Here is a 60,948-nt window from a genome sequence, read left to right as displayed (position 1 = left end):
GGCTCCCAGGAGCCTGAGATTATGACCTGAGCCAAAGGCAGAGGCTTTAACCCACTGAGCCACACAGGCACCCCATGATTTTTTTTTTTTTTTAACAACTGAAAAATAAATTAAAGGATGTGGCAACCTTGTATGCTTAAGTAGAAAGAAACCTCTAATATACAGAAATAAATTTTAAAAACCAGGATACATATAAAATGCTGATATATTTTTTCTGGAAGGATAGGCAAAATGTTAACATGTTTTTTTGTTGTTGTTTTGTTTTGTTTTTGTTTTTTTTCTAAGAATATACATATAATCTAAAAAAGAAAATAGAGAGTACCTGGGAAGTGGTAGACCATTTCCCCCTATTCGTACTTCTTGATACCCCCCCAAAAATGGGTTTTTGTTTTTGTTTTTTAAAGAATGAGGCTAGGGGCACCTGGGTGGCTCAGTGGGTTAAAGCCTCTGCCTTCGGCTCGGGTCATGATCCCAAGGTCCTGGGATGGAGCCCCTCATCAGGCTCTCTGCTCAGCAGGGAGCCTGCTTCCCCCTGCCACCACCTGCCTCTCTGCCTACTTGTGATCTCTCTCTCTGTGTCAAAAAAGATTTTATTTATTTATTTGACACAGAGAGAGAGATCACAAGTAGGCAGAGAGGCAGGCAGAGAGAGAGGAGGAAGCAGGCTCCCTGCTGAGCAGAGAGCCCGATGCGGGACTTGATCCCAGGACCCTGAGATCATGACCTGAGCCGAAGGCAGCGGCTTAACCCACTGAGCCACCCAGGCGCCCCAATAAATAAAATCTTAAAATAAAAATAAAAATAAAAAGAATGAGGCTACATGTGTATAAAAGTTGAAATGTGTCTGTGAGACATTGTGCTCTCCAAAAATGGCCAGGGCAATATTCCTGGTTCTACATATCCTTCGGGGATCTTGTTACTCCCCATCAGGAGGTGGTTTGTTCACTCCTCTGGAAACTGGGTCGGCTTTGGCTGCTCTGGCAATAAGGATACCATGGAAGCGGCATTGTGCATCTTCTGGGGCGATGCAAAGACTGGCCATACAGCTTCTGAGAGGGTGGTCCTCTCTCTTGGGATGCCTGCCCTTGGAACTCAGTCACCATGCTGTGAGGAATCCCAACCCAGCCCACAATTCAAGGCTTTGGAGTATATTTGCAGTTGTGCAAATATCACCACTATCTAACTCCAGAACATTTCCATCACCCCAAAAGCAAGCCCTGCACTATCCAACCCTCTCCTTCCCCCACATCCTGACAAGTACTATCTTTTTTTTTTTTTCCGCTGTGGATTTGCCTATTCTAGACACTCCTTATAAACAGAATCATACACTATGTGGCCTCTAGTATCTGGCCTCTTTCACTTACTATGTTTTCAAGGTTCATCCGTGGAATATATTTCAGGACTCCATTCCTTTGTGTGGTTGAACAATTTTCTATCACAGAGACACACATTTGTTTATCCATTCATCACTTCATGGACATTTGGGCTGTTTTCCCTTTTTGGTTATTAGGAATGATAGTGTTGTGAACACTGACAGAGAATTTTTTGTGTGGACATGTTCTCAAATCTCTGAAGTTCAAGAACTTTAAAATCACCTATTAATATTTGAACAGCATAAAACATAATAATTAAATGATACATAATTAAAATAATTCTTATTCATTAAACATGTTTTCTAAGAGCGGCCAATCTGTTACCCCATACTATTTCAGATGTCATATGGAACACTGCATAGACGTAAAGTAATAAAATAGCACTCTTTCCAGATTTTCACTAATTTACATAAACCTTTCACCAAATCGGTCTGAGTTAATGACATGCCACTTTACTATCTAAAAAAACTATTATGCGGTCTTCAAAATTCCTCTCTTTATGTTCCAAGATGAAAACCTAGTACTTTAATTGGGCATACACGGAAAGCCTTCAGTCTCTTCAGGAATTTGGGGTCTGATTTAGAATTCTTGCAAACACAGCCCTGTGCTGTGCTGTGACTCACCTGTTTGGGTTTACATGATAAAAATTCAGTAATAGGCCATATTTAAAAATAACTTCTGCACTACATAAAAACTCACTTGAGGGGAAGCTCGGGCTTGCCTTTGGAGTAGATGGCATGCAAATATGAGCTCTACTGCAAGGTTCTTCATCCCTGGGCCCCATTTCCATTGGGGACGGTCCCATTCTCCCCTCACCACCTGCTGCTCCCCGAATTTGGAGTCTGCCAGTATGCTTCACATTCATCTAGTAAGGAAACAATGAGCTGCTTCTTTGGGGAGATCCTATAGAGGCTGCTAACAGAGGAGAAACCACACTAATAAGAAAGTGTGGATACTTTTCCCCGACGGAAAATTACAAGTTTGCTTGGTTTTCAATCGTTGGCACCACATCTTGAGTTCCTCATCACTGAATAGACTTCTTTCCACTTGGCTTTCTCTCGGCCAGTGCCCTGGCACAGTATCAGAGGGGAAAATAATTAGAAAGAAGTGTCTTTCAGGGACGAGAAGCACTGGTGGCTTACCAGATGGAGAAAATCACAGAGCTTCAAACAAACCCCTGACCAGACAGTAGCACCATTTGTCTTCCTTCTTCCATAAACTAGATGCAGTGTTCATGCCTTCTGAAATGTGCACGCTGAGAACCATGGTGTTGGCTCAGTTTCCCTCTTCTTCAGCGAAGTCTTTGGTGGCTCTTCAGTGCCTGAGCAGTGACCCAACTGTAGTTACCCCCAGAGAATTTTCCAAGGGTTCCCCTCATGCTCTCCGAGTTCTCATGCTGCTACGGGATAGAAGGCCCATCTTATTTTTGGTTCGCTCACATCATTCAGGTTGTGTGAGTGTGGAATGGGGAGTGAGAAAGAGCTTTATTACTTTTGTAGAAATGACACTTGCTAATCGTAAAAGTAAAATGGAGATGTGTAGCTTAAAAGCAAAAGTGGGTCACTTTGGTTTTTCTAGTAATCTCTGCTTGATGCGTACAATATTCATCCAGCATTTCCCAAATATACTTGTAAACATGGGGTTATTTGTGACCAGCCAGAAGCTGACCAGGAGACAAGGACTGGAAAGGAAGCGGTTCATGTGGGAGGTGTGGCATATACTAATGGGGAGTGGGGAGGACAGGGAGGGAAAGGCAGCCAGTTAACGGTGGCTATCAAGTCAGCTGCTACGGTGCGTGGAAGGAGATTAATCCCACAGAGAAACTCTGGGAAATGGTGGAGAACACTTGCCTCAGAGATCTCATCTGAAGGGCAAAGGAGCTGGGGTACTTATATCCCGGATCCCACAGGATGAGGCCGCTCCCAGTGGGTTGAATTCTGAGCACTTCCAGCCTGAACAGCCTGCCAAGACATTGGAGAAAGCCCCCCCCCAGGAAAGAAAGGAAGATACCTACAAGCCAGACACGTACCCAGGAGTGGTATGGCTGGAAAGATATGCCAGGCACTGCGCTAGATGCAGTCGACATGGCAGGAAACACAACAGGGAAAGTCCTGCCGTCAAGGAACATTTCTTCTGTTGGGGACATAGATCATAAACCAAGCAAGGAAGAAATATATGGAATGTGTGAAATATATGGTGGCAAGTACTGTGGAGAAAAGTAAGTACTAAAGAGTCCTGGGAAAAAAGGAGAAGGGTTTGGCTCTACTTAGCAAAAGAGGGATCAGGGCAGGCCTTAGAGAGAGGGTGACACTCAAGGAAAGACCCAAAGGAGGGGAGAGGGAAGGCCATCACATGGCTAACTGGGTGAGGAACATTTCAGGCAGGGGAAACAAGCACAAAGGCCCCAAGGCAGAAATGCTGGTGGTGTGCGAGGCATGGCAAGGCCCAGGAAGCTAAGCAGGGTGGGTGCGTGGGGCGTAGTGCACAGAGGAGGCCTGGCAGAGCAGCACCTTGTTGGTACTGAGATGCCCTGCGGTCCTACCAGGAGTGCGACAGACAGTCACAGGGGAGTGGGAGCACAGGACAGCAGAATCTGGCTTCAGTTGAGCAGACCGCTCTGGCTGCTCTGTGGACAATGAACTGAAGAGGGGTCGGGGCAGAAGTTCAGTCAGGAGGCAACCTCAATATCCAGCGGGTAGCAGAGCAGCAGTGAGAGGCGGTTAGAGTCTAGAAATATCTAGAAGGTGGAGCCAAGGTGACTGGTGGACAGGTGGGATGTGGAACGTTTGGTCTGCACAACTGGAAAGATGGGGCTGCCTTCTTCCGAATCAGGAAAAACTTCAGAAGGAGCAAGTCTTGGGTCAGGGGTGACTAGGCGCCTGGCTGCGGGGACGTGTGTGGGGTCTTTCAGACGCTGAAGTGGAGATGTCAGTAGGAAGCCGGAGGCAGGAGTCTGCAGCTCAGAAGAGGTCCTAACTGGATAAAATGTGGTGAGTCTGTCAGCATATGTATCTTCTGAGCCACACGACTGGTGAAGCTCTCCAAGGGAGCCAGCTGCACAGGAATGAGGTCTAAGACTGAACCCCAAGCCCTCAGGGACATGGAAGACCAGAAAAAGGAGATGGAGAAAGAGAGAGAGCACCCAGAGTGTGCGGAAAGCCGAGTACAGAAAGTATTTCTAGGAGGTGGGACTGAACATCTGTGTGTATGCGTATACACGGGACACATTTATGCCAATATACACACAGAAACACACTCTCTACAGATAGACACATACAAGTTGTTTCAGATCAACGGTATACTATAGAAGCAAGTCTGTGACTGCTTTCTTGGGAAGAGTGTTCATATAGCAATAGTATCTGTCTGTTTCATCAGTTAATAGCTGCATAGTATTTTACTGTGTGCATGTATCATAATTCATTTTTCCTCATGAGCAACTATTTTTTCCCAATGAAGAACTCTAGATCACACAGCAATGCGAATCTTGTGTATTCATCCTTTCCCACCTGCGTGATCGTCTCTTTAGGATAAACACTGGAAGTCAGGTTGCTGATTTGAGACTCCTTCCTAGGCTAGATGTATTCAAAAGGAACATCTGCTGCTATCAAGGAAGGCAGCTGGGGTGTTATTCCAGGAGACTCCATGCCACGGGGGAAACTTCCAAATGCATGGAGGACACAGGGCAACCATCTGGGTAAACGGCTGTTAGAAACAGGGCAGATGTTTGGATCAAGTCAGAGAAGTCGGCGACAGGAAGCAATCTGTTGGTACTAGCCCTCCGCCGGACATATGAAACGGCCGCCAACTTCTAAGTATAAAAACCACTCCATTTCCACAGAGAGCAGAACTCGAGGCCTGCAAGCTCTCCGGCAGAGCCACTAAGAGCTTATGACGTCAAGAGCAAATGTAGCAGGCGAAGGCAGATGTGCTTTTTTGAAATGACTGTAATTAACTCCAAATCTTTCCCCACACTTTATTTTTGCTGGCTGGATTTGTCATTTAGCTGTTAGAACAAGTCTACCACAGACCTCGGATTTTTTTTTTTTTTTTTCCCTTTCCCCTGCCGTTGCTAGGAACAGCAGGACTCTATCACCTGTCTGGGCAGATACAGAGTCTTTGTCTGGGTGGTGTCAGAGCGACCTGCACATTCAGCGGGAACCTTGAAAATAATGCCTAGCAGCCAGGCAACTGGCTGAGAGCCTCCAACGACTTCAGGGCATTAAAGGACAACACATTTAGTCACCTAGGTCCTCAAGTATAGGGAAATGTACTGAGAAACCTCTTAATTCCTAAGGAAAACGACCAACACAGGGCCATGCCATGGGGCCATTTATTCCCATCTCTGGGTGGGTCTGTGAACAACATTCATCCCAGGACTTGGGACCCACCTCTGGTACTCGACCCTTGGAAATCATAGATGAGTGGACTCCCCCATGAAGCGGTTCCCAACCTCTGACAGAGGCCTACAAGAGCAGAGGCTCTGAAGTTTGGAAACATTCTGGGTCTGTGTGATCTGGCTAGGTACTCTTCACTTCATTTTACCACATGACGTCCCTTTACCGTGACAGAGCCTGGAGCCACACACACACCAACTCAGCCGCCAACACTGTCTCCTCCCTTCTGCTCTAAGGGGCAACAGCCGGTCCGGGGAGAAGGTCAAGGGGAGGGTTTTCTTCTAGGTTATGACTGAGATGAGTTACTTTATCCCACAGATACAGCAGCGACATGGCAGCCTACAGAATTCACGCCAAATTCCATTCCTTAAGTGACCATATTTCACAGTTTATTACGAGATCCTCGCCACCAGACCTCTAAGCCTCTGCGTGACATTTACAGTCCAAGGCCAGGAGTGACCACCACCCGCTCCCCCTCTTCCTTGGCCCGGCCCCGCCCAGCCCATGGGCCGGCCTCCCCTCAGAACGCTGTGTAGTAGTGCTCCATGGTGCTGATGATGTCGCTCTGGTCCTCCAGGAGCTCCAGCACCTGCTGCAGCACGCCTTCGCTCAGGTCTGGGCTGACACTCAGGCGGGCACAGGCCAAGATGTGCTGAAAGTGGCAGCCCTTCTCTGCATCTGCTGGAGAGAGGCAACGGGCTCAGCCTGGCACGCCTGTCAGACCCTCAGCTCCCTCGGCAGCCTCCCCCTCTCGGGACAAGTCTCCACAGCTCCCGGGTCAGAACCTGCACTTCCCCAAGATCCACGGGCGATTCTGATACACAGCAGAGTCAGAGAGGCACTGGTTTAGGTCACCAGAAGAAATGAAACAAAAGCCCTGTTCTTAGGCCCCTTCTTTCGCCACATGACGTGGACCCACTGCTTGGAAACTCAGGCCTTCAACCTTCAAGGATTGCTCCTGGCTCACGGACTATCCATAACTGAATGGATTTTTAGTGCTTGATAATCTTTTTTCTCTAGGGCAATTACAGATATAAGTGCTATTCAGTGCCGAACCCATAGATTTCCAGGTGGGACCCCTCTTGAGATGGACAGCAGAGCTGGTTATAGCAGACTCCGTATCCTTTCCCATAAGTCCTGGCTCAGGTAACAGCCTGGAGAAGAAGGGACTCCCACCACTTCTCTGCCTAGGCTTCCAAGAATTCCTGTCTCTGATGGCTGTGTTCTAGTAATCTCTTATCCTCCAGCCAAAAACACCTAAGACCATCTGGTACACAATGAGAAAAGTTCAGAGTTAGCAGCCTTTATCCTAGTTCAAATCAATGATTCACAGTAGTGGAATGCACAGTGAAGATGTGACCATTAGAGAGGGTCATGAGATCAACGTAATGGGTTGTGATCAGCAATTGTTTCCTTACCAACAGATTAAGAAAGACGGGAAAAGAAAATTACAAAACGCATTACATTATAGCACAAGTATTACTTTATGAAACTTTATATATGCATAAATATGTATATATGTGTGTGTGTCTATACATATATATACACATATAACAGATCATGATGTAAAATGCATCTGTAACTCTGAGTCAAAGTCAAACCTCATTACAGAAAACAGCCTCCCAGATTCGCTTCAAGCCCTATGCAGGGCCAGGTTTGGCCTCTCTCTGTCTCCCCAGCATCTGGCACCCCTACTGTTCCACACAGTCACCAAATGTTGTTTTCAGAGAACGAAACGCTTGAGGCCCCAGGAAGGTGATTAAAGAGGTATCGTGGTGTTGGGCAAAGCATGGTTTGGGAGGTGGCACTGGTGTGCGGCAGCATCTCTGAAGCCCAGTTTTCTCACCAATGAAGAGGTGGAGGGACTGTGAAGGGGGTGTGGGCACCTCTGGGGTCCTTTCCAGCTCTCAGGGTTAGACACCATCTCAAGCAGTGCTCCAGAGCTAACAAAGACTTGTTAAATTCTGACCTCTAGTGGCCCTGTCCTCTCATTCTCCCTGCCAGTTTACTGTTGAAAAACTTGTCACCTTCACTGGTTTCCAGGCTGTCCCTCCAACAGTCATTCAGTAAAGACTTCCTGAACACCTACTGTGTGTGTAGTGCTGAGCAAGGAGCAAGTGACAGAGGGACAGTGGACTCGTGAGGCCAACAGGCCCACGTTCAAGTACTGGCTCCAACGGGCAGAGTGGTTCGTGTCTCTGGGTCTGTTTCCTCAACTATAAGATGGGGAGAAAATCGCCTCCTTCACCCGTGGCTATAGGGATTAAAGGAGCCTAGTGGCAGGTGTCTCTTACATGGGAATGACTATGATTCTGCCATCCTCTCCATAACCTAAGATGACACCCATAACCTAGTCCGGGCTCTAAAGCAGCTTCAGCTCTTCCTAAGAAGGGTGATGCTGGATGGTATAAAAGGGCTCCAGCCAAACTGGGCCCACACATGGCAGACGGAGCACTAGGGCCCTCACCACCATTCGGCTTTTAAGCTGTCTTTGTAGGGCCTGCGTGCCCAAGCTCAGGGCTCAAGAGGACCTACAGATGTATGTGGGCCCCTAAGCAGCAATGCCCCAAAGGCCTTCAACTATCTCTTCAGAAAGGCCATGCTGCTGTCTGGGAAGGATTCTCACAAAGTGACCTTGCAGTCACATGGGAGAAGGACTGGTTTTAGTTTTTAAATGTTTGGTAGAATTCACCAGTGAAGCCGTCAGGTCCAGAGCTTTTCTCTGTTGGTAGATTTTTACTTACTGATTCAATCTCCTTACTAGGTATACCTCTACTCAGATTTCCTTTTTCTTTTAAAAATTTTTTTAAAGTTTATTTATTTATTTGAGAGAGAGAGATCACAAGTAGGCAGCGGCAGGCAGAGAGAGAGGGCGAAGCAGGCTCCCTTCTGAGCAGAGAGCCCGATGCAGGCCTCGATCCCAGGACTCTGGGATCATGACCTGAACTACAGGCAGAGGCCCCACTAAGCCACCCAGGTGCCCAAATTTCCTTTTTCTATGTGATTTAGTCTTGGTGTATTCTGTGTTTCTAGGAATCCATCCCTACCATCTGGTGATACAGTTTGCTAACACGCAATTGTTCACAGTCCTCTTTCGCAGTCTTTTTTTACTTCTGTAGAACCTGTACTAATGTCCTCTTTTTTCATTTCTGACTTTAGTGATTTGAGTCTCTTCTCCTTCTTCTTAGTCCCTCTAGCTAAAGGTTTGGCAATTTTGTTCATTTTTCTTCAAAGAACCACCTTCTGGTTTCATTTTCTCTATTATTTCCTATTCTCTATCTCATTTATCTTTGTTCTAATCATTATTATTGCCTTCCTTTTGCTAGCCTTTGGGTTTAATTTGTTCTCTTCTGGATCCTTAAATTGTTAGAAGTTAGGTTTTGATCTGAGATCCCTCTTGTTTTGTAATGTGTTTATAGCTGTAACATTCCCTTTAGTGCTACATCTCCTAAGTTTTGGTATGTTGTATTCTCATTTTCATTCATCTCTAGCTATTTTCCAATTTCCTTTGTGATTTCTTCTTTGATCTACTAGTTACAATTGTTGTTTAATTTCCACAAATTTGTTAAGTTTTCCTGCTTTGTTACTGATCTAACTTCATCTGATTATGGTCAAGAAGATACTTTGTACGGTATATTTTTACCATTGACGGAGACTTAATTAGAGGCCCAACATATGGTCTATCCTGGAAAATGCCCTATGTACACTCAACAAGAATGTGTATTCTGTTGTTAGAGAGTGTTCTGTGTAGGTCTATCAGATCTTTCTTGTGGTGTTCAAGTTCTCTATTTCCTTACTTATCTTCTGTCTGCTTGTTCTACCCATTACTGAGAGTAGAGGACTGATGTCCCCAATTCTGATCACAGAACTATTTATTTCTCCTTTCAATTTTGTCCATTTTTGCTCCATCTATTTTGATGGTCTGTCATTAGGTACATAAATGTTTATAATTGCTATATCTTCTTGCTGTACTGAACCTTTTAATAATATATAATGCCTTTCTTTGCTCTTGTAAACTTTTTGGTTTTAAAGTTGGTTTTGTCTGATATTAGTATAGCCACTCCTGCTCTCTGTTGGTTACTTTTGTTTGCACAGAGTTATCTTTTTCCATCCTTTGACTTTGAATCCATTTGTGTCTTTGGATCTAAGATGAACCTTCTATAGACAGCATATAGTTGGATCGTGTTTTTTTAAAATCCATTTTGCCAATCTGTCTTTTGAGTGGAGAGTTAAATCCATTTAGGTTTTAACTAATTACTGTTGGCGGGGGAAGGACTTACTTTTGTCATTTTGTTATTTGTTTTCCATATGCCTTATAACTTTTTGTCCTTCATTTCCTAAATTACTGAATTCTTTTGTGTTCAGCCGATTTTTTTTTTTTTTTTTTTGGTAGTGAAGTGTTTAAATTCCTTATTTCCTTTTGTGCATATTCTATAGCTACTTTCTTTGTGGTTACCATGGGGATTTTACTCACATTCCTAATTTGAATGTATTCCAATTTAACTTCAACAGCAAAAAACCCTGCTCCTTTTCAGCACTATTCCCACATCTTTTGATTGTTGATATCACAAAATTATATCTTTATGCATTCTGTCATCTAAGAACATAAACTAGGTATTCTTTTAAATTCATTAGTCTCTTAAATTATATAGAAAACAAAATGTGGAATAAAAACCAGAGTTACGGGGCACCTGGGTGGCTCAGCGGGTTAAAGCCTCTGCCTTCAGCTCAGGTCATGATCCCAGGTCCTGGGATCAAGCCCCACATTGGGCTCTCAGCTCAGCAGGAAGCCTGCTTCCCCCTCTCTCTGCCTTCCTCTTTGCCTACTTGTGATTTCTGTCAAAGGAATAAATAAAACCTTAATAAATAAATAAATAAAAAACAGAGTTACAATAATGTCAGTAGATTAAGAATTATCTTTAACAATGTATTGGCCTCTTAAATTGTACAGAAATCAAAACGTGAAGTTACAAACCATTGCTATAATATTAGCTTTTATAATTGTCCACATTTTTACCATTACTGAGACATGTATTTCTTCACATGGCTTTGAGTGACTGCCCAGTGTCTTTTCATTTCACTATGTCAGATGCCCTTGAACATTTCTTACAGGTCAGGTCTACTGGTAACAAACTCCCTCAGCTTTATCTTGGAATGTCTTAATTTCTCCCTCACTTTTTGTTTAAAAAGATTTTATTTATTTGACAGAGAGAGATCACAAATAGGCAGAAAGGCAGGCAGAGAGAGAGGAAGAAGCAGGCTCCCAGCTGAGCAGAGAGCCCGATGCAGGACTCGATCCCAGGACACTGAGATTATGACCTGAGCCGAAGGCAGAGGCTTAACCAACTGAGCCACCCAGGCGCCCTCTTCCTCACTTTTGATGAAGAGTTTTGCTAAATATGGGACTCTTCATTGACAGGTTTTTGGCACTTTTTCCTTTTACCACTTGGAATGTATCAGCCATAGCCTTTGGCCTCCAAAGTTTCTGATAAGAAATATGCTAATCTTATTGATGGGCCTTTGTATGTGACAAATTGCTTCTCTCTTGCTGCTTTCAAGATTCTCTGTCTTTGCCTTTCAAATATCTGATTGTGACGTGTTGTGGTATGGGTCTAAGTTTATCTTACTTGACAGCTCACAGGGGATCTTAGATGTTTGTATTCATGTCTTTCATCAAATTGTTTTTCATCAAATTAAAGAAGTTTTTAGCCACCAGCTCTTCAAATATTCTCTCTTCTCCTTCTAGGATTCCCATAATACATATGTTGGCCCAGTGGACGGTGTCCCACAGGTCCCTTAAGCTCTGTTTACTTTTCTTCAATGTAAAGTTTGTTGATTTTTTTTCTTCTGCCTTTGAATCTCTAGAGTGAAATTTTCATTTCAGTTATTAAACTTTTCAGCTCCAGAATTTCTTTCTGGTTTCTTCTGAGGTTCAATTTCAATTTCCTTATTTGTATTTCCATTTTGTTCATCCACTATCTTCTTGACCTTCTCCATATCTCTCCACGTCTCTCTTCAATTCTTTCAGAATTTTTAAGACAGTTGTTTTAAATTCTGTGTCTAGTAGATCTGCCATCAAGGCTTTCTCAGGAATGGTTTCTGTTGATTATTTTTTTCTTTTGAATGGGCCATACTTTCCTACTTTTTTGTGTACCTTGTGATTTTTAGTTGGATACTGGACATTTGAATTTAATAATGTGATAACTTTGGAGAGCAGATTTTTCCCCTTCCCCCAGGATTTTCTGGGTTTTTTTTTTTGTTTTGTTTTGTTTTTTTGTTTTTTTTTTTTTTTGCAATCAGCAAGAGGTTCTTTATTGTTACGCAGGCGCCTGCGGGTGGTCAGCGCGCGCCTGCGGGTGGTCAGCAGCTCCTGCTAGCTGAGCACCAGGATTTTCTGGGTTTTTTTTTGTTTTGTTTTGTTTTTTAAATTATAGGCTGGGTCTGTGCCAAGGATCAGCCTGAGGCATAAACTTAAGGTCTTCTCAAGTTTTTTTCTCGGGCTATGTCTTTTGGGCATGCAATCATTTTTTGATTTTTCCCATATATGCAATTGATTTTTAATACCTTGGTCTTTAATACCTTGGTCTCTCCCAAAAGGAGAATAAAGAAAAGTGAAAGGGGGAGGGAAGGGCATCACTCATTTAAATCCATTGGAAGTCACTTAAGCTTTTGGGGGAGGGGCTGGCAAAAATGGGAGGAGGTGTGACAGTGGCCAGCCACTTCTCTGTCTGCAACTCGGAGAAGTAGCAATGGGCTGTGGCGCCTGGGGGGCTCAGTCAGTGAAGCATCGCCTTTGGCTCAGGCCATGATTCCAGGGTCCTGGGATCAAATACTGCTTGCGGCTCCCTGCTCAGGAGGGAGTCTGCTTCTCTTTCTCCCTCTGCTGTTCCCCCTTCTTGTGTTCTCTCTGTTCTTGCTTTCTCTCTCAAATAAATAAAATACTTTTTTTAAAAAAAGAAGCAATAGACAAACAGAGCACAGATCCTGATATTTGGAGGATGTGTTCCTTTTTGGCTACATAAGTTGCTGCAAACTCTGTGTAAGCTACTCCAAGAACATGTGCACAGGTGCCTGCCATGTTGTCGGCGGGTGGGCGGGGTGGGGGGGTGGTGGTGAGAAAATGAAACCTGCTACTAAGAGCCGAAACTGACTGAAATTATCCAAATTTACTCTCAAGCCTTCCCCTGGAAGTGGCAAGCCCTCAGTAGACTCTAGAGTTCCAATATAGTTATATTAGGCAGATGCAACTGTCTAAGTGGAGAGACAGGTTGCTAGTACTTCCTACTCCACCAACGTATTTAAACCTCATAACAACCTATCATGTGGGTACTATTATTATCCTCATTTTACAAATAAAGACAACGAGGCAAACTTTTGTCAACATAGTACTGGAAGTCCTAGTCACAGCAATCAAAAAGGAAATGAAATAAAAGGCACTGAAATTGGTAAGAAAGGAGTAAAACTGTTAGGGGTGCCTGGGTGGCTCAGTCGGTTAAGCGGCTACCTTCCACTCAGGTCATGATCCCGGGGCCTGGGATCGAGCCCTACATCAGGCTCCTTGCTCAGCAGGGAGCCTGCTTCTCCCTCTCCCTCTGCCTCTCCCCGAGCTTGTGTTCTTTCACTCAGTGTCTGGCTCTCAAATAAATAAATAAAACCTTAAAAGCAAAAAAGAAAAGAAATACTCCTAAATGACTGGAGAGTTTACATTCTACCGATCATCCTGATAAGGAAAAACTCAATCCTGTATTTCGTACAAAGGTCAGAAACACACTAAGAGCCCAGCAGGAATGATGAAGAGACTGAAGATCTGTCTGTACGTACAATGGAATCCTGTGTGGTATTGAGAAGACTCAGGCAGTGTTGGATGTGCTGTTGCTGAATGATTCCTAGAAGCCAGTGTTAGATTTGAGATACCAGGTGTGGAACACTGTGCATCATATACTAACCTTTACTTATGGGGCTTTTGAAAAGAAACGACATAAATACGTTTGTCAGTGTATGTACCACCTCTAGAACAATATGCAGGAAACTAGTAACACCCACTGCCTTTGGACATGGGAACACAGAGCCTGAGGCTTGGGGTTGGGAGGGATTCTGATTTTCTGTGTGCACTTTGCACTGTCTTTTTACTATGTCCATACCTGATCACTCAGAAAAAAAAAGAATATATATATACACATATATTTTTTTGGATTACAGATATTTTCTAGGACAAGGAGTGGTCACAACAGATGCCAAGACAGTTCCTACGAGGTATTATTCCTGGCATTCTCAGTTACTCATGCTTCAGAGTTCAGTTCCTGGGAGTTTCCTTATTCTGGGACCTGGCTTAGAGCTGTCAGAGGCTCCCACATACAGACTGAGGGGCACAGGGGGCCACCTGGACACATACACACACTCTTCAGGACTGGGGTGGGTCTGGGGGCTTGGGGGGGCATGGAAAACCCGTCACTTTTGCAGTCTCTCAGACCACCAGGTAGTCTGACTCTCCTGAGAAATGCAGTGTGAATTCTTCTCATTCGCTTTACCAGGCACTGGGATTATTTCAACCTATCCTGTTCCCAGTGCAGATCAAAGTAAGGGTCTGGTCAGGTGGCTGACAAGGAGGATGAGGGCAGGGAGGCTATTTGGGGAGCAGCCTCTTGTCTCCTCTTGGTCAAAGAACTTGACATTTCACTCCTCTTTAAAGCTCCCTAAATTATGGATAGACAGGTTCTCCCCTAACTCAAGGATACTCGTCCTTGTTCTGAATGATGTGAACAAAAGCCAGAAACTTTGCATTAAAATAATAGAGTGCTTTCAGTTTTTTTTAAGATCTGTTGTCACACCATTCTGGGATCTGACCTCATCGGTTCTTAAAGGCTAAGTAGGGTTGCATACCATAAACACCAGGGCTGGAGACCTGGTCCAGCTCCACCCGCTGAGTCAGCCTGGAGCAGGGCCAGGCCTCAGGGCTGGAGGGATTGAAAGGGCTGGGGGTGCATTTCTCTGGAGAGAAAGCAAGCAGGCAGCCTGAGGAGACCTGCAGTCCTTAACAAGTCCTTCCCCTTCTCTTTTAGCCTCATTTGTTGACAAATGCCAACATTCATTATCAGCATATGTTTGTAAAAGACAGACTTTGAAAAGTCACCTTGAAGTCTGATTAGTTTACACAGGATTTAAAGACAGGACTAGTGCTTTCTTCTCTTTCTAACCTGTATGAAAATAGTAATGTAATTGTCAGGTAATCTACAGTTTGAGTTTCTAACCACTAGGGGTTGACCTAACTCCACTAAAACCAACTGTACTTTAAACCATTTCTTCTGCAAATTATCAGGTTCCAAGATGACTGAATTATACTAATCATCACCTGTAATGTCTAGAACCATTTCTCCTAACACTGAAAGGCTTGATGTCAGAACAGAGGAAATGGTCTTGTCTGTGTTCAAACACAAGGGGCAAGAGTAGAATAAGAAATAAGACAAATCAGAGTACATGAGAACCAGAAGGTCAAGAAGTCTCAGCTGGAGGCTTAGCTCACTGTACTGCAACCACCTGAGACACTCAGCTGGCCAGCTCCTGTCCCCTCCCCTAATCAATCAATGTCCCCAGTGCTGGTACCTTAGCACTGCATGGTAAGAAGCTCCAGGGTCCAGTCGTATGTGACGCTAAGGTCAGAACAACTGTGAGAATCTAATGCTACTGTACAGAAGAAGAGATTGAGCTCAGAGGGGCAGCTGTCTCGACCAGTCATATTTCCAAGTCAGTACTGGGGAAAGCCCCAGGTCTCCTGACTCTCCATCCAGTGCTCTCTGGGAGGAACATTCCCCTCCAGGGCACCTGGGCACCACATACATGTATATCCCACCACTTACGATTTGGTTTCTGGCAGTCTTCTTGAATGATATGGTGGATCTTTCTGTGCAGTTCTTTGTCTTCTCTGGTTACCTAAATGGGAAAAACAGGAGAGAGGGCATTTTTCTGTTTCCAGAATTGCTGTTCTTCTTCTCTTTGATCTACCGATGGATTTTCAGGTGTTTGCAATCTTTAGATAAGCTATCTAGCTGATCTCTGGCTAGCTGAAGCAGTCTCAGCCTGCTACTTCTCCGCCATCTTGACTCCCTCCTGCAAGAGAGGGTATTTTTAAGTAATGAAGCGGTTGCATCATCCAGACTCCCAGACTAGTATTTAGGATGGTTTCTAAAGATTTCACAGTCATCACCATCCCTACACCGACAAGAGGGTTTTTGACACTTGGCCTATTGTCAAAGCAGCTCTGTCACTATGCAGCTCACTGCTTTGTAGCTGGCCCAGAGGCATGCTCCCTAGGAAGGTGGTTTACCAGGGCCATGTCAAGAAAAACTGAAATTCTGTACTTTTAAGGAGCAATTTTTTTTCTCAAATATTTGTGACACATTCATGAAGTTTCTCTTGCTCATCTTTATATTCAAAGGGAGGCACAAGTGGTCAAAGTCTTGATCTCTACCCAGGACTCCTTCCTCTGGGCCCTGAAACCTGTCTCATGTCTCGTGAGTTTTCTTCTTTCTCCCAACCCCAAAGAAAAACAAATAAAACAAAAACTGTCTGGAAAAGCTAGCAAGGGAGTACATCTAGCTCATCCATGGAAACACTTTCTGTCTCAAAGGCAAACATAGCAAAGCTCCTTTCTCAACTGGCCGGTAAGAAGGAAGCCAAGTAACCAGATGGGTTTCACCTTCATGTTCCATAGTAAATCTAAAAACAAAAAGAGAAAGAGAGAGAAAGAGAAGGAAGGAAAAGAGGAAGGAAGGGAAAAACAAAACCAAACCAGCATGCAAACAAACACATGTATCTGTAATTGTGGGACAAAGACCAGAACGAATGAGGATCTTGACTCCCAAGGTTATCTTGACTCCCAAGGTTATTGTGAAGATTATCTAAAGTAAGGGGGGAGGAGGTGGTGAGAGCTGGAAAAGCAGGAAAGTGCTACAAAAACACAAGTATCCACAGCACTGTGATAACTACTTCCCCTGGGCAAGGCCCTCCAGAAAACAGAAACCTACAGCCCGGGGCAGGACGTGGAAGGGGAGGAGAGAAGGGGGGTGGGATGTTTCTGCAGAGGAAAAGAGCTCTTATTGCTCCATCACCCCATTCCAGCTCACACTGATTCACAGGAGGAAGTGCCTAACCCTGCCACACCTCAGCCCTGGCCTGCTGCCCAGGAAGAGCCGCTCTCTACTCCATGGACACAGGGGGCCAACCCTGAGCCTCCCAGGGGGAATGGGAGGGGTAGGAGGGGCACGTGAAGGGGAGCTGCCCAGCATGGGCTTTCTCCAACCTCACCAAGCCTTTCCACATAGGAGGTGGTGGTCTGCACTCACCTGTACACAGATCAGAATACCCTTTTCAAAAGTTACCTGGGGTGCCTGGCTTGCTCGGTGAGTAGAGAATGCACCTTTGATCTCAGGGTAGTGAGTTCAAGCCCCACCCTGGGTGTAGTACTTAAAAAATAAAACAAAAACCCAAACACAAAACTGGAGAGCTCAGCTGGTTCAGCTGGTGAAGCACGTGACTCTTGATCTCAGGGTTGGGAGTTCAAGTTCCATGCTGGGTGTAGGAGTTTCTTTTTAAAAAATATTTTATTGGGGTGCCTGGGTGGCTCAATGGGTTGAAGCCTCTGCCTTTGGCTCAGGTCATGGTCTCAGGGTCCTGGGATTGAGTCCAAAGTCAGGGGGCTCTCTGCTCAGCAGGGAGCCTACTTCCCTTCCTCTCTCTCTGCCTGCTTCTCTGCCTACTTGTGATCTCTGACTGTCAAATAAATAAATAAAATATTAAAAACATATTTTATTTACTTATTCGTCAGAGAGAGAGAGCGCACACAAGCAGAGGGGAGAGGCAGACAGAGGGAGAAGCAGGCTATCGCTGAGCAAGGAGCCTGACGACTTGCTCACGACTTGGTCCCAGGACCCTGGGATCATGACCTGAGCTGAAGGTAGATGCTTAACTGACTAAGCCACCCAGGCATCCCTTGGGTTAAAAACCCCAAACTTAAAAGTTACTCAAATAGTATTTAAAACATATCTTAATTTTAAAAAAAAAGCTCTCTAAAATGGGGAATCACTACAGTAAATCAACATTAAGAAAATGTCCTATTAAAAAAAGCTTCCCCTCAAGAATCATGTCTGTAAATAGTGAGACTTCTCAGTTTCCTCAGAATTTTTATCTGCCTCTAGGAGAATCACTCGTGACTGAAGCCACATCTCCACCACTAACATCAGCGGTCAGGAGGAAGCCCATTTTCACTGAAAGCATGGCTCCTCCGATAATCAAAGGTAGGTAGCAAGAGGTGAACCTTCAACTCCGGAAGTATGAAGCAAGCAAGCACTTGTACGTCTGGTGGGAATGTCCATGAGTATGGCCTTTTGGGAGGTCAGTCAGACTGTGTTGACCAGAGGATTAAAGGTACATGCCCTCTGGCTCTGGCAATTCCTCTTTTAAGAGCCAGTCTTACAGTAACGCTTATGTGAATTCACAAAGATCGCCACAGCAACACTATCTGTGTGAGCAAAACCCAGAATCAGCATTGATGTTCACCAGAAAGAAGTGGTTACAAGTGTGGGGCAAGAACCCATAAGAAAGAGTGCCATGTGACGTCAAATGGACTGAGGAAGATTAGTAAGTACTGACACGAAAGGACGCCAGTGATGTGCTATTCTGGTAACCCACCCCCCAAAACTTCCAGGCCTTACTGAGAGCAGTGGTTCTCAACTGTCTCAGGGGATACTTGGCGATGTCCTGAGACAAATTTTGGTTGTCACAAGCGGGGGGCTGCTACTACTGTTTAGTGAATGAAGGCCAGGGATGCTGTTAGGACATCCTACGATGTAAAGGAAAGCCACTCACAGTCAGGCACCATCTGGCCCAGTGTTAAGGTCGAGAAGTCCCAATTTGCCGGATCATCACATTTTGGGGAGAAAACAAAAAAGCCACATTAGCATCTGTATGTATACATTTTGTAAACGTACAGGTAAGTGTCTAGAAGGACATGCTGTTAAAAATGGTAGCTGGTGGGGGGCAGGGGGAGGCCCCTGGGTGGCTCAGGGGGTTAAGCATCTGACTTTTGGTTTCGGCTCAGGTGGTGATCTCCCGGGCATGGGATCAAGCACCACGTTGGGCTCTGTGCCCAATGCGAAGTCTCCTTCAGATTCTTTCTCCCTCCCCCTCTCTCCCCTTGTGCTCTCTAAAATACATAAATAAAATCTTTAAAAAGAAATGGCACCTTGGGGAAAGAGAAGGGCTGACTTTCACTCCTTATTTTATGAACCTCCTTAATGATTTTTAAAAACAGTAAACAGGTATTCCTAACGAATGAATATAGTTGTGATCAAAGCTATGAAGGAAAATGGGGCGCCTGGGTGGCTCAGTGGGTTAAGCCTCTGCCTTCGGCTTAGGTCATGATCCCAGGGTCCTGGGATCGAGCCCCGCATCAGGCTCTCTGCTCAGCGAGGAGCCTGCTGCCCCCACCCCCCGGCCTGCCTCTCTGCCTAGTTGTGATCTCTCTCTCTCTGTCAAATAAATAAATAAAATCTTTTTTTAAAAAAGTAAAAAAAAAAAAAAAAGCTATGAAGGAAAATAATAAAGTTGTAGGTCTCTTACATAGTATAGCTTATCAAAACCATCATCTTTCTGGAAAACAAATCCTTTCTCCTGCAGCAGCTGTATTGCATTCTTAAATATGCTATGAATTGCCTTGGATGTGCTGTCATTCTTAGCATCCCCCTGTAAGAAGAGGAAAAAGAAAAAGAAGAAAAGAAGTTAAGTCCTGTCTTATAGCATCTAAGAGTAACTCCCTGGACCAACTGGTTTCTGAATTCACCCAACAGGCTTCTGATCTGCTGAGTCAAAACCATCCAGGTGTGTGGCCTGGCAGGATGGTATTTAAGCAGGACTGGGAAGTTTGCTTGGGTCAGATCGTGCTTGATAACTGTTCCATACCGTAGTTGTCCTTGTGTTCGATTTGACCCTATGAAATGGAAAATCAAGAGGATAAAAGGACATAATCTTTGAACTGGAGTATGCACTTTCTATGTCTTGAACATTTAAAATTACTTCTATTTCCATGTTGGTTTTGGCTGAATTGATTCCTAAACAAACAGATAATCTTTTTATTATTCAGAGTCAAAACACTACATATATAGTAGCTTGGTTTTTTCATTAAAATTATGGCTATATATAATCTCTTCCTAAGGACATCAGAGAATTTTACACACATTGAAATAAGTTGGGGGGGCGCCTGGGTGGCTCAGTGGGTTAAGCCTCTGCCTTCGGCTCGGGTCATGATCTCAGGGTCCTGGGATGGAGCCCCGCATCGGGCTCTCTGCTCAGCGGGGAGCCTGCTTCCTCCTCTCTCTCTGACTGCCTCTCTGCCTACTTGTGATCTCTCTGTCAAATAAATAAATACAATCTTAAAAAAAAATTTTAAAAAATGAAATAAGTTGGGGATTCTCGGATGTACGATATTTGAAGTAGTCTCTTTATTTTAAACGGAGGCAGTTCCTAAAGTATAGATCCTTTCCCCCTTTGATTAGGATTATTCCAAGGTATCTTACGGTTTTTGGTGCTCTTATAAATGGAATCGATTCTCTAATTTCTCTTCCTACAGTTTCATTGCTAGTGTATAAAAAAGCAACTGATTTCTGTGCATTGATTTTTATCCTGCCACATTACGGAATCGCCATGGTTTCACTTATTTGTGGAACATAAGGAAGAGCATGGAGAACACAGGAGAAGGAAGGGGGAATGAAGGGGTGGAATCAGATAGGGGAGAAGAACCATGAGAGACTATGGACTCTGGGAAACAAACTGAGGGTTTCAGAAGGGGGGGAGTGGGGGGATGGGTGAGCCCAGTGATGGGTATTAAGGAGGGCATGGATTGCATGGAGCACAGGTGTTGTACGTAAACAATGAATCATGGAACACTACGTCAGAAACTAATGACGTACTGTATGGTGACTAACATAACTCAATAAAAAATAAATAAGTAAATAAATAAACGGAGGCAGCCACTGGGAGACCTGTCTGTCCCAGGCACATTCATGGGGCTGAAGGCAGGGGGTGCCAGGCCGCATGGAAAGAACCTCTGCGGCTCTCAGTTTTCTGTCTCCTCGTTATCAGCATTTCTCTAGGACACAGGTTTACCCAGAGCTACCACTTCACCCTATTTCTTGCTCCCTAGGAAGCCAGGCCTTCAGGTGTGTCCAGCCATGGTTCACAAAACTGTAAGCTCACCGAGCTGGGGGCTTTGTTTCAACTTGGCCACCTCCTCCCTGGCACACAGTGAGTAACTCATAGTCTTATTAGTCTGTGTAATGAATGGTAGCTGAATACCCCCATTATAGAGGCGGTATTCTTTTAACTATTCTATTGGGGGTTTTCAGTCCATTCCTGAAACAAAGTGGTGAACGACTGTTGTTCAAGGTACAGACCCATATTTTTTTTAAAGATTTTATTTATTTATTTGACAGACAGAGATTACAAGTAGACAGAGAGGCAGGCAGAGAGAGGAAGGGAAGCAGGCTCCCCGCTGAGCAGAGAGCCCTACGTGGGGCTCGATCCCAGGACCCTGGGATCATGACCCGAGCCGAAGGCAGAGGCTTTAACCCACTGAGCCACCCAGGCGCCCCTACAGACCCATTTTTAATGTGACAGAAATTCGCTGAGATGCTTAGAAGATGCGAGCACCGAAGGAACAAAGTAAAGCTTCCCAAAAAGCATTTGAAGGCAAGGTCCTACCTCTAATGAAGAAGGCTGATGAAGGGACGCCTGAATGGCTCAGTGGGTTAAGTGTCTACCTTAGGCTCAGGTCATGATCTCAGGGTCCTGGGATCGAGTCCCCCAGCCGGCTCCCTGCTCTGTGGGGAGTATGCTTCTCCCTCTGCCCCTCCTCCTACTTGTTTTCTCTCTCTCTCATAAATAAATAAAATCTTTAAAAAAAAGAATGCTAACGAAAGCTATCTGGGGCAGTTCCCACAGATGCTGAAAGAGAGAACTTGCTTGTCATTTGCCAATGACATTTCCAGCAAGTGACAGGGAAAGGAAAGAAACCCCCAAATGGCTTCAAGCATTGATAACCACATCTCTAAAGAAGCCCTCTTTGAAGAAGACTTTCCAAAGGGGCACTGTTTGTTTGTTTGTTTTAAGATTTTATTTATTTATTTGACAGTGAGAGATAGTGAGAGTAGGAACACAAGCACGGGGAGTGAGAGAGGGAAAGCGGGCTTCCCACTGAGTAGGGAGCCCGATGTGGGACTAGATCCTGGGATCATGACCTGAGCCGAAGGTAGCTGCTTAACCGACTGAACCACCCAGATGCCCCCAAAGAGGCATTGTTTTAATCTAATGGCTCCTAGTGATGTTTCAGAAACAAGCTCCCCTGGCCTGCAGAGGATAGTCTAACATTCTCAATTAATAAATAGTCAACAAGCTGGGGTACCTGGTTACTAGAACATTAAAGGCCTGAAAGTTGACAAACATTCCCAGTTAGGACAACATCTGATCTCTGAAGGCAGAATAAGGCCAAGAACTATGTGATGACTCCCCCGGGGCAGAAAATCTCTGTGAGTTTGTTTAGAATAAACAACTCACCCAGCAATTCTCAGTCACACACAGCCTTGTACTCTGGGGGCTTCAAGGAAAGCTGTATTTATTGGGGAAGCACAATCAACCCAAAATAGACTCCCCCATGAAACAGTTACGGCTACTTAATCTTTGTAATTCTAAGGAATTCATCTTTTTAGTCCATTTACTATCACGATCCTAAGGGTCGAGTTTATTATGGCTCTTACCAAGATAGAAATATATTGGAGACTAAAAATGACTGTTGCATGATTACTGCCATCATTAGAAAGGACTCCTGGTTATCCCCAGACCACACAAAAGCTCAGTTCCTCCTCCCAGATTTCTGTAGGCTCAGGCAGCAGTAAGTGTGCTAGGTCTGTGAGATCTGAAGCAGTTTCAGCTGTGAACAAGGACCCAACAGAAGAGGCTCTGTGGATATAAACAGTGTGTGAAACTTCCTTTCCAAAAACATTTGCCTCGGCTGACCTCAGAACACAGCTCCCTAGTGGTTCTAACGCCACAGTCTCAGGGGGCAAGGCCTCCAATCATCTCTGCTAGCCAGTGGTTTGGCCTGGCCTGGGATTTGTGTCCTTCTTGTCTTTTTCTAAAGACAAGGCTCATCCGATTCAGGAAACCGAAACTGCACAGAGACAGAAAGTGTGACTGGCAGGTCATGCTAAGTCCGAGCGGGCCTCTCCGAGCCGCAGGTCAGGAACTGGGTGGATCTCTGAAATATATATATAGTCTTCATTCTCAAACACACTCCACATTTATCCAGCTGTCAAAGAAACAATGGTTTTGCAAGGTCTGCTTATCAAGTTTCTGGATTTGCCGAGAAGGGCCACTACGGAAAAAGAAAAGGGGGCGGGGGACATTCAAGCCCTCTCTCCCTTGGCCTCTAAACCGTATAACACGATCACAACGATTTTTTGTGAAGCTTTCATCTGTATGACAACAGAAAGTGCCAAAGGATCTAGGGTTTCACCATCATTGTAAAGCATCCTTCGTCTCCTAGGCTCTATTAAGCAGAATTCAACTTAATGACGCTGACCTCCCCGACCAGAGTCATGTGAGGGAGTAATTCATAATTGATGGAAAAGAGTTTCCAAAGACAAAACAAAGTCCCACATTCATATCTCTTTAAACATACATGACGGGGCAGATGTAAGTTTCTGCTCTAACCATTTTCAGAAAGTTATCACACCAGAAGTTCCCTACGGTTATTTTGAATGGAGAAGTCTTGAGAGAATCCTTGGCCCCGACAGAAAAGCGGGTTCACAGGAAGAATGCGGTCTTTGCTAAGCTTCGGTTTCTTTCCAAACACACCGACAGAGCGGTCAGAAGTGCTAGGGGGCTAACTTGGCAGTAAGCTGCCTCTGAACGACTACATGAGAGGAAGGCTAATCTTGTGGATGGTGGCCAGCTGGAGGGCCCTGGCCGCAAAGGAGCGAGCGGCGGTGTCGCAGAAGGCAGCAGCCAGTCCAAGCCCTCCCCACCGGGGTGTCCCTGACACGCTATCCCGGTCTCTGTGAATGACATCGCGGGTACCAGGCCCACAGTCTACGGCCAAGAGAAGATAATTAGGTTCGTGAACGAAACTGAGAAGCAGCAGCCGTGGCCCCGTGGCCTAGGAGGTCAGGATGAGGACCCAGTATCTGTTGCACCAGAATCATGAGGAATAACTTATGTTACCTAACAAGGTGTTCACGGCAGCTCTGTTGGCAGTGACAAAAGACCGGAAAACTTCTAAACAGTCCAGAAATGGAGAGAGTAGTTAAATAAATTATGGTACATGTAACAAGAGATCATTATAGTGGCAAATCTGTATGAATGGCTAGGAAAGGCTAAGACAAGCCTTTCAGTGAAAAGCTAGGTACAGATTAGAGTTTAGCTTGCTACCAATTGTGTAAAAAAGAAGGGGCGGGGGATATAACCACTCCTAGTTTATAAACACACAGACTCTCTCTGAAAGGATATTCATGAGGCTAGTAATGGTGCTTATCTCTGGGGGAAGGGGTAAGAGGGAGGATGGGAAGGAAACTTTAACTAGATACCTTCAGGGACTATTTAAATTTTTAAAAACTATTCATTCCTTCAACCAACAAATAATCAAGAACTTAGTTTATGGCAGCCCTGTTCTGGGCCATGGTTCTAGAGAGTGAAGACAAGTTAAGGAAGACCTCTGCTCTTGTAAAATTTAAATTCTGGAAGAGGAAGAGACAAACATAAATACCAGTGATAACCTGAGATATGAAAACAGGGTGATAACACAGTGTGGAAGCAGGTGGCTATCACAGCAAATAGGGGGAGGGCAAGAAGGTGACATTTCAGCAGAGATCATTCCTTGGTGGAAAAAAGTAAATAAAAATAAATGGTGTCACAACAACAAAAAAACCTGAGAATCGCAATGAAAGGGAAAGCCTAAAACCAAAGTTTCAAATAACTCTTAATTAGAAGTGAATTAACACCAACAACGTAAGTTCACCTGTAACATGAGGGGGGGAAAGGGGACAGCTCTTTTCCAGAGGAGTAAGAAATTACTTGATTGTTTCTAGAAATTTTTACTTATAAACCAGATTAAATACAACTTGGTCTTTATATAAATCCTAATAAGATAACCTTATTTTGATGAAGAGAGAGCAAGTTATTAAAAACTTTGGTTCAAGAATCATCTTGCTGGGGGCTCCCGGGAGGCTCAGTGGGTTGAGCAACTGCCTTCAGCTCAGGTCATGATCCCAGGGACCCGGGATCGAGCCCTGCATCAGGCTCCGGGCTCAGCAGGGAGCCTGCTTCTCCTTCTCCCTCTTCCCCTCCTCCTGTTTGTGCTTATTCTCTGTGTCAAATAAATAAATAAAATCTTTAAAAAAAAAAATCATCCTGCTGAATAAATAATGTTGGAAAGAAAATTGCCTCTTCTCATTTATCTCCTGCTTCTGAGATTAAACACCCATCTCATAAATACTAAGGAACAGTATGAACCTTAAACTACTTTTTCCCTCTACCCAAAGATTAAGTTTACTGAGATTAAGTGAGGAGGGCAAAAGGGCAGGTGCATTCTCATTTCAAATTCTTAGTGGTCAGTGACCTTTCCAGAAGAGAAACACGGACTAGCACAAGAACTTCCATGCCCTGGGTCTACACTCTGAGTGTCCATGCCACAGTCATGTTTGCCCACACCCTTGAGCTGCACATACGGGACAGAGGACCTGAGTTCTCACATGGGCATGAGTGCTGCACCTACCTGCTCAGGGCCTGCGCTGTGAATCACAGGCTGATTGGCAAGGGACAGCAGAGACTCCACAATTTCCAATTCCTGCTGGTAAAAGGTTTGCACTTTGTTCTCCACAAGGAATTCTTTGGCTCTTTCACTCAGCAAACACGTGAGATTGGCAAGGTCCAAGGCACCTGGATCACTGCTGGGGGAAAGTTTTGAAAAGCCCTGCAGAAAACTATCACCTTTGCTTCTTTTTAAAACAGAAATTCAGCTGGGACATGTGACACTATATTGATGTTTGTTCGATTGCCTGAAGTACAGCTGACACCCACTTTTAAATTAAGGTGTACAACACAGCAACTGACAAGTCTATACTACGCTACGTTCACAAGCGCGGTACCATCTGTCACCATACAGAGCTATTACAGTCCTGCTGACTGTATTCCCTGTGCTGTATCTTTTATCCCTACGACATATTCATTCTATACCTAGAAACCCGTATCTACTTTCCTTCACCCATTTTGTCCATCCCCCACCCCACACACTCCTCCCCTTTGATGGATGCTTAGCTTGTTTCCATAACTTGACCTCTGTTTATAAGGCTGCAATAAACATGGGGGTGTTTTGTTTTCTTTGGGTAAATACCCAGTAGTAGAATTACTGGATCATATGGCGTTTCTATTTTTAATTTTTTTTAAACCGATTTTTCCCCCATTGTATATTTTTGCCTCCTTTGTCAGAGATTGAGCACATAAATGTGGATTCATTTCTGGGCTCTCTATTCTGTTCCACCGACCTATGTGTCTAGTTTGTGCTAGTACCATACTTGTTTTGATTACTGTGGCTGTGTAGTGTATCTTGAAATCTGGGATTGTGATACCTTAAGCTTTGTTCTTCATTCTCAAGATTGCTTTGGGTATTTGGGTCTTCTGTGGTTCAATAGAAATTCTAAGATTATCTGTTCTAGTTCTTTGAAAAATGCTGTTGGTATTTTGATAAGCATTGCATTGAATCCATAGATTGCTTTGGGCAGTATAGACCTTTTAACAATACTAATTCTTCCAGTCCATGAGCATGGAATATCTTTCCATTTTTGTCACCTTCAATTTTTTCATCAATGTTTTATAGTTTTCAGAGTACAAGTCTTCTAACTCCTTGGTTAAGTTTTTCCCTAGGTATTCTATTCTTTTTGGTGCAACTGTAAATGGAATTGTTTTCTTAATTTTTCCTTCTGCTTTGTTATTAGTGCATAGGAATGTAACCAATTTCTGTGTATTAACTCTATATCCTACAACTCTACTGAATTCATTTGTAGTTTCCTTTTTTTATTATTATTATTATGTTGTTAGTCACCATACAGTACTCATTTGTAGTTTTAATGATTTGTTTTGGTGGCATCTTTAGGACTTGTCTATATTTAGTATCATGTCATCTGCCCGTATCGACAGTTTAACTCTTTCCTTACCAATTTGGATGCCTTTTATTTCTTTTTCTTGCCTGACTGCTATGGCTAGGCTTTCTAGTATGATGATGAATGAAAGGGGCAAGAGTGGGTTTCTTTGTCTTGTTCCTGATCTGAGAGGAGACGCTGTTTTCCACCAGTGCATACGATGTTAGTTGTGGGGTTTTCATATATGGCCTTCACTATACTATGTACACTCTAAGCCTCCTCAGTTGAGAGCTTTTGCCATGAATGACTGTTGGGCATTTATCAAATGCCTTTTCTGCATCTACTGAAATGATCATGTGACTCTCGTGCTTTGTTTTATTAATGTGGTGTCTCATGTTGATTGATTTGTGGATATTAAACAATCCATGCATTCCCAGAATAAATCCCACGTGATCATGGCGAATGATCCTTTTAATGCATTGTTAATGCAGTTTGCTGGTATTTTGTTGAGGATTTTCCATGTGCAGCAGGGATATGGGCCTGCAGTTTTCTATTTGTATAGCGTGTCTGTCTGGTTTCAGTGTCAGGGTAATGCTTGCGGCACAGAATGTATTTGGAAACTTTCTTTTCCCTTCTATTTTCTGCAATAGTTCAAGGAGAATAAGCATTAACTCTTTTTTTAAATGTTTGATAGAATTCACCTGTGAAGCCATCTGGTCCTAGACTTTTGTGTTTTGGGAGTGTTCTGACCACTGATTCAAATTCATTACTGGTAATCAGTCTGTTCAATAATAACGCTTGTTTCTTTTTTTTTTTTTTTTTTTTTTTTTTTTTTTTTTTAAAGATTTTATTTATTTATTTGACAGAGAAAGATCACAGGTAGGCATAGAAGCAGGCAGAGAGAGAGAGAGGAGGAAGCAGGCTCCCTGCGGAGCAGAGAACCCGATGCGGGACTCGATCCCAGGACCCTGAGATCATGACCTGAGCCAAAGGCAGTGGCTTAACCCACTGAGCCACCCAGGCGCCCCATAACGCTTGTTTCTGACATAAAGGGCAGTCGTACAGTGAGTACTCTGCAGTTGTTTAAAAGGATGAGGCAGGACTCTAGGAACTAAAATATTCATGAGAAATTCTGAAAAAAAAGTCAAGCTGCAGAACAGTATATAAAGTATGTTCCCATTTGTATTAAAAAGCAGATGACAACCCATAAAATATATGGGTGAATATTCATGCTTGTAGATGCACAGAAGAAAAATGTCTAAAAGGATACACCTCAACCTACGCATGGTGGCAACCTCTGGGAAATGGTACTGGGGCAGGAAAATGGGGAACTTCCACTCTTACTTTCCCCAGATCTAGAGTTTGTTTTTTTTTTAACATACATTTTTTGAGGGCGCCTGGGTGGCTCAGTGGGTTGGGCCGCTGCCTTCGGCTCAGGTCATGATCTCAGGGTCCTGGGATCGAGTCCCGCATCGGGCTCTCTGCTCAGCAGGGAGCCTGCTTCCTCCTCTCTCTCTCTCTGCCTGCCTCTCTGCCTGCTTGTGATCTCTCTCTGTCAAATAAATAAATAAAAAATCTAAAAAAAAATAAAAAAAAAAAAATTAACATACATTTTTTGAATATGTAATATATGTATGTTTAAAAAAATTAAAGCAGCGATGGAGGGCGCGGTGCCTGGGTGGCTCCCAGGCTAAGTGGCCGATTCCTGCTTTTGGCTCGGGTCATGATCTGGTGGTCGTGAGACAGAGCCCTGCGTCAGGCTCTGTGCTCAGTGCAGAGTCTGCTTAAAGTTCTCTCCTCCTCTCCCACGCCCTCAGCCCCTCCCCATCCACCCCCAGCTCCATGCACTCTTTCTCAAAATAAATTCTTAGAAAAAAAATTAAAGGGTACACAGTAAAGTCTCCTTTCTAAACTTTTTTCAGTTCTACCCGTAGGAAGAAGCTATTACTGGTTTTCTGGCAGCTCTCAGAGTTCTCTGATGCAGGCACTAACAAGTATACACATATTCTTAGTTCTCCCATTTCCCCCCTCTACACACAAGAAAGTAAAATCAGTCCGGGTTGGGAATGACGGGCATAATTTTATACAGTTTTTTGTTAGAATGTGTCATAGAGTAGTATTTTGATTTTGAGGTTCCAGGGCAGTTTTCTTTTGGTTTCTTGCCTTGGGGGCTCATTGAGCTTCCTGGATCTGTGCATTTATATAGTTTCAGCAAACCTGGAAAAACTTTATCCATTATTTCCTCAAATACATTTTCTCTGCTCCCTGCACTCCTTCAGGGACTCCCTATTACACACACATTTTCCTCACAAGAACCTTAGAATATCTGTACTATTACTATCTTCACTTTGCAGGTAAGAAAATGAAGGCATATGGGGAGTAAGTGGACTTGCCCGGAGCCCCTCCGTGAGTGTGGACCCTTCAGGATTTGAACCCCGGCCCACCCCAGCATCTGGGCGCCCACTGCTTGGCCTTACTGCCATCATCACATCTTCAGCAGGGAGAGGCCACAGCTTACCTTTCTTGCTCTAGGGCTGGGCTGCGGAAAGGCTGGTCGTAAACCTTCCTGTAGATACGGGGCAGCTCCAGCATTCTCGAGATTTGAATGTTGCACACGGGATCATCCACTTTATCTAACAAGCCGTGGGGGAAAACATGCCATAGAAATACAATGAGATCAGCTCTTTCCCATGTCCAAACTGTTGCTAGGCACCCAGTGGGTCACCCTTCCTCTAGGTGCCCAAGGAGCATACATTCTAGATGCACGTTTAGTGTGGGTCCCAGGCATCCTTTGAGAGGGAATGCAATGCCCCCAGCATCACAGGCTTGTCCAGCAGCAGACTGGAACCAGGGAAAGCACATTCCCTTATTCACCCATCTGCTACGATGGCAAATAACGGGTCATCTGTGGGATTTCCAACCCAAGTCAGCTAGAGCCCTGCAAAACATATCACTCAGAGGATGTGGGACTATCGTATTTCCGATAACCTCTTTTCCTTCAAAGTTAATGGACTCAGCAGTGTTCAAGAAATCTCTATCATTTTAAAGAATAGGAACACTGTACCCTACGTGGACTGCCACTTCAAACTTCAAAGTACATTAACTCTGACGTGGCCCAAATAAATTTGCTGGGTATATATAATACATCATTGGTTTTCTTCCCCAATTTCTAGTCACTGCTCTTCAAAATAAAGTTAAGAAATGCTGCTTTTCTAAAGAAAGCCTGTTAGGAAATAAAATTTCCTCCAGTAGAGAGTTACTTTTTTTTAAAAAAAAATCTGAACTTTTCCACCATTTGACTTTTAGCAAACCCAGAGTTTACTGGACACACACCCAGAATATCAACCAGTTTGGCAGAGGTAACTTGTGCTTACAGTAAGTAGTGACACGAATCTCTCGTTCTTCTCTGTATGTGTGGACATAACCTCTGATCTGGACAATGTCCCCAATTTTGATCTTTGTCTTCTGCTCAATGGTGTCTTGCAGCTTCTTAAGCTGTGAGGTTAAGTTCAGCGCCCCTAGCGTTGCCATAGCTGTAGTTGCTAGGACCAGAAGAGACAGAAGCATAACACGATCACTGTGCCACAGGTGTGAGATGGTGTTGGGTCATTCTCCTTCTGATAAGCTGCTCTACTGTAAGAAACCTGCATACCCTTCTGAAATCCTCTGCTGAACACAAGGCCCAAGCTGTAACTATTTGAAAGGAGGATAATGGGAACGGAGTCTAGGAGGCCTGATAATCCAAGTAAGGCAGTTCTGGCAGGGCTCCAACATGCTCTCCCTGCTCCTGCATTGCCAGTGACCTCAAAGGGCTCTATGTGGTCCTGAGCTGAATTCTGTAGGATTCAGCTGGGTTTGGTAGGAATAGCTCTCAGCAACCCTTTCAAGTGTCTTTGCATGAAGACCAATCTGGCATAGGAAAAGAGGGGACCCAGGTCTCCATATGCAGTCCTGTTTATGGGGAAGGTGAATGTGCCTCAGGCTGATTTCCCACTTTGTTGGGTCACTGCGGTGATCTCTCTCTCTCTCACACACACATTCTCACACCCCTTAAAACAGTAAGTTTAAGCAACTTCATGGTGAAAATAACCCAATGCACATTCAATTCTAAGTCATTTCTATTACTTAAGTTTAATTTCTAATTGTATTAAATAGTAAGCACAGCCATGAGTACTTGGGTACTATAGGCACTGCTCTAAGACTTTATAGTGGATTAGCACACCTAAACCTCACCGCTACACCCATTCATTCTTGGCCTCATTCTATAGAGGACACTGAGTCACAGAGAGGTCAAGCAACTTGCACAAAGTAAAACAGCTAGCCAGCCATAAAGCTGCAGTTTGAATCCAGGCGGTTCCTGACTCCAGTCCCTTCCTGCTTATTATTCTTTATTCTCTGCTGCCTGCCCCGTGAGCATTCTCGTGTTTTCCCGATACAGCTGGGGTGTGTAAACAATTCGACATTCTGATTTTCTGCCTGGGCCAAGTTCAGATACACACGTGTATCTACAGAATCTATACAACTCAAGCACTTTAAAAAATCATAGAGCACTGGCATGTTAACAAGCCACAGTTCGATGAGCTAGTCATGTTAAATGTCCCATTCTCCCCTCTTTCTGTAATATTTTTGAAACTTTATTTATTTATTTGACAGAGAGAGAAATATCATGAGTGGTCGGCGGGTGGGGAAGCAGGCTCCTACTGAGCAGAGAGCCCGATGTGGGGCTCAATCCCAGGACCCTGAGATTGTGACCTGAGCTAAAGGCAGAGACTTAACCCACTGAGCCACCCAGGCACCCCTGTAATTTTTTATTCTGGCTTTAATCACCGGCACCAGATGGGACTTAGAGGTCAGCACTTGGATAATGGAGTTAGACAGACCGGGTTGAAATCTCCACTCACCTCCTAGTAGCTCTGAGACCGCGGGCAGGCTGTTAACCTCACTGCACCAGGGTTGCCTCAACTACGAGTTGTGGGTAACAACACAGTCCACCTTGCACACAGAACTGTTGCATATGATCTAAGTTAACCCTTACATCATGGGTTTGGCACAATGTCAGAGCCACAGGAAATGGTCTATAAATGTCAGCTATTTGTAAAAAAACAAGTAACGAAGCCCTCTAGACAAAATTGCGTGTTTTTCTTGCGTGTAATTCTTGTTGGGAATTACCAGACAGAGAAGTTAAAAACAGGTTCACAGTTCATTACATATTGTCAGAAGTTTTGCCAGAAAGAAACATTCCAACCGTTCTCTTTTTACAAGGTGTGGCCAGCGATGCACACACACTTGTAGCTCCTACACTGGCTTGGATGTTTAGTACCTTAAAAAATATATAATGATTCCATGATGTTTTATTTTTGCTTTTAAACTGCCAGACAGGCTCTATGTTTTTATATAAGATGATTCGTTCTCTGTATTTCTTTACGTGTAAGAAATCATCTTACTCATTCTATGTATCCTTCGCGTATTTTGAATACTTCATGTTAACTTCTGAAAAATTTTTAGGGAAGCTTTCTCAGTTCTGCTCATTACATCCACTCCCCCCCCCCCCATTCCACTGCTTTTCTATGCTTTTTTATTTCATTTTACTACATAAAAGTTTGAAAAAAATATTTAGTCTATCCTATGGTCACTGATGATAGTTTTTGGTGCTTTAACAGCTAAGGACTTATCAGAGTTTAACATGTATACCCCATATTTGCTGTGATAAATACACAACTCCATCTTCTTTGGGTTATGTCATGCAAGCTGGAAGATACAGATCACGGTCACCTCTTTTAAAAATATTTTTATCTACCTGAGCCAACAACATTTGTTAAATGCTCCTGTATTTCCTGCTCTTGATTCATTGCTGGTCTGTCATACACTTAGTGTTCCTATAATGAATGAACAAAGGTTCTATTAGCCTATTGATCGCACTGTCTTTCTAATCTAACACAACTTAGATGACTGCGGCTTTGTAAAGTGCAAAGGCACTACTTTTCTTGTACCGCATCTACCTTATCCGGGGAAAGAGCAACCAGGGAGTATGGGGCACTCTGTATCCAGTAACCAACACCTAGGAATCTAGACACTATCGGCACTAACGGTACTCAGCTTACTGGCTTTCTTCAAAAAACACCCAAGTGCTACTTTATAAAACGTTATACCATCTGTGTTCCTGTCCCGTCCAGCCACCTTGTACTTGGGCTGAACTGAAAACATGTCATAATAAATGCTTCCTACAGCACTGCTGAAATGACTGGACAGGCAGCCAGTCTGAGAACGAGGCCCAGCTTTCATTTAAAGGGTGAGCCAAACTCTGGAAAGGACGGCTTGAGCTCTGTAATTTGGTGAACCTAATGAGATGGCTGGAGCCTAACCGACTGCATTTTAAGTAGCCTATTCCATGCTGGGAGATAGCACCCCCCCACCCCCAAAGGGTCAAGCTTTCTTAATTTGTCTCACAAGCCAGTCCAATTTAATTTATAGGAATTAATGGCCTATTCTCATACACCTTAACGGACTAGAACAAGATTTTGACTCAGACTAAATTTTGTTTAAAAAAAAATTGTCTTCATTGGCTACATTCCAGGGGAAAGCTTTTAAATTGAGGGCAATTAGATGAAAAGGAGAGAATGGGCTAGTCAGGAATAATTTTAAAATATCACTTTGTATGTAACATGATGAGAATCCTTTTTGGGCTTTCTCCTTGCGCTCTTACTCTTTTTATTCTCAAAGGAATTTCCAATTAAGGCTGCCCACTGTGACGGTTCATCTATTCATCTACTTACAAATCTTTTAAAAATCTCACTCTCAGTAGCCATTTTATCTAAAAAATGACTAAATATAAGTTATACAGTATTCCTAAGGTCATTCTTTAAAAAAAAAAAAAAAAAGAGTCGATTTTGAAATTAGAACAATGTCTAAAATAGGAATCAGCAACCTACAGCCCCTGGGCCAAATCCACCCACAACCTGTTTTGGTAAATAAAGTTTTACTGTATGTACTGTGTGTGGCCGCTTCTGTATCCCCATGGCAACGCTGGGTAATCAAGGTGCAGACCAGAGAGCCCACAAAGCAGAAAACATTGTCTATCTGACCCTGTAGAGAACAAGTCTGCTGCTCCATGGCCTGAAACAAGCACATATATTCAAACAACATGCTCTGATTGAAGGTTTTGACAACACTAAAACTGTAAGTCTGCAAACTGATTTTAATATCCTAGACACAGCTATATGAAAATTCAAGAATCTGATTGTCTTATAGGTTTATTTCTTAGCTCTGAAACAGCCGTATAAAACCTGTTGTCTTAATTTTTTTTTAAAAGATTTTTATTTATTTAACACACAGAGAGAGATCACAAGTAGGCAGAGAGGCAGGTAGAGAGAGAGGGGGAAGCAGGCTCCAAGCTGAACAGAGAGCCCAATTCGGGGCTCGATCCCAGGACCCTGAGACCATGACCTGAGCTGAAGAAGGCAGAGGCTTAACCCTCTGAGCCACCTGGGCACACCCCTTAATTTTTTTTTTTTTTTTTTTTTAATACCTACAAAGCGTCCTAAGCAAAGCAGTGCCAATGATTAAGATGTTCCCAAATAAGGAATGGAACACTGAAGTCATAGGAAACTGGTGGCCAAGTTCTACACTTGATCTTAGCCAAAAGGCCGAGAAGCGATGGTGGCCAAGTTCTAAATGTAAATACGTCCAAAAATTAAGTGAAGAGCCATTGCACTGGTCCGGACAGTCAAAGTAAGAAGCTGAGATCCTGGCAGGTAATGGCAAAGAGGAAAGACACCGTGTATCACCCAAGGAGATGGATACAGATGTTAGATAGTATAGCAGGCAGTATTTCATGAATGACCCCAGTGTGTATGGCACTGCCCTGTGTGTACTGATCATCAGTATTGTCCAATATATTTTTTTTTAATTATGAACTTAACTGAAAAAACTCCCTAGGGCCTATTAAAATATACTCAAGGAATTCCAAATGCTGTTTCAGTTATAGTTAGTGGGTTCAATATACAATTTTAAAGTTTCTTTCCAGAGCATCTGGGTGGCTTAGTTGGTTAAGTTACTGCCTTTGGCTCAGGTCATGATCCCAAGTTCCTGGGATGGAGCCTCCATCAGGCTCCTTGCTCAGCAGGGAGTCTGCTTCTCCCTCTGCCTCTCTACCCCTGTTCCCTGCTCGTGCTCTCTCTCATTCTCTCGCTCTCTCTCTCTCTTTCTCGAATAAACAAAATCTTTAAAAACAATAAATAAAGTTTCTTTTTAGTTCATGTTACTCAATAGTTAACTTCAAAGGAATCCTATTTACCTTCTCATCAATCTTAGAATTTCTGGTATCCCTGAGATTTCAGAAAATCTGGATCATGGCAGCACAGACGTTAGTGGCCATCATGCAAAAGGAAAAATCTCCCAAAACCTTTGGTTAAGGGTTACATGTGGAACAAAGGGATTCTGAGCCGACTGGCAACTAGGCTAAAACACCTCGACTTCCGTGATAACGACCACAGTAAAAGGAAATGCTCCACCTCCCCGCGACCTGGTCCCACACTGGCAGGCAGGCTCAGAAGGAAGTGAGCACCAAAGAGGAGATAGCAGAAAGAAATACGACTTGCTCTTCTGTGACATCAGTCAGCCGAGGGCCCAGAGCTCCAGGTTTAGTGCTTCGGGCTGATCCACAGAATTCACCAGTGGCCAAATATGTAAACTTAGCCCTACAGTTGTTCTGATGAGCCCCCTTGAGTAAACACCATTGGTTAGCTGGAAAGTAGAGGAGGATGTCCAATGAAAGTACCTGATGAAGCCTCGTGATTGTTCGACTTTTTCCAGCAGATACAATTGATAACTCCAGTGCTGTCATCCACTGCAAGAGAAGTGCAAAAGGGCAGAAGAGAGATCCGGGCATCGCGAGTGAATGAGCGGGTCGTCATCGCATTCAGCCATACCCCAAAATGCATCTTTCAATAGCCTGGCTGGGCTAACCCCTCGTGAAACTCTCCTTCCATTCCCAGAAGTAATGTCTGCAGGTACACCGACAGGAAATGCCCGTCTGCACGGCTCGTTGTGATACATGAGCCTAAGGCAGTCAACATTTCACTCAGTCCGCCTTGGAGGTACCGGTGATTCCTGTCCTCACCATCCTCAGGAGCTTAAGTACAGACATCTCCATGAATGCTAACATGCAAACTGGGCCTTGGCCTCCGACCCTGAAGCAAGAGTGCGCTGATACAGCCCATGGTGAAAAGACTCGGAGGGCAACCATCTCTCACCATCCACCCTTTCACGAGCTCCACAGCCTCCCAAGACAAAGCATCCCACTTCTCTTTATGAATGAGCTTCTGCCCAGTCCTTAATACTGCAGGGGACAAAAGGAAAGCCAAGTATATTGCAGAAGACCAAAGTTTTGTTTTCATACTGGAACATATTTATACTTTAATCACATAAATAATTTTGGCTTATTTTATCCCTAGTGCAACACACACATACAGAATTCCCATTGTACATGGATTTATAACTGCAGAGGAACTGGAGTTGTTTGGTATGAGAGGTGTTTTCTCTAATTTCTGAAAACCTCAAAAAAAAGAGACCAGTGGTTTTTTAAAAAAATCATCAGTGAGACTGTTGTAAATGCACATGTAATACAGAATATAAGGCAAATTTTTTTATTACTGGTTTAAACCTGCACTGGAAGCAGAAGCCAAGAAAAATATTTCTTATAGGAAAATAAATTCTAAATAGATTTTTATTAAATGAAAAACAGGTAAACTTAAAAATAGATAGGAAGAAAATATGGGTAAATATGTTTGGACCTTGGGCTTACAGCTGGTTGGAAGAGACTTCTTTAACCAGACTTGAAGATTAGAACTCATTTTTAAAAGTCTGATATAGAAGGCCAACTAAAAAGTAATACCTTACAGTAATTTTCCAAATGACAGGGCGAGGGTCTTAATACATAAAGAGCTCACACAGGGGCGCCTGGGTGGATCAATCCGTTGAGCATCTGCCTCTTGATTTTGTCTCAGGTCATGATCTCAGGGTTGTGAGATCAAGCCCCATGTCTGCACTCAGCACAGAGTCTGCTTGAGATTCTCTCTCTCCCTCTGCTCCCCCTTTCAAACAAATAAATAGATAGATAGATAGATAGATAGCTCGCTCATACAAATGAATAAGAAAAGATCAGAACCGGGTCCCTGGGTGGCTCAGTGGGTTAAGCCTCTGCCTTCACTCAGGTCATGATCTCAGGGTCCTGGGATCAAGCCCCACATCGGGCTCTCTGCTCAGCAGGGAGCCTGCTTCCCCCTCTCTCTCTATGCCTGCCTCTCTGCCTATCTATGATCTCTGTCTGTCAAATAAATAAATAAAATATTTAAAAAAAAGAAAAAGAAAAGATCAGAACCACTAGACTAAAAATGGCAAGGAGAAAGAATACATAATTTACGGAAAATATAAAAACAGCCAAATACATATGTGTCAGTACACTAAACTCATTAGTTACCAGGAAAAGAACAAACTTAAATAATTTCTCAACCATTAGAATGACAAACATTAAAAATACTGATATCCTCATATGCTGTTAATGGGAATATAAATTCATATCAAATTTCTAAAGAGCAAGTTTGGAAACGTGTTGATTTTTTAAATGTATATACTCTTTGACTTAGTGATTACTTCCAGAAATTTATCCTGAAGAGAAAAACAGAATACACACACAGATTTACACATCTTGTATAAGGCTGTTTGTTGCAACATTGTTTATAATATTGTTAGTTGGAGATAATCTAAATGCTTATAAATATGGAATTTGTTAAATAAATTACAGTGGCATACCATATAAAAAGTTATAATGAAGATTTATGTTCACTGCTATTAAAAGATATCATGATTCATTTTAAAAAAGAAATCTTATATATAATCTAATTTATGTAAAACATTAAGTAGTGTATTTTGACAGAAATGACTTTAAGACCATGAAACGATAATAGCAGGGTTTTTCTGGAACATTGGAACGGAACTCCACACCGAATGTACATTCTGATTATAAGCCTCATTTCGGAGATTTTAAGAGAAGAAAATATGCATAATAGTACAAGGAAATAGGACACATCTCTATTTCCCCAATATTAGGAACAAGTAAAAAACATGAAGAGGAACGTTCACCCAAACAGTGACATTGTTTTTATCTTATTTATAGGGTTTCCCATGACTTTTATGTACTTCAGTAAAAATTTCTCTAGTTTTAAATTTTATTTTATGATAGGAGTGTCATTTTAAAATAAACCAATGAGGACATTCTGAGTTCAAAAACGACTGTATGATACCTCTAGGCACACCACTTCTCTGGCCAGTGTAAAATCTTGGTTTATCATGTAAAGTAAAAACATGAGCACATGAACGTTTGTTCTAGAAAATGTGAAAACATTAACAGTAGAGTCTCCCAGGATTCTAGGTATGAGCTTGAGTTGCTGCCAAGTGCTCTGCCAGGCACGGCTACCAAACCCTTGGACTTTCTGGCCTGCAACGTCTCCCAACAGGTGCTGGGAGCCGGCAGCCTGAGGTCTGGCTGCTGGAATGCCCCGGAAAGGGAGCATCCTTGCAGAGCTGCACAACATCCTCCCCGGTTGGGCAGCACCACCGGGGCCACTGGCCTTTTGTTTCAGCAATGGAATGAGTCAGTGGGAACAGGAAACACCCCCCAGGACAGAACTATAGTGAGTCAGGTGGAGCAAGACCCAGGACAGCGAGGAGTGGCTGCCTGGCCGGTGGCCCAAGAGCCAAGCTGGCCCTGAGGACAGCAGGGAGGGTGCAGCTCGCCCCTGAACAGGCCTCACAAGAACTAAACTTCTTTCTGTTCTCAATTACCCCAACCTTCAGGTGCTTTTTGTTTTCCCACTGCCCACAGATGTGTCTCGTTGCTTCTAGCCTCCACCCTGAAAAGAACATTTATTGGGGAACAGTCATACCTATCTCCTTAATATTTCTAGAATGGGAAAGGGGTTAAGTGAAGCCCCTTTAGGTCACAGGTACAGTAACTGGCCTGGTTTTAGGGCCAGGATGAAGATCCTTGAATAGCCTCTTTCATGTGACCTCAAAAACAATCAAAGACCAGAGGGGCTCTGTCCAGGTCTCTCCCCACCCGACAAACAGCCGCACCTCCCGGTGCAGTGCCCCAGCATCCCTGAGACACAATGGGCAAGGTCAGAGTAAACGGATTTGGCCGTATCAGGTGCTGGTCACCAGGGCCGCTTTTAACTCTGGCGAAGTAGACATTGTCTCCATCAATGACCCCTTGGTGGACCTCAACAACATGGTCTACGCTCTACAGCGTGATTCCACCACTGTAAGATCAACGGCACAGTCGAGGCTGAGAATGGGAAACTTGTCATCGATGGAAAGCCCATCTCCACCTTCCAAAGTGAGATCCTGCCAACATCAAACGGGGTGAGGTGGTGCCGAGTCCATAGGGGAGTCCACTGGGGCCTTCACCACCATGGAGAAGGCTGGGGCTCAGCTGGAGTGTGGGGTCAAGAGGTTCATCATCTCAGTTTCTGCTGATGCCACCACGTTTGGATGGGTGTGACCCATGAGAAGTGTGACAACTCCTTCAAGATTGTTAGCAATGCCTCCTGCACTATCCATGACAACTCCGGCATTGTGGAGGGACTCATGACCACAGTCCATACCATCACTGCCACCTGGAAGACCAGAGACAGCCCCTCTGGGAAGCTGAGGTGTGATAGCTGAAGGGCTGCCCAGGACATCATCCCTCCTTCTACTGGTGCTGCCAAGGCTGTAGACAAGGCTATCTCTGAGCTGAACAGAAAGCCCAATGGTACAGCCTTCCATGTCCCCACCCTCAATGTGTCAGTTGTGGATCTGACCTGCCGCCTGGAGCAAGCTGCCAAATACAAAGACATCAAGAAGGTGGTGAAGCAAGCATCAGAAGGTCCCTTCAAAGGCATCCTGGGGTACACTGGGGACCAAGCTGTATCCTGCAACTTTCACAGTGATACCCACTCTCCCACCTTCAATGATGGGGCTGGCATTGCCCTCATGACACTTTGTCAAGCTTATTTCCTGGTATAACAATCAATTTGGTTACAGCAACCAGGGGGAGAGCCTTAAAGTTCACATGGCCTCCAAGGAATAAGGGACCCCTGGACCACCAGCCCTGGTGAGAGCAAGAGGAAGAGAAAGGCCCTCAGCTGCTGGGGAGTCCTTGCCCCAACTCATCCCCCAATATACTGAGAATCTCCTGACCTCTGGAGAGTAGAGGTCCATCAGAACCCTGAGAAGGGGTGGGTTTGGGAACCCCTACTTTGTCATGTACCATCAACGAAATATACTGTCTCCAGCAAAAAAAACCACACACACAAAAACCAAAAAACAAAAAACAGACAAAGTTGATTTCTGGTGAGGTGATGGGACAGAGAAAAATCAAATTGAGTTATATGGAGACTATACATCACAATGGAATCAGTAAGCAGATTGGGCCTATAAACCTCCATCAGTGGAATCTTGAGCAAGTGACTGAGCCTTCTTTTCCTCATCAACAAAATGGAAAGAACATCTCTCCTTTCTATTTCAAAACCTCAGGAGGAGAATGACACAAAAGTACACATGTAAAAGTGCTCTGTAACCTGAAATTGTTACTTCATCAGTGGGATTTGGAGAGGAAGTACCTGATTATACTATAGAAAATGTACTTGCCCACAGCTGAGTATGTTATAGGAAACTAGCGAGTACTTCTTAAACTGTCTGGAGAAAAACAGAACCAATACCTCTGGTAAAATAGAGAAGAGATCCAGTATGGGAATGCCTGACAAGATGATCTATTTTGGAGTTTAAAAAATATAGATGCTGGGGAAGAGAAGAAGGCACGAGAAACCTCCCTCACACGTTATTTCATAAGCACGAGACAATCATCCTCAGGAAAATGAACACGTTGAGGAAATACAACAAGATGCATCCATACTCTACATTATCTAAGGCGCACAGACCGCCAGGGTGATGTTCTTCGTCCCCTAGTTCAACTGCCTTTTATGTTTCCACAAGAGCAAGGACACAAACCCAGGGCAACACAACAGAAAGCAACGCCGCTAATTAAAAGCAAAGGTTTAGAATCCAAAGTTCAGCTTCCCAGGAAATACCCAGCTTGGCCTCTTAACTGTGGAGACTCTAAGAGCTGCACAAGGCAACAGATTAAAATGCTTAAACTCAATGAAAAAACTCAAGACCCACAACGCTAATTGCTGGTGTCTAAACTACAGAAATCCTTTATTTAGTTTGTATCATCATGAGGAGACAGAAATTTTCTGATAATAGATATTCAGCCCTGAGTACCAAAAGGCCTTTTAAAATTCCTGTTCTGAATATAAATCTTGTCAATTATTTTTCATACCTCCCTGTCTTCTTGGGAGAGTCTTCCTTAACATTAATCTCGTCTTTTTATTTTTATTTTATTTTTTTTAAGATTTTATTTATTTATTTGACAGAGATACAGTGAGAGAGGGAACAGAGGCAGGGGGAGTGGAGAGGGAGAAGGAGGCTTCCCACTGAGCAGAGCGCCCAATGTGAGGCTCAATCCCAGGGACCCTGGGATCATGACCTGAGCCGAAGGCAGATGCTTAACGGCTGAGCCACCCGGGCGCCCCTGGCCTTTTTATTTTTAAAGGTATTAATATAAACATCTGCTACCATCCATTGCTATTTACAGCTATGCCCTCCAGTATCAGGTGTCTGTCCCTGATCAACACGGTCATATTTTAATTCTTCTACCTCCTAACTCCCTATTAGCTGTCATTCGACAGTATTCATCAGCTGCATTCCTACATTTTGCCTCATTTTATTCTCAGTCCACGTCAGTGGCTCCAAGGGGCTCCTAAGAAAGGAGAAGTGTGTGGGCTCCATAAGCGTCCCCAGCCACTCGGAAAGGCTGCCGTTGCTTCAAAGGCAAGGATCAGCTAAGGGAGGTCCTTCCACATAAACTCCATGCCAGACACAATTGTTCTTACCTCCATAACTGTAGAAAGCATCTTTTTCTCTCCTTTCAATTACAGTTCCCAAGATCTCTACCTGCTTTATTGGGTGCCCCTTGTAAAAAAATACACCTGAAATTTAAAAAAAAAGAGAGAGAAAAGAAAAGAAATCAGTCCTTGACAAATGGCAAGCCCTAAGAAATTCAGATGTCTTTTCCTTAAGGGTCCAAAGTAGACAGTTTGGTTTTAAAGAAGCCTGTACTAATGCAGAAAAGAGAAAACCAACATTGCCCAACTAGATTTGGTTAACCTTCTTTCCATTTGCGAAAATGAAATGTGCCTTCTTGTGGACCTCTCACAACAGGCCTGAAAACAGTCATTAGATTATGAGACCAAATCTATTTTGAGGGATTGCAAAAGAAAAGAGGAAATCACAGGAAAGACTTGATTTTTTTTACTAGCACTTTTCTAGAAAGCCGGTCATCATTTCTATGAATTAACATTGATTTTTTTTTTTTTAAGAGAAGATAAATTAGGTTACCAAATTAAAAAAAAAAAAAAATGCTGTTCTTTGGAGCCAGCAGATTATAACTCAAAAACTTCCCTCTTAAAAAAAAAAAATTATTTGAGAGAGAGGAAGAGAACACATGTACACAAGTGAATGGGGTGGGGGAAGGGACAGAGAGAGAGAATCTTGGAGCAGACTCCCCGCTGAGTGCGAAGCCTGATGGGGACTTGATCCCAGGACCCCTGAGATCATAACTTGAGCCAAAACCAAAAGTCAAGTCAGACGCTAATCCAACAGAGCCACCCAGGTGCCCCCCAAACTTCTCTTTTTTAAAACTATTCTCCAAACTCAGAGGACAGATGCCAGCAGGCAGGTTCCCACCAGAGGAGAAAACTGAGAGGAGAAACCTTACATGCCTTTTTAGACCTAGGAAGGGACACAGACAGAGGGACTCCTGGCTGCAGGGACTCCCTATTCCATTCCTGGGTGCCAGTGCTATCCTGGCCCCTGCAGGCTTCCTGTCTGCAGCCCCCTGACATCCTGACCCTTTTGGTGTAAGCTACTTGCACGTGCGTCCGTTTCCTGCCGCTCTTTAGCCCAGACTAAAATCTTCTCCAGCCTGTTTTTTCCCCCATGATGGCTGAATTCTTCACTTGCAGAAAGGGGCTATAACTGTCTAAGTGGCAATTTCCTTTTTCGATGAAGATCTGACCTGTAAACAAAGATTCATCAGCACCGACTTTTGGCCAACTCCTCCCTCCCCATCAAGCCTGGTCAGAGCCTCTGTTCTCCACATCCATGGGGTTAGACGGTGGGACAGACCTGCGGCCTGAACCCTGATGCCCTTCAACACCCCCAGACTGGCCTCTGCTGATGGTATCCCATGTGGATAAAGGGGTTGGGGACAAGTCACTCATGAAGAGTCACAGAGGATGGATAAGAAGGCTCTGAGCCTCAGCCCACTGGAGATTCTAGGAGAGTCAGATGTGGTTGGAAGGGAAAAAAAAATGGTGGCAATTTACCCTAAAGAAGGGTCCTCTCCCAAGCAGGGCATCCTTCTAAAGAATATTTGGTTGGCTAGAGACCATGCACAGGGTAACTGTGTGGGCCATGAGCTGAAATGGCGGGGCCTTACAGGGGAAGGAGCCGGAGTCACTGTGTCATCCCCGAAGGAGGGTCACCCTCTTCCAGGAACACAGGTAGAATGGGGACAAACTGGCTCCACAGAAAATCCATGCAATTTTAAGAGCAGGACAGTTCCGATCGACTTCTCCTGTGTTCTTAGGATTGTTATCCAGGTCCCTTAGTTACTATGTTTCGTGAGACCCTTGGGGCCTTTGCCCCCACCTGCCTCCACTGACCAAACACAAAGGGAAATGGGCGACTTCAGAGGGAGAGTCCTGCAGGACCACTGCAGGCAAGCTCAGACTTCCCGGTGGCAGAAAGGAGGGTAAATCAGGAGACTATGGGCCTACCCTAGGGATGTGGACATGGAGTCCTCTACTGAAGTGTTCCCCAGCACCATGGCCTGACACGCTTGTGTCCAGAGAAGAGCTATGGCATGGCACTACCGGGTCTGCTATAGGGCCGGGGGGGAGGGGTTGAAGTGGCCTGAGCTCCATGCTGTTTTCTGGCTGCAGCCAGCCCTTTCTGCTTCCCGAAAAGCACTGGACAGGTAATAACACTGTCCACTGGTGCACTGAGCAGAGCAAAGTTAGAGAGAACCATTTTCTAGAACCTGACTGGTCTTCCCCTACTCCCATCTCAATGGCTGGTCTGTCCTGGTTGCCAGGCATCTGTTGGCATTAGAGACAGAACACTCTACAGGGTTCCATGTGGTCACTTGTGGCCCCCAGGACATTAGTAGTAGGAAGCAGAACTATGGAGGCCTCAGGACCCATTGGAGAGCCCACTGCCTATCCCTGAAATGTCTTCCCAACTGCAGGGTCCTCTTCTGGTGACGTCTGGAAATTCAAGATAGTCCCAGGACTCTCTGGGTTTCCCTGGGACACCCTGCCATGTGCTACTATGGTGGTTTTATAGTAAAGAGCCGACACACTTTAAGAAGGGAAACAGAGCTAGCCAAAAGGTGTTTTGCCTGGGTTGAAGTATATGAAAAGGTGATAAAAAGCCAGGACTAATGACACAAGCCAGTGAGGGTGCTCAAGTCACCTGCAATGGAGGCCAACCCTCCAAGGTTACCAACTGTGTCAGGCCACTAGATAAAAATCTGAACAGGTCTTCACCTGAAGACACAACAGACTCTCTCTCAAAGAAAGCACCGAAAAGGGCACTCCCTAAACTTTTATCTTCTACACTGACAGTGGTTCACCTTGAAGGGCAGACAGAGTCACTCAAAAATGCAAAAAATCCTTCCAAACTCAACCAATTGATATAGAAAACATCTCTAAAGCATCTCTGAATAAAGGAGAGCAAATTCAGGAGAAACTAATGCATGGGTTGAATCAAAACATTCAGAGGAAATCAAGCAAGGAGAAAACACACTGCTTGGGAATAGAGAAGGCACGTGTCCACCTGTAGAGAAACATGACTACACGTATCAGAAATGCAACCCATGAGAAGAAGCTGAAGGGACGGACAAGAAGTGCAGAGGACCACGTCCTTCTATCAAGAGAAGATTCTATTCTACGACAGAAGAGCTTAAAAATAGTTGGATGGAGACACCTGGGTGGCTGTCAGTTAAGCGGCTGCCTTTGGCTCAGATCATGATCCCAGTGTCCTGGGATCGAGTTCCACAGAGGCCTCCTTGCTGGGCAGGAAGCCTGCTTCTCCTTCTGCCTCTGCCTGCCACTCTGGCCTGCCTGTGCTCACTCTCTCTCTCTCTCTGACAAATAAATAAAAATAAAATCTTAAAAAAAATTAAAAAAAAAAGTTGGATGGTGGCTCTGTCGACTGAAAGAAAGCTCAGGAAGCAAACAACAGAAAACCACCCAAACAACAGATCCTGGCTGACGGGGGAGTTCAAGCCGAAGCCTTCCCCACATGGTCCTTCTGTTCCTGCTGCCTCTGTTCCACATGCAGTCCCCAGAGGCCCAAACATACTGGGGGATCTCCTGGACCATTAGGTCCCCAGGAAGGAATAGGGTCATGTGGGGAGGGTTGAGGGACCCGGGTCACACAAGGAGGACTAAGTCAGCTTTCATGGCAGCCTATCCCCAAACTGCCACCACCACAGCAAGACATTCGCCTGGCTTCTCTCTTTGAAAAGTACTTTTGATTGATCTCTTTTTAGTCTGTCATTATTTAATTGATGTCTAATAATATTCAAGTGCCCAAGATACTATTTTGCATATAATTCTTACAAAAGCACGATTCCCACTTCATCAGACCCTCTAAGATTGGATAATATAAGTAACATTTTTTTTTTTTTAAAGATTTTATTCATTTATTTGACAGAAATCACAAGTAGGCAGAGAGGCAGGAAGAGAGAAGAGAAGGGCGCCTGGGTGGCTTGGTGGGTTAAAGCCTTTGCTTTCGGCTCAGGTCATGGTCCCAGGGTCCTGGGATCGAGCCCTGTGTCGGGCTCTCTGCTCAGCAGGGAGCTTGCTTCCCTTCCTCTCTCTGCCTGCCTCTCTGCCTACTTGTGATCTGTCAAATGAATAAATAAAATCTTTAAAAAAAAAAAAAAAAAGAAGAGAGAGAGAGGAGGAAGCAGGCTCCCCGCCGAGCAGAGAGCCCAATGTGGGGCTCGATCCCAGGACCCCAGGGTCATGACCCGAGCTGAAGGCAGAGGCTTTAACCCACTGAGCCACCCAGGCGCCCCTAAGTAACAGATTTTGATTTAAACATCAGATTCATTATTTATCCCATTATTAAAGTCTATGACACAGATATTTAGAATAATAAAGACTATTTCTGCATGCTATAAACAAAAAGATAAAGCAAAAAAGACCCCAAAACTGGGGCACTTGGGTGACTCAGTTGGTTAAGCAGTTAACCCGTGATTTCAGCTCAGGTCATGGTCTCATGGGGGTGAGATCTTCATGGGCTCCATGTTCAGTGGAGAGTCTACTTGAAGATTCTCGCTCTCTGCCCCTCCCCCAACACTCCTCCTCTCTCTCCCTCTCTCTTTCACAAATCTTTTTTTAAAAAAAGACCCCAAGGGGCACTTGGGTGGCTTAGTCATTAAGCCTCTGCCTTCGGCTCAGGTCACGATCCCAAGGTCCTGGAATCGAGCCCCACATCAGGCTCCCTGATCCGCAGGAAGCCTGCTTCTCCCTCTCCCACTTCCCCTGCCTGTTTTCCCCCTCTTGCTGTCTCTCTCTGTCAAATAAATGAATAAAATCTTAAAAAAAAAAAAAAAAGACCCCCCAACCCTATAAATACCACCATCACCACCACCCAAAACTTGATACTATTTTTTCATAATATTTTTTATTAGTTTAAATTTGCAGATTAATTTAGAGAAGCAGACATTCTGCAACCATTTTGCAAGGCAATTCTGATGGATGGCAAATACAAAGTCAGGTCAAATTTCAAGTCAAGGGCACAGTCTCCCACAAAATTGCTTTCTTCCCTCACTAGCCCTGAATCGGGGTGTTCTCAAACCACACACACTTCTGACTAACTGGCTACAACTTTAGGGGGCCTACAACTCTCTCGGCTTTGGTGTTTTGTTAGAATGGGACACAACTCAGGAAGGTACTAGACTTATGACTATAGTTTTATAATGAAGGGTACAAACCAGGACTCACTAACTAAAGAGATCCATTGGACAAGGTCTGGAAGAGTCCAAGTGCAAAGCTTCCACACCCACACAACAGATCACCCTCCTGACAAATCAATGCACGATTACCAATCAGGAAAATTCACCTGAGCCTGGTGTCCAGAGTTTTTATTCGGGTTTCATTTTGCAGGCATGACTGAATCGCTGGCCAATGACAACTCAATCTCTAGCCCGCTCCTTTCCCCAGGGGTTGGCATGAACAACCCCTATCCTCAAAGCAAACCAGAAACAACAATGAAAACAACATAGAAAGAAAAACCCAGACTAGGGGAATTTCCCACCCCTTGAGCCGTACAGTATAACCTCAAGAAGATCACTCTCTTACAATTATGGTTGGTGCCTGCTTCGAGCATGATGTTTCATTTTAAAAACTGTTACAGTCAGCAGTTAGGTTTTTACAGGATGCCTGGAGGCCAAAAAAGGGGGAGTCATGGCTAGCTATGGGGGAAGTCAGAGACCTGTCCCTGCAGCACTCCAAAAACAAAGCTTTAAGAAGCTGGATCAAGACAAAGAAAGCCAAGAACCTGGATCAAGGGAGGGGGAAAAGACACAAAGACCCGATCCTCAAAAAAATGCCTCCCCAGGTAATAAATATTCCAACTCCTAATTAACACCCGTCAAAAGACAGGAGCCCAAAACCTGGGATGCAGCTCTCCCTTGGGCTCACCTGCATTCACTTTATTTTAAATTTTCTTTAAATTCAATTTATTAGCATATAGTATATTATTAGTTTCAGAAGTAGAGTTCAATGATTCATTGCATACAACACCCAGTGCTCATCACATCACATGCCCTCCTTAATGCCCATCACCCAGTTACCCCATCCCTCCACTCCACCTCCCCTCCAGCAACCCTCAGTTTGATTCCTAAAGTTGAGTCTCTTATGGTTTGCCTCCCTCTGTGTCGAGAGTGTACTCTCGCTTTAATAAACTTTATGATTTGCACCGCTCAACCCTTGCCTTGGGTCTCTCCTTGAATTGTCTCTTGCAATGGGACCAAGAGCTTCTGGCAACATCTCTGGGAAAAGATGGACGGAGGCCTCGGGGTCAGGAGTCTCCCCAGTCCACCTGGCAACAAAATCACATCTAAAACAGCATTACCAGTGACCTAGCAAAGGATGCGTTTTCCTTGGTTGGCTGTTAATACATCATGAGGTCCTTCGCAGGCAGAAAGAGTTAAGCCCCTATCATGCCCAGACATTTCCTTGAGCCACTCTATAAGACCTTTCTTTCAAATGCAAAGCTGGCATTTGGTGTGAATTACTTTCTTCCTGAGGTGAGCTGTGAAGAATACCAGCCTGTTCTGGAAAATGGACAACTGTGGGGGAGGACGGCTGCCTTCCAAGAAAAAAAACACAAAAAACCAAACATAGATCATTTCCAACAATAATTAGGAAACCAAGGCATTTTGCACAAAAGGCTTTAGAATAAGGTCCTCCAAATATATTTGTACCTAGAACTGGAAACACACAAAACATCCTCTCATTAAAACCGTGCATACTTGAGCTTCTTGACTACTTCTGACTCACAGCTTGCTTTTCACTCAAAACAGCAAAGAGTTGAATCAAACTTCTCACCTAGCACAGTAAACATGTGAAGATCCATACACAGCTATGTGAATTATTTAAATCTACCCCAAATTATATTTGTTATGTTTCTAGGCATGAAGAACTTATCTTTAGTAACCACCTTTAAAAAAAAAAATGATTTCTTTAACTTTACATTGATAATACTTTGTTGCTCCAATTACTTTCTAAGGGCCCACCACATGCCAGGCACAGTTCTAAGCACTGGAATTATGTAGATGAATAAGGCAGATAATGTATTTCCTCTCAGGGAGTTTATATTACTTGGTTCTGAGTAGCTGAAAACAAAAGAAAATCCCACAAGAAAATCAGGCCTGGTTAATCCCCATTTTTTACAAAGAGGACACCTAAGCTTTGCAGGTGAGTCACATGTCCAGGCCAGGGAACAGGCCTAGAGATGTCTGGTCCACTGAAGCTTTCCACCAACAGCTGTCCCAGAGAAAAACAACCAGGCATGTTAAAATATTAAAGACCTCAAAGCCAGACCAAAACCAACAAAACAAAAAAACCAAAAAACCCCAAACATTCCAGGGTACAAAGGTTACTTCCCCACGCATTTATTTTAAAAAATAAAAATAAGACTTAGACTCTGTAACTTGCACAGAAAAGTATTCATTTGAGAGTCCACACTAGGTCATCTTCAGAGCCTGCAGCAGGGAAGGTTCTCCTGAAAGCCACTAAGCCCCAGCTTCCTGCAGCTTTGGAGAAAGAAGGGTGAGGTGCAGGTGCAGCCCTGGGCATCCTCCAGGCCCACCAGCCACATACCTGGTACCTGGCGGGACTCCTTTAAGTCCAGGATATCCCCGATGTAGAGTTTTGCAAAGGCTACAAACACTGGATCCAAGCCCCACAAGAGGGAAGGGGTCTCCTCTTCACACTGGCTGGATTCGGGCTGCATTGGGAAGTTGGGGTTTGGCTCGCAGCCAACCCTGAAAGGCTCTGCGTCACTGAGTGGAGGATCTAGATGTGAGACACACACACATACACAAAATCAGGATGCAATGCTTTTAAAGGGTGAAAGCAGCATGGTCCCGAAGCTGCTTCCAGGCGGCTATGTCGAACTCCGGGAGGGATAGAAGCAGGGGTCCAGGGCCCGGCAAATTCACGCCACGGGCCTAGAGCAAAAAAGCACTCCTCGGGTGAGGGCCTGTGCGTCCCTTATGGCTCTCCCTCTGGCATCTCCTCTGCTCCACGGGAGTGTTTCTCCTTCCCCCCAGGTACGAACTTCAAAACGGCTAAAGGCTAACTTTTCACCTTGGGGAGCTGTCTCCATACAGGCGTACCCTGAAACCGCTTGGAGGGGCGGGATCTGAAGAGGAATGGGGGCCCGCGTGGCCAAACACAAGGGGGTCCGGGTGGGTGGGACTGTGCGTCGCTCGGCCCCGGCACCTTCCGGTCTGGGAATGAGCCTCAGACAAGGAGGAAAACGGAAACGACTAGCAGACCCGCTCGAAGCCCCTCCCGCCGCGCTCCCGCCACCAGCCCCCGGCCCCCAGGAGCGCGCAGGCCCGGCCCTTCCGGGCGCTCCGAGGCCGCGGACGCCTCGGCCCCGCCCGGCGCCGGCGCGCGGGGGCTCAGGGCGCCTCCCGAGTCGCAGCAGGAACCGCTCCGGGCCCGCCACCGACCCACCTCTCCCGGCCGGGGCCTGCCCTCCCGCGGCCCGCGCCTCGCCACGGCTCCGCCCCGTCGCGCCCGCCGCCCCGCCCCCGCCCGGCGAGGCCCCGCCCCCAGCTCGCCGGCAGGTGGCGGCCAGGCTCTCCGGCGTTTGCGGGCCCGAGCAGTCCTCTGGTCCCTCCATCCGTCCTTCATGGGCTTCCGCTGGAGCACAGAGCCCAAGTCTCTGAGGCCTGGGTCCTGACTCTGCAATTCCTGCTGCCCAAACCCCATCCTCCAAGTCTCCCTTTCACCCTGTCCCCCGCTGGTGGCAGGATGCTGAGTCAGCCCCCCCAGGAGCCTGGGACTGGCTCTTGCGTGGGGTGGATGTGGGAGTAACGGGGAGTTGGTTCCTGATATATTAAATAAACAAATAAAAAAACGCAACACTAAGAGCAGGATTGCCCTGTGGCATATTTTAAATGTTTATTTACATTTGGCGAGTGATGTGCTAACACACACACACACACACACACATTGGGATTCTACAGTCTTGCTTGGAGATAATGTCAGTATCCAAATGTGAGCTCTTGGATGAATGTGAACACTTGGTTCTCCCAAAGCTAGCCCCACACGATTATGACAATAAATTTTGTCTTCTTTCCTCTTATTCCATTTATACTCCGTAATGTTGTGCATATAAAGATTTTGAAAAACTGACATTCTGGTAAATCATGGCTACCTTGTCCCCAGTGGTCCTAAGTTAAAGTGAGAAAAAATAGCCACATTCCACTCCCATAAATAAATAAATAAGCTACATCATGACATTACTCAAGATGAAAAGAGTTCTTCCTAATTTATAGAGACTCTAAAATGGAAGGAGGAGTAGAGGTCGTCCTGGCAGGCCGTTCCCTGGGGGAGGCAGGTAGTGGCCAAAGAGATAATTACTAAACTATTTAGCAGAGAAGGAACTTCAAGCAGCTGGGATGGAAAATGTGTATCATCAGAATGCTGGCATTTAATTATAACTCTGACCACTGAAGAAGGTGAAAAACAGAATCCTTGGCAAAGTACAGCATTGCTCATATTCTATTGCAATGAACAGTTGTTTCTGTGGAGCTTAAAATACAATTAAGAGAAGATACCTTTTTTAATAGAAGGGAGCTCTCTTCAGGAAAGCATATCCAGTAGGACACCCAGAAGAATTGGTGCTTCTGGCTGACCTATCAGATGAGGAGAGACAGGTCGGGTGACATTTTCCTGATTGTACACATCTGCTCCAGGGTGGAACCCAAGAAGGAAATCACTACTGTGCGTCCTCAGAGCCCGAGACTTCAGGAATAACTCCTGTGGTTCACCCAGGGGTAGAAAGCTAGCAATAAGAGCCCTTGGGGACTCCAAGCTTACTAAGAGCCTTGGGGAGGACCATCCCATATTGGGTAAGCAGAGTAGATTGCCCCTGAAGTCATATTTACAATGAAGGGTGGATTCCTTGGGGAACAGGGATGTTTCCTTTGATCTGAGCTCAAAACTTGAACTAGCAGGTTGCAGCTGAAACCCAAGGTGAGATGTGGGACAGGATTTCCAGACTGCAGAATAATCTAGAGAAGTTTGGTAGGGTCTTCCTCCCGCCATCTTCATCAGGATAGTGGCCAAGTTCTCCTATCCACGGCATGTACAAAGGGATTCCTGAGATCATGCACACCGGAGGGCACTTCAGCTTGGGACTGCATGACACGGCAAAGCAGATATTTCAAAATCCAAGGCTTCGTGCTGGGAGACTTTCTTAAGGAACCTGCTGCAGTGCTTCTTTGTGTGAGATAATGCTAGGTTTTGGAAGCACTTTTGCCAGGCTGGACAATTTTTTTTCTAGAAAGTTAAGATTTTAGCAAATTCTTCTGGAAATGGAGGAGTTCAAACTGCATATCTCCTACCTCAAACCTCAAACTATCTAGCCTTAACCATTTTGACATTTTACTGGTTAATTGGCGTTTGACCCCTTGTATATTGGGTTCGATTTTCTGTCTGAAGTTTAGAATAAACATAACTTAGTAACATTTAAAAATCTTTTTTAAAGATTTTATTTATTTATTCGACAGAGATCACAAGGAGGCAGAGAGGCAGGCAGAGACAGAGGGAGGAAGCAGGCTCCCTGCTGAGCAGAGAGCCAATGTGGGGCTCCATCCCAAGACCCTGTGATCATGATCTGAGCCAAAGGCAGAGGCTTCAACCCACTGAGCCACCCAGGCGCCCAACATTTTTTAAATTCTTAAAAGGATTTTATTTTTTTATTTGACAGAGAGAGAGAGAGAAAGCACTGGCAGGGGGAACAGCAAGCAGAGGGAGAAGCAGGCTCCCGGCTGAGCAAGGAGCCAGATGTGGAACTGAGCTGAAGGCAGATGAGCCACCCAGGCATCCCCCTTATCAACACGTTTATTATGTGAATCTTATAACCTGGGGGGATATATTTAGTCACTCAGCATACCTTGAACATTCTGAGTCCTATGGGGGAGCACTAACAATTTTCACTTCACTGGAGCAAAAAGAGTGATGCATATAATATATCAAATAACAAAGCAGGAGGCTAAATTTCAAGTAAACACAGAATGTGTGTCCTGGTTCATAAGTACTGTATGGGTTACAGGAGGTCAATGGGGGAGGAGGCTCATTAAGTAAGATAACATATGTGAGTGCTGGCACAAAGGAAGCACTCAATATATATCAGCTATTATTATTATTATTATTAATTAAGTAGGTGGGATTTAAGCTGGGGTTTGAGAGTGTGTAGGAGCTGTTCATTTATTGATGGAACACATTCATAAACCACTTGTCAAGCACTACACTGGACACTGGGGATAAGAAGGGAATAGGACAGACTGGGAAGAGCCCTCATGGGGCTTCCATTCTGTTGGGGGAAGGAGGGAAGGACAATCAACAAAATAAGCAGAGAGAGTTCTCAGTGCTTTGAAGGAAATAAAAAATGTATTATGATCACTCGTAATGGGGTGCGAGATGTACTCTGCATAGATCGACTTTCATCACATGAGGTGAAGTGACATTCAGGCTGAGACCTGAAGGATGAGAAGGAGCTGGCCACAAAAAATGCCAAAGAAAGAGCATCTCAGGCAGCAAACTCAGGGCGAATGTCTGGGGACAGGAAAATTCTTTCCTGTTGGAGGAGCAAAGAAGGCGTGGGGGAGAGTGGTTTCAAATCCAATTGGAGAGATGGGCAGATGGCACATTCCTAAGGGTCCTATAGGCTAGGATAGGTCGGGATTATATTCTCAGTCTCCCTATACATACAGCGGGGGATAATATTGCAATAGGGTGGGAGCAGGGCAAAGGAAGCGGGATGAGCCAGGCACATTTGGGGGCAAGTCGACACAGCAGCCTGACCGGAGAGGACAGCCACAGTGGAAACAGGAGCAGCCCGTGACGTTAGCTAGATGCTGAAGGACTTGAATGGGTTTCTACTTTCATTCCCTGTCAGCAATAGAATGTTGTCGAGTCTGGAGCAGAGGAATGATTTAATAAATTTTAAGAATCGTAGGCGTATCTGCCCCATCTAGCATGCTATGGTAGAGAATACAAAAATATGTAACAAGAGTTCTCTGTCTAATTTACTGAATCTATCCTAACAGTTCTGTTTTAAGGATATTCGTCAAATGATGGGGAAGCTACTAGAGTCAGAAAACGTTGCGGGGCCTGTTATCACGGGCCTCACCTGTATCACATCTCCTCCTGTCTCCTCAGTAGTGTTGCTCAATCCCCTGTGAGGACACCCTCCCCCTCTCTCTCTGGCTTCTCTCTGGCACATAAGTGTGCTCTACCCCTCTCCTGAAGTGCCATCCATCTTTAAGGAAACAGCTTCTCTGAGGACCCCAGCCCCTTGAGCTACTACCCTGTAGTTCTCTTGCTCTCCTTTTTTTTTTTTTTTAAAGATTTTATTTATTTATCAGAGAGAGAGGGAGAGAGAGCGAGCACAGGCAGACAGAATGGCAGGCAGAGGCAGAGGGAGAAGCAGGCTCCCTGCTGAGCAAGGAGCCCAATGTGGGACTCGATCCCAGGATGCTGGGATCATGACCTGAGCCGAAGGCAGCTGCTTAACCAACTGAGCCACCCAGGCGTCCCTCTTGCTCTCCTTTCAAAGCTAAATTACTTGCAAGAGTAATAGGTGTCCACTATTCACACTTGTCTCTCATTCAACCAACCACAGTCTGGCTCACCTTAACTTTCAACTAACTTTGCCCCTCTCCACCCCTCTACTAGAACTTTCCCCCAAGGGTAGCAATTCCATTCACATTCTTTTTTTTTTTTTTTTTAAAGATTTTATTTATTTATTTGACAGACAGAGATCAGAAGTAGGCAGAGAGAGAGAGAGAGAGGAGGAAGCAGGCTCTCCGCAGAGTGGACAGCCCGATGCGGGGCTCGATCCCAGGATCCTGGGATCATGACCTGAGCCGAAGGCAGAGGCCTTAACCCACTGAGCCACCCAGGCGCCCCTCCATTCACATTCTTAAAGATAGTGGCTACTTACCATTCTTCATTTTTTTCTGATTTTCTAGAACTTGCTGTTGATCTAATCATATTTTCTCCCTATCCCATCTTGGCTTCCTGATATCCTTTTTTTGGTTTCCCTTCTCCTTCTCCTTCTTCCTTTTCCTCTTCCTCTTCTAAATATGCTCCATGCCCAATGTGGAGCCCGATATGGGACTTGAACCCAAGATCCGGAAATCAAGACCTGAGCTGAGATCAACAGTCAGGCATTTAACCAACTGAGCCACCAGGGTGCCCCTGGTTTCCCTTCTACTGCTCCATTTCTTCCTTCTTAGTTAATCCTTCCTCTGTTGATCTCTCACATATTGATTTCCAAGGATCAGTCTCCTGCTCACTTCCTTCTCACCCTACTCGCTCTGAATCACCTCATTCAAACCTGTGACTTCCACCGAACCAGTATTTCTATGACTCTCACCTCTTCACATCTGCCCCAGAACTCTCTGGAGCTTCACCTCTGAATTTCCAACTGAACTTTCCTGAGTACCTCACACTAAACCTCTACCCCCACAGTTCTACCCATCTTTTCTCTGTCAAATGAATGTCACCACCACCCACCAACAGTCTAAGTCAGAAAACTAGAACGTTTCATGGATGCCTCCCTCTCTCTCACCCTTAGATGAAATTGATCATGAAGACCTGTCAATTCTGTTTCCTAAATATGTTTTCTTAGCTCAGTCCCTCCTCCTCACTCCTGTTACCACAGACTTAGTCATGGGCTGCTGCCACCACTTTCCCAACCAGTTCTTCTGCCTTGAGCCTGACCTTCCTCCAATACATCATCTATGCTGTTGCCAGGATGATCCTTATGAAATGCAAATTGCACAATGATACTCCCTTGTCTAAGTAAAATCATTCAATGACTTTATGTGGTCTGCAAAAATAAAATTCAAATTTCCTACCATTTCTTCCCAGGCTCCTCATGGCCTGGCTCCTGCCTACCCCTATGGGCTCATCTCCCACAACCCTTCACAGCTATCCTACTCTCTAGGTTCATATCTCCCCAGTGCTGTTCTGAGGAGTACTTCCTCAAGATATTATTAAAGTCTTGTCAAATCAGTTTGAGAAAGGATGGAAACAAATTTCAACACGGTAATGGACACTGAGAATGTCCAACAAAGGAACACAGTGGGTTCAGTTTGAGAACTAAACTCTGTTAACAGCTCAAGGAATTCAGTTTCAGAAATGCTACTGAAGGCATTTGAAAAAACTTAGAGTTCCTAGAATATGCCATATTCTCTTTTGTTTCTTGCCTTCTGCCTGGAATACCAGTCAGTTGTTGATTAATTTTTAAAATATACTGCATATGCTAAAGAGTGCTCAATACTGGGCATAAAAAGGGCAAAGGGGCTCTGGGTGAGCCAAACAAGTAAATGTGTGATTACAACATGTCAATATAAATGCTGTGCAACTTGGCAGGACAGGTAGGAGACCAGAGTTGGGAGGATGGGGAGACAGCAACCTTATCCTTGCCTCTTTCGCCTGGGTTATCTCTGGGATAGGCATCCATTTTCACTTCATATATTTTGAGACCTACTTGTTAAGTGCATATATATTTATAATTGTTATATCTTTCTCAGGTACTGACTCTTCTATCATTATGAAATGTCCCTGTTCATCTCCAGTAGTATGTGTCTTTAAATCTACTTTGATATTAATAAAACCACTCCAGTTCTCTAATGATTCTGTGTGAGGGGTATATCTTTTCCATCCTCTCACTTTCAATCTATTTGTGTCTTAGATCTATTTGAATCTAAGGTCTCTCTCTCTCTTAAAGACAGTGTATGATTGGACTGTGTATTTTTATCTAGTCTGATAATCTCTGCACTTTGACTGGGGTGTTTAGACCTTTCACATTTAATGTAATTGCTGGTTTGGTTGGACTTAGAGTTGCCATTTTCCCTCTTTGTTTTCTACATGTCAATTCTTTTTTTCAGTTGTCTGTGTTCCTCCTTGACTGGCTTTTTTATGTCAAATATTTCAATGTATCCTTAAATTACTTTGTTAATTTTTTTTAAAAAAGACTTTATTTATTTATTCATTTGACAGACAGAGATCACAAGTACTCAGAGAGGAGGCAGAGAGAGGGGAAAGCAGGCTCCTTGCTGAGCAGAGAGCCTGATGTGGGGCTGGATCCCAGAACCCTGAGATCATGACCGGAGCGAAAGGCAGAGGATTAACCCACTGAGCCACCCAGGTGCCCCTACTTTGTTAATTCTGAAACAAAAAGTTAGTTACTTTTTTAAGGATTGTAATTTAAGGGTTACAATATGCATTTTAATTTATCATAATCTAGTTCAGATCAATTCTAATTTAATTTTAGAAAAAGGCAGAAACTTTGCTTTAATAAACCTCTATTTCCTCTTCCCTTTTGTTATTATTGTCATTTTTATTACATTTGAATATCTATAAGTCCAACAATACAATGTTATAATTATTGCTTTGTATAACTGTATGTCTTTTAAAGAAGTTAAGACAAGACATGAGAACAAGATTACTATAGTCTTTTGTATTAGCCCACGTAATTAACATCTCTGGAGCTCTTCAAGTTTCCCTGCAGGGAGGGCAAACCAAACTGATGAACCCTTTTGATCATGGCAGAGGTAGTGCTGGTACTCATGACCTGTTCTGCCAGAACATTGTCTACACTGGCCAACCCAGGCTTGGGGACAGGGAGGGAACAGGGATCATGGCAGAGGTAGTGCTGGTACTCATGACCTGTTCTGCCAGAACATTGTCTACACTGACCAACCCAGGCTTGGGGACAGGGAGGGAACAGGGACAACCCCAGGCCAGAATGCTGCAGACACCTACCATTCTTCCCTCAAGTCCAAACATAAGTGCTTTTCAGATTGTTGTGGGCATTTCATTGATTCTCAGAATACTGAAGTAATTGTTCTAGTCAATTTTGTCCAGTTTTATGGCTGAATTTTGCAGAGCTTATTTGCTGACTTTTTCAACTAGCTATGGTTGAAAGTCCCTGATGGTAGGTCCTCTTTTAAGAAGGGCCACTGGGTCAGGCAAGGTGAGGTGGCTCAAGAAATAAGGGGTGAGGGACTGAATCATAGAACAGGTCAGAAATTACCTAGTATGAGAAGAGAGTCACTCACAACCCATCCTGCCTCATGGACTTTGAAGAAGATTCCTAAGTCAGCATGAGGCATGGTGTGAACCAGCATGCAACTCACTGGAACACTTTAGAATGAGAAGAACCAGAAATGACAACAAGAGATGGCTGAGGGTGAGATACACTCTAAGTCCTTATATTTAAAACAAGGAACTCCTCCTACCTGCACAAATGGTCTGAGATGCCAAAGGGAATCCTGAGGTTAGGGTGATGACCTTTGCAAAGATGAAGAGAGGAGAAGAGAATGGGCTGGAGTTCATCCTGGAGAGCAGAGAATGACCTTCTTAGAAGGAAAACTTGGGTCCCCAAAGCCAGGATTAAGTACATGAGCAAGAATTTTGTATTTTGTAATTTTTTTAAAAGTCTGTATCTCAAAGTGGAATGATGATTGCCAGAGACGGGAAAGAGGGGGAATGGGGAGTTATTATTTAACACTGCAGAGTTTCAGTTTATACGATGAGAAGAGTTCTGGAGATGGGTGGTGGTGATTGTTGCACAAAAATGTGAATGAATGTACTTAATACCACTGAACTATACACTTAAAAATGATTAAGAGGCTAAATTTAATGTTATGTGTATTTTAACATAATTTTAAAAACTGAAAAAAGAATGTCTATCTCAGAGCAACACTGGGCATGATTTGTGGTTAATGGTGTGTAAATTTCTGTGACAGTTATCTGTGCACTACATTATGCCTGATAATTCAAGCCACAGATCTACATAGCATTTTGCTAAGGGTGGAGGTTCCCTTTTTTACTGGGTGGCTTATGAGATAAGTGGGCTATTTTCAGCTGAACTCATGCTCATAATAAGGTGAGCACGAACAACCCAACCTTGTTTCTTCACTGCAACTCTTGGGCACACACCCACTCTTCTGAGAAAAGTCCCAGAGTATCACTCTGACAGATGACAGATGTCCTTACAGGGGCAGAGCTGGCAACATAACTACTTTCCTAATGGCCACCAGCTACCAGTGAGCACACCAGCTGAAAAATAAACCGCATCTTATTCCTGTATTTCTCTTCTCATTATAAAGGTGCTGCAAAGATGGTAAGGCACTTGGGGCTGGCTAAGGATTAACAGACATAATATTAGGCCAGGATAAGAGGATTAATAAAAATATCAAAAAAGAAATGAGAACGTTTCTTTTTGCTGAGGACCTTTATAAAAGCTTATAACCTTGATCAAATAAATTGTGTACAAGCACAAGTGTCATTTTAAAGCTAATGAAAAGTCATGTGTTCTCCAATTTTTTAATGTGGGGTACATATTATCTATTTCATAACAAAAGTCATTTTAAAATTAGCATCCCTTGAATTTTGCAAAGGTAGTGTTGAGTGATTGAGAGAAGCCAGATATAAAAGAGAGCAGATACTGTATGATTCCATTTATATAAAGTACAAAACTAGGCAAAACCCCTCTGTGGTGTTAGAAGTACAGATAGTGGCTATTGTTTGGGTGGAAGGGGTCACTTTCCAGATGGGAGTGTGAAGGGGGCTCCTGGGGATACTGGTTATGTATCCTGATCTGTATCTATATTATATTTCAATAAAATATTTTTTCAAGTTTTCATCCCTAGTACTTGAATTAGTGGCATGTGAAGTTGAGAGGAATTTAAAAGCAAAAACTTACTAAATGTATGACCCTAGATTTTGTGCCATTAACACATGCATAAGAAAATAGACCATTTCAAATGCTAATGAAATTCAAGATATGAGCTACAGCATCATCCTGAATTTTTCCTAATTATTGGACCTATGCCTATAGGCTCAAGTAGCCAGGACGTTTCAAAAGCATGAGCATAAAGCTGGGCATCTGAATAGAATTTTGTTTCTCTTATCAATTTATAATTCTCCCCAGGGCTACTTTCAATCAAGAAAAAAACTGAACTCCCCAATGATGTCAAAGACAGCATATTGCAGAGGTTAATTAACAAGTCGTCCAGAGAAGATTGAACAGCCATTGTGCTGACACATTCAAGGGCTAATCGGTTCTGATGATGTAATTTGCAGTAGGGCTTGGTGTATATTAGCCGGATGGGTGACAGCTGCTGTGGGCCCTGATGATTAAAGTGTGAAGCCCGGGGGTGGGGGGGCGGGGAGCAGTAAGTACTTTCAAATAGAGAGAGACTTTTATGGAGCCAAGTGAATACAATCTGGTCATGCTGGTTACCTTACCTGGAAAGTCTGCTCATCTCATCTTTATTCAACAGATTTTACTGGGCCTTACACAATCCCAGCTCTGGGCTTGTTTCATCCAAGACCTCTCCTGTCGACACTGACGCTCCCTTCTCCAGGCTCCTGCGCTCCTTACAGTAGGCATTATAGACTTTAACACTAATTTCTTTACTAGTTATTTTAGGAATGTTCATTGAGTTCCCCCCACTTGAAGATAAGCTATTTAAGGACACGAGTTTTTTGGTTTTGGTTTTGTTTTTTTAAAGATTTTATTTATTTATTTGACAGAGAGAAAGATCACAGGTAGGCAGAGAGGCAGGCAAAGAGAAAGGGGGAAGTAGGCTCCCTGCTGAGCAGAGAGCTCGATGCAGGGCTCGATCCCAGGACCCTGAGATCATGACCTGAGCCAAAGGCAGAGGCTTAACCCACTGAGCCACCCAGGCGCCCCAGGACACGAGTTTTTTTTTTTCTGCATTCTCCCCACAGCATAGAATAGAATGATAGGCACAAAAACTAAATGAAAAAACAATTGGGGCAAAATGTTGATAATTGTCCAAGCAGAGTGATGGTTATATGTGGGTTTGTTCTACTATTCCTTTTACTTCTGTACGTTTGAGAATTCCCTTGATAGCCCTGTTGGCAGATTGAGCAAATAAAAATGCAGGGTGCCCAGTTAAATTTGCATTTCAGATGAATACTGAATAATTTCTTATTATTCATAATTTATATTTTATCATAATATACTATAATATTT

General features: G+C 44.2%; 1 protein-coding gene and 1 pseudogene across 13 annotated transcripts; one reads left to right on the top strand and one right to left on the bottom strand.

The window, feature by feature from the left end:
* Positions 1–6,134: 6,134 nt before the first annotated feature.
* On the bottom strand, positions 6,135–50,459 carry STN1 (STN1 subunit of CST complex). 13 transcript variants are annotated; one of them, XM_059173284.1, is made up of 11 exons: positions 50,373–50,459; positions 49,509–49,703; positions 41,940–42,035; positions 35,723–35,791; positions 30,321–30,488; positions 29,465–29,579; positions 25,584–25,758; positions 19,382–19,504; positions 18,629–18,641; positions 15,622–15,694; positions 6,135–6,448 (listed from the first exon to the last, which is right to left on the bottom strand). In XM_059173284.1, the coding sequence occupies exons 2-11, from the start codon at positions 49,639–49,641 to the stop codon at positions 6,160–6,162; spliced, it is 1,254 nt and encodes a 417-aa protein (XP_059029267.1). In that variant the 5' UTR covers positions 49,642–49,703; positions 50,373–50,459; the 3' UTR covers positions 6,135–6,159. The 13 variants fall into 13 exon arrangements, with proteins under 13 accessions (XP_059029267.1, XP_059029269.1, XP_059029268.1 ...); XM_059173286.1 differs by having other exon boundaries at positions 6,135–6,445; XM_059173285.1 differs by having other exon boundaries at positions 25,584–25,755.
* Positions 39,114–40,075, top strand: LOC131830733 (glyceraldehyde-3-phosphate dehydrogenase-like; annotated as a pseudogene).
* Positions 50,460–60,948: the final 10,489 nt, after the last annotated feature.

The sequence above is a fragment of the Mustela lutreola genome, chromosome 4, assembly GCF_030435805.1.
Source record: "Mustela lutreola isolate mMusLut2 chromosome 4, mMusLut2.pri, whole genome shotgun sequence".
Lineage (NCBI taxonomy): Eukaryota > Metazoa > Chordata > Mammalia > Carnivora > Mustelidae > Mustela > Mustela lutreola.
Note: the sequence above shows the minus strand (reverse complement) of the source record. Positions and strands in the feature narration are given on the sequence as shown.

Bases quoted from the DNA above. Each gene is read 5' to 3' on its own strand.
- STN1 (XM_059173291.1), bottom strand. The intron at 25,759-29,464 runs GTAAGCTGTGGC...ACTTTCCCCCAG, and splicing joins CCAGCCCTAGAGCAAGAAAG to CAGTGATCCAGGTGCCTTGG. The intron at 6,449-15,621 runs GTAAGTGGTGGG...GCCTCTCTCCAG, and splicing joins AGACTGCCAGAAACCAAATC to CAGATGCAGAGAAGGGCTGC.